At 35.3% G+C, this 53,988-nt stretch overlaps 4 protein-coding genes and 1 long non-coding RNA gene across 7 annotated transcripts; 3 read left to right on the top strand and 2 right to left on the bottom strand.

Moving 5' to 3' along the window:
- Positions 1–31,055: 31,055 nt before the first annotated feature.
- Positions 31,056–32,565, bottom strand: RLP29 (receptor like protein 29). The gene has a single exon (XM_086242291.1). The coding sequence runs from the start codon at positions 32,525–32,527 to the stop codon at positions 31,124–31,126; it is 1,404 nt and encodes a 467-aa protein (XP_086098417.1). The 5' UTR covers positions 32,528–32,565; the 3' UTR covers positions 31,056–31,123.
- Positions 32,566–34,468: 1,903 nt separating this feature from the next.
- Positions 34,469–38,503, bottom strand: LOC147287745 (Aminotransferase-like, plant mobile domain family protein). 3 transcript variants are annotated; one of them, XM_086240058.1, is made up of 6 exons: positions 38,404–38,503; positions 37,067–37,192; positions 36,293–36,937; positions 36,000–36,167; positions 35,511–35,897; positions 34,469–35,407 (listed from the first exon to the last, which is right to left on the bottom strand). In XM_086240058.1, exons 2-6 carry the CDS (start codon positions 37,172–37,174, stop codon positions 34,529–34,531), a joined length of 2,187 nt encoding a protein of 728 aa, XP_086096184.1. In that variant the 5' UTR covers positions 37,175–37,192; positions 38,404–38,503; the 3' UTR covers positions 34,469–34,528. The 3 variants fall into 3 exon arrangements, with proteins under 3 accessions (XP_086096184.1, XP_086096182.1, XP_086096183.1); XM_086240056.1 differs by having other exon boundaries at positions 34,469–35,416; XM_086240057.1 differs by having other exon boundaries at positions 34,469–35,416; positions 37,067–37,182; positions 38,404–38,475.
- Positions 38,504–41,566: 3,063 nt separating this feature from the next.
- On the top strand, positions 41,567–44,504 carry LOC147287746 (uncharacterized). Its single transcript, XM_086240948.1, has 2 exons — positions 41,567–42,828; positions 44,106–44,504. The coding sequence occupies exons 1-2, from the start codon at positions 41,567–41,569 to the stop codon at positions 44,158–44,160; spliced, it is 1,317 nt and encodes a 438-aa protein (XP_086097074.1). The 3' UTR covers positions 44,161–44,504.
- A 3,437-nt stretch (positions 44,505–47,941) lies between these two features.
- LOC147287747 (uncharacterized) lies at positions 47,942–50,406 on the top strand. The gene is made up of 7 exons (XM_086240949.1): positions 47,942–48,017; positions 48,103–48,234; positions 48,380–48,495; positions 49,527–49,651; positions 49,736–49,805; positions 49,928–50,010; positions 50,316–50,406. The coding sequence occupies exons 1-7, from the start codon at positions 47,942–47,944 to the stop codon at positions 50,404–50,406; spliced, it is 693 nt and encodes a 230-aa protein (XP_086097075.1).
- Positions 50,407–51,692: 1,286 nt separating this feature from the next.
- On the top strand, positions 51,693–53,536 carry LOC147287748 (uncharacterized). Its single transcript, XR_015121596.1, has 3 exons — positions 51,693–51,895; positions 51,994–52,041; positions 53,378–53,536. It is a non-coding gene; the product is annotated as an uncharacterized LOC147287748 (long non-coding RNA).
- The last annotated feature ends 452 nt before the right edge of the window (positions 53,537–53,988 follow it).

The following is a 53,988-nucleotide window of genomic DNA, read 5'->3' on the forward strand; positions in this document are numbered from 1 at the left end:
CAAGTGTAAAGCACGCCAGATTTTTCACCTTCAATTTAAACGAGGTTAACGATCTGGACTTGAATATTGTTATCGTATTGGAAATTTGGAAGTACAAGACTTAAATTGCCAAAATTAAAATAATATGACTAAAGTGAAAATTCATGAAAGTGTAGGGACAAAAAGTATATCATTTGGCCTTCATTTTTAAAAAGGTTAAAATGGAAAAAATCATTTAAAAAAAAAACCTAAAAACTAAAAAGTTATTGCCCACCTACTAATTAGAAACCCCTCTCTCTCTCTCTCAACAACATTTTAATTTCATATAATAAATTTCTTATTTATATTTTAATAGAAAAAGACTCTTGGCATGCGACTATGTGAGTTAGCACATGCCGAGAGTCTAGTCAAATTAATTAAGCACCCTTTTGAGAGTGTATTAATTATAGAACAAAGTATGGCTTACTTAAGAGATGATTTAACATTAGAGATAAATGAGGAAAAATTCATTTAATGGTTGAATTTAACACGCGCATATAATTATAATACTAATAATTTATTAAAAGAAATCTAGTGAATGGATTGTTTTTAAAAGTTTCTTAGGCGAGTCCATATCAATTTAAAGAGATAATTATAATGGAATTGAATAATGCGCAGAGAATGAAAACATATTGGAACTTTGAGGCTTACGAATGGATATATGGCATGTCCTACAAATACCCCAAGTATGAAATTTGTTGTTCAAATTAAAGTCTAAACCACTAGGAGTGTGGGAATAATAAACACCTGGCTTGACAAAAGATCAACCCAAGCAAACTAATTAAAACGAAATATGTTCCAAAAAATGTCATTGTCTCTCTTAAATTTGAAACTGCATATATATATATATATATATATATACAAAAATGCTTTAGAGTTAACTAGTTAGTAAGATAATACGGTGCTAACCATCCTTTTGGGTCCACTACACAATGTAATCTCATAATCTAAACCGTTCATATTTTAGGTATCTATTCAAAGATTAACCTTGTAAAAAATCAACCAAATTAAAAATTATTTATCCATTTGATATCATTACAATCATTTCATGTTTCATTGAAAAACTTGTGTTTGCATGTCCATTTACATGAGCACAATTAGCTTACTAATAGTTGAATAAACGATTTTCGATTTTTTGCAAGGATGATATTTGAATGGAAACCTAAAAAATAAACGATTCGGATCATGAGATTACATTGTGTAATGGATTAAAAATGATGATTAGCGTCGTATTATCTTACTAACTGGTTAACTCTAAAGCGCCACTCATATATATATATATATGCCACTTCCCACATGTAAAAGCTTGACCACAAGCTATAACCTTGTGGAATGATGTGTAGTAAATTAGTAATTAATAAACCCATTCATTAATAATTAAAAATATTTGATGCATGTGTTTCAAAACACATTGTATATATAACGACAACAAGGCTAGCTTAAACATAATATTCTTTCGATTTCTTTGGAATTGTTGTAGCAAGTTTACTTCTGCTTTCCTCTTAATCTGGTTTCACAACGTTAATAACTCAAAACTGGACCAATCCTGAAATTTATAGCAATATGGAAACTGAAAGTGAGGCCCTTTAATTAAAAAAAGAAAAGAAAAGAAAAAAGAAAATATGAACACAAATAAACACAAAATGTGACTTTCCTACCAAAAAATTCAAGAATCTTTGTTGAACATATATAAATTCATCATCAATTAATAGTTCAATACCAATTAAGATGACGAAAATAGAAAGAATTTAGTCGTACCCTTTGAGATTATCAACGCCAAAGTGCTACACAACAATGTTAGGTTAATTAGTTAGTTAATTTATTTGAAATAATATTATTCCCACTACTGGAAAAATGGACAGTAGGCACGAACAATGACTCACAGTTGTGAGGCAGATGAGATTACAGCATTTTCATACATGGTTTTGAGTAATCAGTAACTCAAAATTAGTTGTCACGGTGAAAGGGTGAGTAATTTAATAATAGGCACTGGTAAACTGTGAGGGTTATTAAAGATCAACGGCTTCGACTGCGTGGAGCCACTGCAAGGGAGCTGAGAAATGAATAAGTTCACATATGAGCAAACTGTGCCCTGTAGTAATTCACAGATGACCCAACTGTGCCATGTAGTAATTCACAGATTACCAAACCGTGACATGTACTAGTATTGTTCAGATTTTATATAAGTTTGGTGGTTTTCTAAACTCTCACGGTTTTGGATATGTTGTTTATATTTTAACTATCAGTCACTGTTTGTATACTGTGCCTATTCTAAAAGTAATATTTTAACTATCAGTCACAATTTGCATACTGTGCCATGACCAAAAGTAATATTTTAACTATCAGTCACTGTTTGCATACTGTGCCATGACCAAAAGTAATACCCTCCTCCTTCTCTCTCCAATTTACCACGCCAAATAGATAATACAGATTGACTAGGAGTCTAGGACATTTTATAAAAATTCAAAAATATTGGTGTTTGAGAAAACTAGGATTGAGGACCGATCCTCCAGTAACTCACTTTGAAATTTATGGGCTTAAGAACCTAGGATTGAGGACCGGTCCTCCAATAACTCACTTTGTAATTTATGGGCTTAAGAACCGGTTCTCTCATTTGAGGACCGGACCTCCAGTAACACACCTGACATGTTTTATTTTGCCTACTTAAATTTTTCTCTCTCCTGACTCTCACATTTCTCTCTTCTCGATCTAGCTCTGTCCGCGATCTTTCTCTTCCTTCTCCCAGCACCGATCATTTTCTCCGGCGAGAACTTTCTCGTCCGGTGGCCGATGGCGACAGGACCACTCCCAAAAGCTTCCTCTCTCCCTCCTCTCTCTCATCATCACAGCATATATGAGTCAAGTTGAAGACTCTCACTCTCAGCTCTCACTTAGTCACTCGCAAGTCGCGATCTCCCATTTTCAGAAACACCCAGCTAGTACCCAGTCGCGATCTCTCACCATCTCATCTCTCTACTCTTGAACTCCATTTCATCCTCTGCCCCTCTCAAAAGCCTAAACTCTAAACCCAGATCTAAAATCTCATCCTCAAATAGATCTCCCCCCTGCGGTACTGTCTCCGTAGCTCCCTCAGCCCTCTCTCCTAATCTCCTTCCCCTAATAAAAACCCTAAGAACCCCCTGAAAATACAAAGACTCATACCCAAAACCACAACGACCCACAGCCAAACACAAAAAGGAAATAGGTTTATTTTTTTAGGTTTTTCGTTTAATTTCTGGGTGCATGAGTGATTTCTAATGGGTTGATTTGGGTTTCGGAAAAATTTTATTTATTTTTTGGTTGTAGGTGGTTTCGGCTCTCTCTTTCTCTGCTATCTTTCCCTTTCTGAGCTCTCACATGCTTTTGGTATGTCTTTCTCTCTGTCTGTGAATATGAGTTTTCATAATAGTCCATGATGAATTTTGATTTGGCTTAAAGACTCTGTTTGGTCGTGGTTTCGATTGGTTTGATTTGGCATGGGTTTTATTGTGAAATGTTTGGGTAATTTGTATGTTTCAATTTGGAGTTTTATACTTGCTTGCAAGGTAACATCTGTCTCTTTCTGCTAGGATTTATTAATTTGGTTTGAGATTTTTTTTTTTTCTGTTTTGGTTAATTTAATTTAATTTTCTATTTTGAGGAAGTTCTCATGTGGTTTACAGGATTCAGACTTATCGAGGGCATAGGTTGGATGGAAACTTTCAAAAATCCTGTTACATAGTATATATGGCAATTCAGCCTCAGGTAATTAAGTTTGTTCCTTCATGCTATAATGATAGTTTGTGGCATCTATTTTGGCATACAAGAGTACAAATGCCTCTATATTTGTATCTATTTGTATCTATTTGTTACTGCATAATTGGAGATTCAATTGTGCATAATTTGAGATGTGTTTTGTTTTCAATTCACTTTATTTTTGCAATGAAAACTTCTAAACTTTGTGACTGCATAGTTGAGCTTCAAGTTCTTGATTTGGAGCATATCAAGATTTTGATTTGAAGATTGGGGCTTTGCTTAATTTGAAAGTGGCTTTTTCGCAGCTAAGTTGTAGCTAGTGTCTACACATCTCTACTCTTGTTTATTGATGTTAAGTTGTACTTCTGATATTCTATCCATGTGCACTAGGCTTGCATTGAGATTGTGAGAGTATGGCTTGATGATGGAGTTGCAGCTGTCATAACAGCAATGCTGAAGGCGACTAGATCTGTTGAGAAAAAGTGAAAACATCAGATTCAGGTAAACTGGAAGTTTGTATTATTAAATAATAAATTGGTCATATGTAATTCAATTTGTATAGGCCAAAAAGAATTGAGTACTAGTGTGGAAGTTGGACATGGGATTGTGTCTACTGATATATAAGATCAATGGTTTTTTTTTTTTTTTTTGGGCCATTAGAATTGCATAACATGCAGGTTGATGGAGCTTTATTAATAGTCCATTTTTAAAAAGTAATATAACTTGTTCATGGTAATTGTTCCTAACGTAACATGCTTTTTTTTGTTTGTTTTACTGATTTCCATTGAATAAGTATTATATATGCCCTTGTAAGTAAAGAAACATGTCAAGAAGGGCCAAGGCAGAGCTATTTTTTTGCTCGATCTAATGAATTAGATTTGGGTTTCCTTACTTTTATATAAAGGAAAAAAAATTTGGGTTTTATATTCTAGATCAAATGTATGTTTATTGATGTAGTTTCACTAGATTGCAGTTTTTTAATTGGTAATTATTAGTTGTACTTAATTAGCCCTCGCTGATATGCTACATCATGTATTGCTTCATGGTTTTGGCACACATGCAATTGATTTTCTTACATCTTTGATATATATACTTGATATTTTATTTGTTTAATTATAAGTCTTATGAGAAGATTTATAATATAATAGCTTCAGGTCCAATAATAAGAGTACTCTCTGAATTTTGGCAGGAATTCAATTCTCAAGCTAATGTTCAAGCAGGCTAATGTCTCTGCTCCACTAAACAAGATGATGTCGTCTACTCTATCTTAAAATTTCACCATCAGCCAGGCTTTAGTATTGGTTTATTTATTACTTCAACTATGAATTAAATTACTTTAATTATATTATTGTTTAGTAATGAAATTATTTTGTATTCCTATTTATAGTATTTTGGTTACTAATATATAAGTTTAATTTGGCTAGTAATACCTTTTTTGTGGTGTGTATTCCAAGGATGTTATTTTTTGATATTATTGTATATGAAACAATATATGAACAATTGTATATATATTAGTTTTATATATTTAATGGAAGTATGGCACGGATACCCGAAGGTGAAAGGCAAAGGTCATTTAATAAAATAAATACATGAATAATTTGTATATAATATTTATATGTTTTTCATGTCACAGTATGCCATATTTTAATATTATTTAGTGTTTCACGGTTATACAACCATGAGAGCATGAAAAGGAGTGGCTTCTTGATCGTCCATCGGCTTCTTTCCTTTAAGCCACTAGCTTGGCTCAAGTATATCAGCTTGGCTCAAGTATGCTAATGAGAATGATGTGGGACCCGGTCTGCATAGACTCACGGTTAGGTAAATCGTGACATTGTCACAATAGGTACCCCTCCCAATCGCACCACCGCACAAACCGTGACTAGAATAGCAATAGGCACTGCAAACTGTGCCCTTTGAGACTAATTGGCATTGTTTGGTGGGTGTGCCTGATGAAGGATTTTGCAGTAGTGTCCATAGATAAAATTTTCATAAATAAAGGAATGAATATGAGAGAGAGAGAGAGAGAGAGAGAGAGAGAGAGAGAGAGAGAGAGAATTAACCTTCTATAGTGCACATTTCAAAACATTTGCCCAAGCAGTCCTTTAATATTGCTAGAGCAAAGTTATTAAGTTTGAGAAATTTACACTTTTTGTCAGAGCATCTGTGCAGACAACCTGGGTCTACATGAAACCTGCCATGTCTTCTATCCATCTGATCAGGATCAGGAGGAGGAGACAAGAGAGTCGACATCGGAAGCAAATGCAGATCAGAGGGAGCTGAGGCAGCTGAAGGAGAAGTTATAGGATATTGATCTTCATCATGATAATATTCTTGTGCTCCAACTTGCAAAACCATAATTAACATTAAATTAGTAATTATCATCACAAACTTCCTCATCATAAAATTTATATATGGGTTTAATTAGCTCGATCCCTAGCTAGCTCCTCTTGCATATTACTTATAAGAAAGATTTGAAAGTAATACAACCCCATATAAAGTACTTTATTGACAATTTTTATATTCAGATAATTGAGTATGAAAATTTAGTTAAACGATATTTTATTTGAAGGTCTTTTTTACTTTTATTTTTTGTTAAGGTAAACAAAACGGTGACAAAGCTAGAATGCTTACTTTTCAGTTTTCACAAATACAAGTCTATTTGGTTGCGTTGCATTAACTTTGTATTTTCGTTGGAGTTGGTAAGGGCGTATGACGTACTCTAACAATGAACCAAAAAGATGGTAAATTGCATGTAAGTAATATCGATTATTTTATTAATCAGTCCACCCATTCAAGAGTGTGGGAGATTAACATATCAATTAGTCTTTTCTTTTGAAAGGAGAACTTAGTAATTAATTTAGAGACGATTCCATTTTTGTTCACCACTGAAAGGTGGTGGTGAGAATTATCACTATGATGGATATGTGATACGTATCACAAAAAGGTGGTCAGTGACACATGTCACTCATCCACCGTAGTGATAATGCTCCCAGTGAGCAAAAATGAATCCATTTAGAGACATCAATATATATTTTTCTTTTAATCAAAGCCTGCATGTACTACTCGTGGGGCTTATGTAGTAATAGTGGTTAAGAATATATATTTATGTATATATGCACTCGATATCTTGAGTTCGATTTAGTCTCAATCCTATTCCCGAAACTCAATATTAATTCTAGAAGAAGTTGATATAGTTTTTACATAGAGATCATAACTTGTAAAGTTTAATTTTACTCTGCTAAGTATGGGAGTGGACGTACTAGCACAGTTTAATTTCATTTTGTTAAGCAAGGGAGTGGTGATTATCCTCATGTAAAGAGAGGTTTAAATACAGATTGAATTACTGTTAACATGCCACGTATTGTACCATCACGTACAAAAATATATTCGTGGAGAGAAAAAGACACCAAATTTCCATATAAAATGGTGTGATAGGTGATAGGATGATGGAATGAAGTCCATCTTCTACTCCATATATGCACGGAGTCATGGCTCTATATATAATTATATAGTAATGAATTCTTTTGCTTTTGAATAATTAATATTTTATGTTTTATAATTCATACACTAACTAGTCTGTTTTTTATTTATTTTTTTAAGGTAAGGGAGGATTCGAAGTTATGGCATTTTTTTTAATATTGGGAACAACAAGTTATATATATTGAGAAACCGATCCAATCTCACAAACCACTTGAAGCTGTCTATGTACAGTGTGTACGTATGTCTCTTAATTAAGTATGTAGTCCTTATACAGATGCCTCTCAATGAGGGATCTCTGTGTGGGGCCCATATGAGTCATTTTGTGTCGATTTGAACCGTTCATTTTTTACATCTTTATTGATAAATTATTTTTGCAAAAAATCAGTCAAATCGGAAATTATTTACCTATCTAACTTTAATCAAACAAATAAATGAATCAAATATTTTGATGAAACCGTCAATTTGTTTGATCAAAGTTATATAAGCAAATGATTTTCGATTTAGCTAATTTTTTGCAAAAATAATCTATCAATAGAATTGTAAAAAATGAACAATTCAAATCTACACAAAAAGACTCGTGTGAGCCCCACAGAAAGATCCTTAATTTAATACTAAATGAGAAATCTCTCATTGGAAGGCTACCTATATATATATACTCTAGAGCATTTATATATATATATATATATATATATCAATGAAGATATAAATGAAGCAAATTAAACACAATATTGGAAGAGATATGGTAGCCAATTGCCAAAGCTTCCTAGCTAGCTGTGTTGTTTCAGTACTTCAAGTCTTCAAGGAACATCTGTAAACCACCCTGCATGATATTCCCAATAGCATCATATATACAATATATGTGTGTATGTACTTGTCACTTTCGTGCACGCATCAAAATTAGTAAAGGAACAAGTTGAGTTAATTAACTGAGAAATGCATGTCTATTATCGAGATAGTGTAGAAAAAAAATTAGAAAAAAAATAAAAAAAAAATATTCTGTATAACAATAACATCGTCATATATATTATAGTTATATATATTATATGATATACGTATTATGATTGTATATAATAATTTGAAGAAAGAGAGAAAGATGAACCTTGTATACTGCACTGTAGAATACAGCCCTCCAAACATTCAGCTAAAGAAATTGGAATCGGTCCATCAAAGCGATCATTATTATTACGGTGGCCCAAATGAAGACAGTACTCCTTAGCACAATCGCGCAGACAACCCAAGTCTACATGATGTATACCTCTTTTAAGTCCATCCACGTGTACACCAGCAAGCCTAGGAGACAACACAGAAGACGACCCAACTATAGGATCATGATGATATTGTTGTTCTCCAACTAATTGCAAAAGTGCCTTAATTAACGTAACAATTAGTATCACCACAAATCTCCTCAGCATAAAATTCATTTTTAGCTAGGATATATGTATATATTTCTTAAAATATTTGGAATCTGTATATATAAGCTCTAAACGCACTCTAGATTATAAAGATCTTTATAATCTTTGCTTGAGTTTATTAATGACAATTTAATATGCATGAAGTTGTATATATATAATATAATAATTGAGTATAATTTAAACAATATTTTAAATTTTCATACTATTTGTTCTGTATATGGTAAATTACTAAGATCTAATTAATTATATCGATAAATTATTAACCAAACGAAACCATTCAAATTAAATTGTAGAAGAACATATTTAGTTAAAAATTAATTACTCTAGAATGCATGATAGCCATACCATTTACCCGGCCTTATAATACATTTATTAATTTTTAAAATGTAATAATAAGGTTAAATATTTAACAATCAGGTTAGTCACCTAACCCACACACGTTCAACATAGTGTTCAGACTCTTCTAGAACCAGGGGTTTTCAAACTTGTTGCAATCTAGCTTCTTCTCTCTTCTCGATCCCTTCTCCATTTTTCTTTGACAATTTTGCACAACGATCTTCTTCGATTTTTTGCATCGATCTTCTTTGATTTCGCACATCAATCCTCTTCTCTCTTCTCAATTTGTAGCTGATTGCATTGAAGTCGATTTCTATAATTGAATTTTCAGATTTATTTTTGTTGTAGCTACAGTTTCAGTTTGATTTTTTATTTTCAATGCAAATCGATATTTACCTCTATTTCACGCTCAGATTTGTAGCTGATTGCATTGAAATCAATCTCTATAATCGATTTTGTAGATTTATTTTTGTTGTACCTACAATTTCAGTTTCAGTTGTAGAAATTCTCATATTTGATGTACCTGTTTGAATTTGAAGTCTCAGAAATCTTAATTTTTCGTTACTGTAACCATTTCAGAAAGACTTGCTCTTATTTTTTTATATTTGCTGTGATGAGTTATGTCCTTTCGCTGACGCCCCTATCTAGCTTGGGCCTTCTAGAATGTTACTTGTAAGTTAAGTTTTTGGGTTATGGTGGTTTTAGTTAAGTTTTTGAGTTATCAGTACATTGAAATTAATGGACTCTTTAGTTAATGACATCGGGGTTAAAAAAATAAAAAATTAAAAGCACCCATTCAAGAGTGTAAAAGAATTTGACCTATTTATTAACAATAAATATAGCACCGAATTATCGAAAATAAATGCCAAAACAGTGGCTCACTAACCATAAACGAAATCAAGTCCAAGTCACTTAATTACCAACTTAATTAAATGACTTACAAACAAACACAAAAGCTACGGATTGATCTACGTACAGGCCAAATTGGCTTTATTCTCGATCGAAGACGACATTGATAAATAATTATAATTAAGCTTCATCACAAACGATTTGTGGAATGGCCAGTACGTAATTAGAAATAAATTCATTGGATACTAATTAATTAGAACATTTCATGTGTTACGTAACATATATAACACTTCTTGTAAAACGACAACAATTCAAGCTCATCTCCTGTTGCAATTGTTGCTGCAAAGTTCACGTACTGTTGCTTTCCTCGTCTTCATTTGGTTAATTTTGCAACAATATTCATTCAATATAGTCCCGAACGATCGACCGAACTTGAAATTTATGGTATCTTGTGCGAAAACTGATCATCAAAATGGGTTCCTTTTATACACATCCATAAAAACAAACATGAAAATTACTTAAATTATAACTTAATTGAACATAGAATAAGAGATAATTAAAAAAATTAAAGACTATCATTAAAGTATAAAAAAGTGTACGTGTATGTGGAAGATATATATGTATCCTTCTGTTTAGCCCAACTACAATTTACATAATTAGAGTTAAGTTCCAAAAAAAAAAAAATTAGGAAAGTCATCGCATATGTGTACCCTGTTAGGGCCCACACGAGCCGTTTTGTGTCGATCCGAATCGTTCATTTTTTACATCTCCATTGATAGATCATTCTTGCAAAAAATTAGCCTATCGGAAATCATTTGTCTATCTAACTTTGATCAAATAAATGGACGAACCAAATATTTTTGATGAAACCGTCTATTTGTTTTATTAAAGTTAGATAGGCAAATGATTTCCGATTTGACTAATTTTTTGCAAGGATAATCTATCAATGAAGATGATCCTTGCGAACGGTTCGGATCGACACAAAACGACTCGTGTGGGCTCCAACAAAATCATACTTCAACATAAATAAGTTGAGGTATACCTCAATAGAAGGAGCCTGTATATATATATATATATATATATGAAAATATGCTCTTTTCAACATTTTGCAACATATCATTACCATGCATATATGTGTGTGTATATACGGTTCGAATCGACACAAAACGACTCGTGTGAGCTCCAACAAAATCATACCTTAACATAAATAAATTGAGGTATACCTCAATAAAAGGAGCCTCTATATATATATATATATAAATGATTTAGATTTCTGGACATCTCTAAGCGGTATGTTTGAACGCTGAGATTGTATTGAGATTCGTACCCTGTAAATATGCATGTATATATGTTTGCTAATGGAAAGAGAGAGGGGACCTGGTATACAACAGACTAGCAGGCAGTCCAAATGACATTTTTGGAGAAGTAATTCAAAATCACGAAATTTACTATCAGAGTGATGAAGAGGTTTGCCAGAATGACACTTTTTGTGTGTGCAATTGCGCAGGCAAACTAGGTTGGGAGTATACAAACGTTTGCCCTCTTCATCCAGATCAGCCAGAGTAGTAGTACGCGTAGTACTACTACTAATATCATTAATTTTCGCTCCAACATGCAAAACTTTAATTAACATAATAATATTAATAATCGCCACAAATATCTTCATTAAATTCTGCGCGTATATGGCTTTAGTAGTACTCTATTGGGTATTTCTCATATGAAAGTAACAGAGTTAATATTCACAATATATATATAATAAGCAATAAATTAACCCTTTATCTTAATTTCTTGAGTTTATAATTAATTGACAATTTAATATGACAATAATTGGCTATGATTCTATGAATTTTGAGTCGTTAAAAGGTAATTTCCATGGAAATTAACAAAAGGGTGATGGAAAATATTTCATTTCATTTCATTATAATATAGCTAGCAAGCACATGTACGTACGTGACTTAATTTGACAATGAATTAACCAAAAATATAATACTTATTTATCATCTATTATCCACACAACCTTTATAAAAAAACAAAGCACCACATTCGAGAGTGACATATTTTGGATTATGCCGAGAGAGAAAGCAAACATATATATATATTATATTATATTGATCGATTTAATTTCATTTACAATGAATAATTAATCAATGAATCTGAGCTTAAATTGTAGGTAGCTTACTAGCTCATAACAAACGCTAACTAATAACAACCTAAATTAATTAATTAACCAAGTCTGAATCTGTTTGTGACATTGGACATGCTACATTTTCTTATCTATATTAAAATTGCAATAATGATATAGTCATGGAGTTTGTTCAATCAAGCCAATTTATTTGTCAGAATTATATTTTACTTGTTAAAAATAATTAAATTAGATATATAATGAGCCTAGATTTGAATAATGATCGAAATGATCTATCATCATTTAATAATCCAAAAACACTCATAAAAGCAGTTGGTGTAGGGTGTGACGATCGAGTGAGAGGTGAGGCGTGTACGTTTTCATCATGTGCTTCAGCCATATAGCCTCTTATATATATATATATATATATATACTGGTATCTGTTGAACTTCTTCCTTATTCTCTTGTACTCATTTATTATATTTTTGTGTGTTTTCACACCAATATACTTATAAATTTAATTAATATATAACAGAGTCATGTACTGTGCATGTCCACCAAATTATGTATCACCAAATAAATTTAGTGAGTATAGCAAAGCTTTCATAAATCCTTACAACATAGGTTTGTACAAGAAAAAGACTTTCCTTATTGACTTAAGTACGTAATACAATTTCGATCTATATATAATACACTAATATTATAAATGAAAGAATTAAAACTTTTGATTTGCTATATGTAATATTTCTTATTGCGCGCAGTTGTTGTAGATAGCTAGTTTAGTACCACAGCCCTCCTCTTCATGATCTGCATTTAATTTGCAACATTAAGGAAACTGATTAAGTGATCGACAAGTTCGGTAATAAAAAAAAAAAGGAAATTAAGTGATAAATAATATATATATATGTTTGTTCATATATATGCATGCATGTGATTATAATCATAATAGAGAGTAATTCACACAATGGTGTATGATCAGAGTGAGTGGATTAATGGGTTAATTAAGATTAGGGTTCAATTTACTCAAATATAACAAAAAAGTAAAAAATTCAGAGAAAGAGGCCGGGTGAGAGAAAGATCAGAGAACCTGGGCTTGATAATGCATTTTTTCAAGCAATCATCCAAACATTCCTCAAAAAGTATTGTTATGTCAAAATGGTTAGGTAGGCCAAATTGTTTGCAGGTGTCCCTAAAGCAATCGCGTAGACAATCTAGGTCTTCAGTGAACCATCTCCTTCTCATATTTCCATATTCTTCATATATTTTGTACAGAGGAGAAGAGAAGAGACCATGCGAAACTGAATATGGAGAGGGAGAGGGAGAGGGAGAGGGAGACCTAGCTATAGGATCATCAACAACTTGGTGGCCTCCAACTTGGAAAAGCTTCACTAACATAATGATAATGGCCACAGCTGCCCTCATTAAATTTCCGAGCTAATTAATTAGCTCCTTCCTCTTGGATTTTTCTTATTATATCACGTGAAAGCTAGTGATAGTAATAGAAATATTCCACATTTGTATAGGGTATATATAAAGAGTTAATTACACTTATACCTTCTGAGGTTTATCGTCTTTTCACATACACCCCCTGGAGTTTTAATAATTACACATACACCCCCAGAGGTTTTAAAACTGTTACATATAACCCCTTATAGTGAGACGAAAATGATGAGAAATTATACAAAAAAGCATGCTAACAAATTAAATAGCCTAATAAGATTATTTAAGGTGTAAGGTCCAACCTGAATACAAATATTTTTTATTTATTTATTTTTTTTTTCTTTTGTAGGGGATAATATGCAACAGTTTTAAAACCTTAAGGGGTGTATGTGTAATTATTGAAATCTCAGAGGATGTATGTGAAAAGACGATAAATCTCAAGAAATATAAGTGTAATTAACTCATATATAAACTCTTTACATACGTTGCTTGTGTGACATGTGTCGATCTTATTGTCAATTTTCGGATGTTGCACAGTATAATAAAAAGATGACTAAGTTGAATGATAACTTATTTCGTAAAAAAATTCCTTTTCATTTCGAATTGTGTTTTATGTTTCATGTAAGCGAAAAGGTGATACAGATATAATTTTATTATTTTTTTGGGATCGACTACACTTAGCTGGAAAATTTGACAATGAATTATGACCAAATATCCACAATTCCACATAAACTTAAGAAAAAAAAAGACGAAGCACCATATATATAATATATCGAGAGTGTTGTACAACATATATCTTTTGGATTATGCGGAGAGATCGAGAAGGCAAACAGATATATTGATATAATTTCATTCACAATAAATAGTCAACAATCTGAGCTTAACTGTAGGCAGCTCATAGTTAATTAACAAACTCTAACTAACGATCTAAATTAACTAACTCGATCTATTATATCTATTTGTGACATTGGACATATATAGTAGATCTTTTTATCCAGGTTAAAATTGTAATAATGATATAGTCATGAAATTTGTGAAAGCCAATTTATTTATCAGTACGTACGTATCATATCTTGGTGTTTTTGCTGGAATCATATCTTATATGTTGAAAATAAATAAAATTTATGAGTCTAAATTTGAATAATAAAACGCTACATCAATCATCATTTGATAATCCAAGCAACACTCCTAAAACTGAAGGAGTTAATTAATGTTATTGTAGGGTGTGAAGAGTATGTGAGAGGCGACAAGTGTGTACATCCCATTTGTGAAGAAATTTAGGTATTTATCTCAAAATTAATTGGCTATAGGAGTAGCCTAAGACCCTTATAAGCCACTATGAAAGGTCATATTTTTTCAATGTGGGACAATACTCCACATTTTCACATCCCCCACACTTGTGGCATCATTTTATAATTAAGTCAAACACATGGACATGAACTCATACACATATTGGGTGACGTGGAGTTTGTGTGGCCTCACAGCCTAACACGTAGGTGAACCTACTCTGATACTATAAAAAATCTAGGCATTCATCCCAAAACCAATTGGATATAGGAGGAGTAGCCCAAGACCCTTATAAGCTACTATGTAAGGTTATACTTTTCCAATGTAGGACAACACTCCACATTTTCACAATGTGCTTCAGTTATAACCTCTTTTATATACTAGTATCTTTTGAACTCAATCCTTTATTATATATAGGTGTGTTTTCAGCTAATATAAATTCAATATGTCATAGAGTTATGAAATTTGTTGTAGTGTCACCAAACGATGTGTTACCAAATAAATTTAGCGAGTGTAGCAAATTAAGCTGTCATAAAATCCTTACAAAATAGGTTTGTACAAGAGAAAGACTTTCCTTGTTGACTTAGTAATACAATTTCGACCTAAAATACAGTATATTATAAATCCATGAAAGAACTAAAATTTTTGATTTGTTACATGCATTACGTACGCTGACTAATTATTCTAGTTAAAACGGTAACAAGCTAATCTAACAACACTACAAGAAAAAAAAAATTTGGGCGACGAACCTAATTCCTCTCCCAAAGTCGAATTTCGTCGCCCAAACGTTTGGGCGACGAACTCAGTTCGTCGACAGTTTAGCCGCCCAAGCCATGACGCCCAAGAATTTGGGCGACGAACCAGTAAATTTCGTCGCCCAAAGATACCTTGGGCGACAGATTTAGTTCGTCTCCTAAAACATATTATTCCTCGCCTAAAGCATGCTTTGGGCGACGAAACGAAAAATTAGGTTCGTCGTCTAAACAGGCTTTGTGGGAGGAATAATTAATTTCCTCGCCAGAACATGCTTTGGGCGACGAACTTAACTATTCCTCGCCCAAAGCACGTTTAGGCGAGGGAATTGTTCGTCGCCTAAACATATTTATAAAAAAAAAAAATTTTTTTATTTAGATTATATATTTGAATTTAATATTTTAAAAAAAATATTTATTCAAAAATTATATAAAACAAAATTAATAAATTTATATATCCAAATATCCATACAAAGTAGTAATAACCCTAATGGTCAATCTATTCTAAACCAGTAGCATCATCATCATTCATATCTGACGGAGGATGATGAGAAGATGGTGGCGGGACAAACCCAGGTATCGCCTTGGTCAATGCAGTATACAACACCTCCTTCTCCGCTTTCTCAGCTCGTAAGTCCTCCTGCAACTTCTTTACTTGAGCGGACAACCTTGCGACGACTGCAGATGGCTGAGAAGAAGATGAAGACGAAGACGAAGACAAAGACGAGGATCGAACATCACGAATCCGCCCATATCCTTCAAAATGTTATATATACAAGTAACCAATTAGAAAAATAAATATAAAAAATTGTGAAAAAAATTAAAATATAAAAAACTAACATGTTTTGCCTTGGCCGCATCACAACCGGGATAAACATAGATATCCCTGAAAGTGTATATCTTCGAGAATTGCGACCCACGCTGAAAAAGAAAATAATTTTGTCAAAGACCCAAACAATATTAAAGAATATATATGTATTAAATTAAATAATGACGTACCCGACGTCGCGACTCCACTCGATATGAGATGGGCATCAGACCACTATAATGGTTAAACGGCTTCTCTTTCCGGTTTCTGGCGTTGCCGACCGACTTCTTCTGTTAAATATTAAGCAAATTATAAATGTGTTAGTGTATATATACAATAATAGAATAACAAAACAATAATCGATTTTTTAAAGTCTTAAAATGATAAAACGTACCAAAAATGACAGGCTCATGAAATGATCGCACAAAAAACGCCACTGGTCAGACCGCTCTACCAACTCCATAGGGGGGTTCGCCAATGCCTCAAATGCCGATGAAAATCCCTTGAAATGCATGTGTAGTTCGTGCTTCCACTGCCTGTAGGACTTGATGAGTAAATCTGTCATGTACGTGACGGTGAGGGGATCATCCATCTGAATGTCAAAGTTAACCCGAAAAAAATATTAGATTGTTATGAATGATCAAATTTATCGTTTTGAATTAATTATTGAGCTATATACTCACTGAGATGGAGCGGATCACTTTGTGTTGAATCTCTGCTGACAATTTTTTCCAAGTGGTTGCAACCATGGCGCACTCGGCATGGATAATAGCCCCCACATCGTGCGAGAACAAACTGTCAACGTTAGGATCTAACAATCGTTGGCCGTTTTGCACACACATGACTGGAATCCGCTCCCCAGTACTGCGCACGATCCGAAAGGACTTCAACCCACTACATGGTCCCCTCGTCGCAATGGATGACGTCACAATAGATGAAGCGGAAGCGGAAGTGGTGACCTAACTAGAGCGGTGAAATCGACGGGCCCTCCGTAGCATAGAGGGGCTCCCAGTACTCGAGGATGGCTGAACTACATCATTGGGAGCTGACTCCATCGCATTCCACCTTATAACTAAATTATATTTCTCAAACTAATTAATCTACATTTTGTAATTAAACTAAATTGTATATTTAAAAACTAACAAACTAACTAATTTACATACAAACTATCTAATAAATTTTATAATTAAAAAACATATAAAACTAACTAATTTTATATGAAAACTAATTTGTTATCTAGGATAAGAAAATATCAGCAAACTAATTTTCCTAAGAACAATGATCAGAATTAAACTAATTTATTCAACACTAATAAACAAATTTAAGAACAAAAAATTAAAAACACCAGCCAAATAACATTAAAGGAGCGATTGAGTCTTAAATCTGACCTGAAAAATTTCCCCGGGTATTACTATTCCCCTGGCCACCTGCACTTGATCCCTCTGAAAAAAAAACTAAAGCTAATGAGCAGAAAACACAGAAAACAGAAAAAAAAAAACCCAAATAAAAAAAATAAAAAAACCCCACCAAAAACCCACAATCGGGTGGGTTTGCTGCAGCTGGGTTCAGGTGGGGTTGCTGGTCGGGGTGGGGGTTGCTAGTGAGGATAGGAATGGGAATCGAGGGAGGCGGCAGGGAGAGGGGAAGGAGAGAGAAAGAGGAAGCCGGGGAGGGTTTCGGGGAGAGAGAAAGAAGAGGGGGTGAGAGATCGGGAGAGAGAGTTTTGGGCGATCGGCGACGAGGGGAGGCGAAGCGACGGCGGGGCTGGAGCTGGGCGGGGATCGGGGGGGATTGGGGTTTCTGTGGGGATGGGCGGGCCTGGGGCTGGGGCTGGGAGGGGATCGACGGGGATGGGCGGCCTGGGGCTGGGAGAGAAGATCAGAGAGATGAGAGAAAACAAAAGAAAGGAAAGAAAAGAAGAAGAAGAAGAAAAGAAAGCACTTTAAAAAATTTGAGAACCTTAGGCGACGAAGCATTTTTGTCGCCCAAACCGTTCTTGGGTGACGAACTAAGAATCTCCTCGCCTAAGAACAACTTGGGCGACGAACTTAGATTCGTCGCCCAAACATTAAAATATATGGCGGGCTTAATACCGCCCAATTTTTCAACTTTTGGGCGACGACGAAGCAATTCCGTAGCCCAAAAGAGGCTTGGGCGACGACTTTCCCACTTTTTCGCCTAAAAGCTGTCCGAATAATTAATTTTAAATAACTAAATATATTGTTAATTTTACATAATCAATTATGTTGTTAATTTTATATAATCAATTTATTAATTTTAACGATCCGAACCGTTCATTTATTAGTCCCTCACTAAAAGATCATCTCTACAAAAAATCGGTCAAATCGGAATTCATCTAGCCGTTCGATTATCATTATTAAAATCATTCTCGTTCATAAATTCGATCTCCGATACTTAACTTCTAAAACTTTGATTGAGCTAATTTTTTGCATAAATGATCTTTTAGTGGGAAACTAATAAATAAACGGTTTGGATCGTTGAAAACACGATCAATATATGAGATTATATATATAAATGAACGGTTTATATATTTGAAGAATAAAATTTCATTAACTCTTTCATTTAAATCTTGTCATTTTAATAATTGTGAATACCATAACATGATTACAATGATGAGAGCCGTTCATCATCTATGTTCATACTCAAAGATCATCCGTGCAAAAAATCAGTCCAATTGGAGTTCATCTACCCGTTCGATTATTATTATAAGAACCACGATTGTTCATACACCAAAAACGCCAAACCTAACTTCTACATCTCCGATTGAGATAATTTTTTGCATGGATGATCTTTGAGTGGAGCACTAAGAAATGATCGGTTTGGATCATTCAAACCACAATAGAAAAGTGAGCTTCTACATACATATACACTTGAAAAGTATAATTCTATTAGTTTTTTTGTTGAAACTTTGTCAATTCAACAATTGTGAAGACTACAATGTGATTTCAACGATCTGAGCCATTCATTTTATTCGTTTATACTCAAAGATCAACTCTGTTAAAAATTGGTCAAATCAGAATTCATCCACTCGTTCGATTAGTATTAGAAAATTCACAATCGTTCATAAGTTCGACCACCGTTATCTAACTTTTACACATCTCCGATTTAGTTAATTTTTTGCAGGGATGATCTTAAAGTGGGGAACTAAAAAATGAACAGTTCGGATCGTTGGAAATACGATCGCATCTTATACGATTACATACATAAAATTGTACACAAAAAAGGCAATGAGACTTTGGGCGACGAACTGCACATTTCGTCGCTTAAGATTACTTTGGGCGACGCATACTAATACTCCTCGCCTCAAGTAACCTAGAGCGATGAACTATTTCCTCGCCCAAAGTCATTTTAGGTGAGGAATATTAAATTTCGTCACCCATAGTTATCTTAGGCGACGAACATCTTCGTCGCCCAAAGGTTCTTTGAGAGACGAAATTTTACATTCCTCGCTTAAAGTAACTTTGAGCGAGGAAATGGTTCGTCGCCCAAACCTTTATTAGTAGGCAATGATCGTTCATGCGTTCGAACTCCGATACTTAACTTTTACATCTCTAATTAAGCTAATTTTTTGCATAGATGATCTTTGAGTAGGAAACTAATAAATGAACGATTCGGATCATTGAAAACACGATCGATATTTGAGATTCTATATATAAAAGAACGGTTTATACATTTGAAGAATAAAATTCTATTAACTCTTTCATTGAAATCTTGTCGTTTCAATAATTATGAAGAGCACAACGAGATTACAACGATCAGAGCCGTTCATCATCTATGTTGATACTCAAAGATCATTCCTGCAAAAAAATTGATCAAATCAGAGTTCATATACCCGTTCAATTATTATTATAAGAATCACGATCGTTTATACACCCTAAACGCCAAACCTAACTTCTACATCTCCGATTGAAATAATTTTTTGCATGGATGATCTTTGAGTGGGGCACTAAGAAATGATCGGTTCGGATCGTTAAAAACACAATAGAAAAGTGAGCTTCTACATACAAATACACTTGAAGAGTATAATTCTATTAGCTTTTTCATTGAAACTTTGTCGATTCAACAATTGTGAAGACTACAATGTGATTTCAACAATCGGAGCTGTTCATTTTATTCGTTTATACTAAAAGATCATCCCTGCAAAAAATCGGCCAAATCGGAATTGATCTACTCGATCGATTAGTATTAGAAAATTCACGATCGTTCATAAATTCGAGCACCGTTACGTAACTTTTACATCTCCGATTGAGCTAATTTTTTGCAATAATGATCATTGAGTGAGAAATTAAAAATTGAACGGTTTGGATTAATGGAAACACGATCGCCTTATATGAATATAACTTACATAAAATTGTACCAAAAAAAAAAAAAAGGCAATGAGACTTTGGGCGAGAAATATGCATGTTCCTCACTCATACATTGGGCGACGAATACGTAAGTTCCTCGCCCAAAGTGACTTTGGGCGACAAACAGAAACCTTCCTCGCCTAAAATCATCTTGGGCGACGAACGCCCAAAGTCATTTTAGGCGAGGAAGGTTTCTATTCGTCTCCCAAAGTCACTTTGGGCGAGGAACATACGTATTCTTCGCCCAACGTATGGATCAACTATCGTTTTGGCGTGTGTTTTAGGCGACGAAAATACCTTTAGGCGAGGAAAATTATATTCGTCCCCCAAACCTAGATGGGATTAGGCGACAACGTTTCTGGTTCGTCGCCCAAAGTTGCTTTGGGCGACAAATTTTGGTTCGTCTCCCAAAGTTTCGTCGCCCAAATATATTTTTCTTGTAGTGCGATCTATGTAATATTTGTTCTTGCAATTGTTGTAGACAGCTAGTATAGTACCTGAGCCTTCCTCTTCATGATCTGCATTAAATTTGCAACATTAAAAGAAATTAAGTGAGAAATAATGTATGTCTATACGTATATATGCATGTGAATTATAACCATTATATAGAGAGTAATTTCACACAAGGCCCTAATGCAATCTATCTTATTTTTTTTTTTGGTGCCAGGCCTAATGCAATCTATTTGATTATTAGACAAAATATTATAAAAATTTAGAAAAAAGTTTGACCCCGATAGCTGATAAATAATATGAGTTAAGTCATTTGCCATGTCAGCATTGCTGACTTAGCTTGTCAATTAGTTTTGTCTATTAGTATAGGAATTTGGTTTTGTCGCTGTTAGAAGACCAGCTGTACATCTTGCTTTGTTAGTTAGCTAAGGCGGTGAAGCTTAGCTTGTGTATGTATAAGGGCTAAGAAGCCTTAATCTCTCTGTAACAAATCATTCATTCACATTAGCTTAATAAGAAAAGCACCGATAGCTTGGGACGACTACTGCAAAATATTGTAACAAACATATATAATGAAAAGAGAGAAAGGTCGGTCCAAACGAATAATGATGAGATCGAGTGATTAGAAAAATGAGTTAAAATAAATTAGAGTAAGTTGAAGATTTAATTCTCTTTCAAATAAAATAAAAATAGAGAAAGAGACCTTGGCTTTAGTGCTTCTTAATGCACGTTACCAAGCAATCATCCAAACATTCCTTAAAAAATATTGCTGCAGCATCATGGTTAAGTGAGCCAAAGCGTTTGCATTTGCCTTTAGTAGTGCAATCGGCTAGACACACTTTCAATGAACCAATTCATTTTCAGAAATCCATATTCGATCTTTATATAATTTATTCAGAGGAGGAGAGAAGAGATCAGGTGAAACTGAATATGGAAAGGGAGAGGGAGAGGGCCGGTGACCTGCCAAAGAATCATCAACAACTTGGCCTCCAACTTGAAAAAGCTTCACTAACATAATGATCACAATGGCCAGAACTAGCCTCATTAAATTTTTCTGAGCTAATTAATTTGCTTCTTCCTCTTAGAATTTTCTTAATCGTGTGAAAGTAATAGTAATAGAAATATTCCACATTTTATATAGGGTATAAACTCTTCATGTTGCTCGAGTCTATTGTCAATTTTCGGTGTATTATTTATAACAAATTATTTTATTTTGAATTGTTTTATCTAAGCGAAAAGGTACATGATAGATATAAATACATAACTATAAATATAATTTTTTGGAGTATTAATTACGGAGTATCCCTCCTAAGTTTGCCTTCATTTTTCAATTCCCCCATGAGGTTTCAATGTACATGTAGTTTTCAATATAAGTCAATGTGGCCAATGCAACCATTCCATTAAGTTTGACTGGTTGGTCAACTGTTAATATGTGTGGCTCTTTATGGGTCCGTCTCTCAGCTGATGTGGACTCAACACAAAAGATTGAATTTCTCTTATCCCCCTCTACCTCTTCAGATCCACCCCCATCAAATCTCTTTTCTTTTTTACTCTCTCTCTCTCTCTCCCATTCTCCCATTCTTCTTCTCCTAATCCTAATCCACCCCCCTTCTCAACCCTTCCCCATCAAACCCCTTTTCTGTTTACTCTCTCTCTCTCTCTCTCTCTCTCTCTCTCTCTCTCTCTCTCTCTCTCTCTCTCTCTCTCTCTCTCTCTCTCATTCTCCCATTCTTCTCCTAATCCTGATCCACCCCCCTCAACCATTTTTCTTTTCTCTCTATTTCTCTCTCTCTAGCTTTCTCATTATGTTGCAGATCCACCCCCGCTCAAACACTCCTTTTATTTCTATTTCTAGATTATTATTTGTTGTTATTGTCCACATAATGCCAATTGAGTTTCTCCATAAGAAAAAAAGGACATCATCCATGCCGTGTCGCCGCTTAATGGTTGACCAAATGATCAATCTAAATAAAGTTGGGCAATGAATGACATTAACTTAAATTGAAAACTATATGTACTACATTGAAAAAATTAAAACCCTATAGAGGGGAATTGAAAATGACAACAAACCTGGGAGGGTACTTTGTAATTAGCCATATTTTTTTTTTTGGTGACTACTGTTGATCGGTTGGATTTTGTATTTTTGGTACTAAAAACAAGTTACAAAATCCATGTATTTTTGGTACTAAAAAGAAGTTACAAAATCCAACCGAATATAATAGTCTCGTTTATATTTTTAGTTGTGGGTAAGGAGTAAGGACTAAGGACGATGTCTGACTTTTATTTTTATTTTTTGTTAATAGCAGATCTCTTATTTATGGGTGTGGGAGTAAAGAGGTATAGGACCAGATCCAATTTAGTAATTTTTCTCTTCATAATATTAAAGACATCTCAAGTTTAAATAAAAAAAAATATATAAGACCTCACACAACCATGTGAAACATTAACTTTTGTTTTTTTTTTTAATTGGAAGGAGAGATGAATTTTAGTACATTGTGGGTAATTCTACGACCCTTTCAACTAAGCTACCCAACAACTGCACATGAAACATTATCTTTAAAATATGGATGATAAATTCTAAGCCGGACATATAATATATATGAACAATTTTTTGGTCTAATGGGAATAATTGACGACCAATTAAGCTGGTGAGTCCCACCCAAATATAAGATAAAGATCCATATATAGTTAATTAACTTTGGATTGTGAAACTTTGAGGCTTACCCTGCAACCTAATGCGTGAAGTTTGCTCTAAATTATTGGTCTTCACGTTAATTAAACGCCTATAAAGACCAAATTAATATCCATTATTTAATTTTAATAAATGTCTTTTAAAACAGTTTTTAATCAACATTAATCCAAATCATTGGTGATCGAGTCATCAAACTGAGGTACTGATTGATCGAGGTGCTTGCAGTTGAATATATGAGTTGGCCTTGAGGCCTTTAATTTGATAATAAAACAAAAAAATCATTTGTGAGTTATCATTTTCTTGTTTCTTTTGTTTCAAGAAACAAAAATCATAAGGTCTAAAAAGTAAAACCGCAAACACCTGCTTAATTGTAGTATTTGAAGAACATTCTCAGCTCTATCTTTTTCTGATGAAAAACTAGGACCGGCCAAAAGACCCCAAGAACCATGCATCAACCAATCTAATTAATTCCAGACTTTGAATGTTAAGTATGGCTGAGTCAAAAAAATAAAAAAAATGAAAATATAAATCCTTCAGGAGAGGCTTTTAAAACGGCCCTATAGTTATTTTCGAAAAAACAAAAAAGGCCCTATATAGTTAATTGGACCTCAATTATGGGCACGGTTCAACCTTTTCTCTTTTGGCTATATTATATGACTACATTCACTAATAGACTCTGTACGTAGTAATAAATCCATTTATATAACTAATAAACATTTGATTTGTCACATTACATTTTTATTCTTAAACGGGAACAAGCTAATCTAACTATAATATATCTTCTTTGCAATTGTTGTAGCTATTTTCCCTCTGTTTTCTTCTTCCTGTATTTTGTAACATTAAAGGAAAGTGAGAAATTAACATGTACATATCAAATTCAAGGCATCATTTTTTTTTTTATCATACTGCAACCCATCAATCAGATATATCAAATTCATAGTGGCCAAAAAAAAAAAAAAAAGATATATCAAATTCATAGCTTCAACATTCTCCAAAGTTACTGTTATTAATGATCATGAAAGTAGGTCTAATAAGCCTATAATTAATGATCATGAAAGTAGGTCTAATATTAATGCATGTTTTAATCACTTACGGTGTGTTTGAACAAGAAAATTAAATTCAAAGTTTCATTAAAAATAAAAATTTGAGAAATGACAAGTTCCAATTTCCTTATTTGGTATCATTAATAAAAAATTATTAAAATTCTACCTGGGAAAACAAAAAAAGTGAAGTTTGAAAGCCATACATTACAATTTTAAATTTCACTTAAAATGGATGTTATTTCTAAAATTCTATAATAAAGCACACTTACCACTACCATCACCACCACCACCCTCATTTCCAACACCACTACCACTACCTTCACACCCCTGCCGCCACCACCCTCACTGCTACCATTACTACTACTATATATCACCACCACCACACCCCCGCCTCTTCTAAAGTATTAAACTAAGTAGTTGGAAATTAAATGAGAAAAAATAGAAAAAATGAGAGAGAGAGAGGACCTGGGCCTGGGCCGGGGCACGCACTTTAGAAAGCATCTCTCCAGGCATGCTTCCAAAAGTTTAGTGACATGAAAATGCATATGATTGAGTTGGCCAACTTGGGGGCACTTATCTCTTATGCAATTGCGCACACAAGAGTCCATTAATTATAAGGTACTAACAAAGCAAAATATTAACCAAAACCACTCAATCTATTTTTATTAACTTGCACACACTATCTACCAGGCCCCCAAAATATAACATGCGGACACCTTCCAAAAGAAACGCATCACAACCAAACCAACTACACAAACAGCCCAAAATTGATCTTTTTTTTTTTTTTGCCAAATCGATCTCTTTCTTCAACTTTACCAAATCAACAATTGTTCATCTTCACTCACAAGTATCGTTCTGCAACTGCAAGCCTGCAACTTTAAAAAAAAAACTGCAGTTTCAGTTCACTTTGCAGTTTCAGAAACTGCAGTTTCACTTGCAGTTAGTAACTGCAACTGCAAGCCTGCAGCTTCAATAAACTGCAATTTCACTTACACTGTAACTGCAAGCTTACAACTCAAATAAACTGCAGTTTCAGTTCATTTGCAGTTTCTGAAACTGCAGTTGCAACTCAAATAAATTGCAGTTTCAGTTCATTTGCAGTTTCAGAAACTGCAGTTAGTAACTGCAACTCCAATAAAGTGCAGTTTCAGTTCACTTGCAATGTTCCATAAATTACAGTTTCTGCAGTTTCAGTTCACTTACAGTTCCAGAAACTGCAGAAAGTTCACTTGCAGTTCCGTTTCTGCAGTTTCAGTTCACTTGCAGTTTCTGAAACTGCAGAAAACTGCAGTTTCAGAAACTGAACTAAACAAAAAAAATCAAAAACCTAAACATACTCATGCACAGACCTTGATAAGAAGAGAGAAAAGTCGGGATCTGAATTATTTGATTAATTGATAAATTGGATCGAAATCAGTGGCGGGTAGCGGCAAAATGGCAAAGCTGGATGACGAACAGATCGCGGAGCTGCTCGTGGTGGTGGTGTTCGTCCTGGAGGTGCTTGCTCTGCGAAGAAGAAGAACAAGAAGATGATGAAGAAGAAAGAGAAAAGAGACATAGTGGGAGGGATAAAGAGAGAAGATGAGCGTGAAGAGAGAAGAGAGAAGAAAGAGAATGACAAAAAGAAAATAAAATGGCAATTGACCAGATTTCAAGATAGCAACTTACCTTGTTATTAAAAAAAATAATTGGTGTACTAGAGAGTAAAAACAATAAATAAAAGGTAGCTTAGGGTAATTAATTCTTTTCTTAATTATATGAAAGGTAAGAGATCGAAATCCACAAATCCACAATATATAGGAACTACTATAAACTCTTTATGTTGCTTAATTTGAATCTACTGACAATTCGGTACGAAGATATATAATTGAGCTCTCCATTAAATGATATTTATTTCCTTAAACATAAAAAATGATATATTATTCCTTTTTTTTTTTTGCCAGGAAAAGTGGTATATTATTTCAACCATGTCTTATATATGGAACCGAAAATGTGATAGATATAGAATGCTTTTGACAAAAAGTCTACAATTGGGCTGGATTTTGTATTTTCAGTTGTTCGTAAGGACATGTGACTTCTTTTTGGGTACCAAGCAGGTCAAAATGAAAAAGAAATTTAATTCACAGTCCACTTGACCCAAAATTTATCTCCCAAGACAAAATTATGCAACTCAAAAATTAGCTCAAAATGTCCTACAAATTGTATGTGCAACTCTAAAATTAGCTCAAAATGTAGATAGAGGCTGCATGTGCAAAGTGCTCAGCAGCCTTTTTTATGCTAATGGATGCACGTACGCACATATAATATCCTTTAGCTTAATATTTTTTAGATGAATTTCTAATTAAGAAATTTACATTTTTTGTGATTGTGGTTAATTTATAATTTTTTTTCAAAAATAAAGAGAGGACAAAGAGCATAACTCTTTTTTATTTTGATGCAAAATTAAAGGAAAATTATACATATGGATACGATACGTCATACACAAATAATTTTTCTCTTAAATATTGATGTGAGTCCTCTTCTAATTTCTTTTATCTTAAGCAACGAGCTAATTTAATGATGTTCTAAAAATAAAACCGCAAACACATGCATGTAGTCTTTAAAGAACGTTGTGATAAGCTTGTGTGTGACCGTAGCACCACGTGACATAATAACATGATATTACCAACCTATCTAAATTGTAACAAGTGTACAATTATTAATTTCTAAAACCTTAAACCCTACAAAAATACCCTTAAAATTGTACATGTGTTATATTTTAAGTGAATTGATAACACCACGTATCATGTCACGTAGGATTACGATCACATACAATAATTTTTCCTTTTTTGTGATTGATGAACACTAGGGCAAAAAAGCCATACGACTTCCAACCCAAACCCTAAGATCCATCAACCAATTAATCTAATTCTCTTTAAATGATAGGTAGATGGCTGAGCAGCTGAGCGGGCTGAGCCAATTATAATGAAAAAATTAAATGAATAAAATAAATCTTTCAAGTTAGGATTCTATTGGTCTACAACGGCCCTATGGTAGTGCTCTAAGCCTCTAAACAAAAGGCCCTATGGTTATTAGACCTTAATTTGGTGATGGCTCAACTTTTTTTATTTTTGGGTATGTTATGCACAATCATTCAGGAGAAAAAAATTTATGAGATGGTTCTATATGTTTTATATGATTCGAGAGAGATAAACACATTGGATATATAGGACTGCCCCAGAAAAGTTTTTCTCATAATCTAACCATCTCATTTTCAGTTTATATATAGTTTCTAGACTGGCCAATCAAGCAAAATTCATATTCAAATGTTAAAATATGAAAAAAAAAACAAAAAAACAAAAAATTGTTTCATAACATGTTATGTTATGAGTGTAAATGTAAATAATTATCAAATAAGTGTGATGATTTAAATTAACAATCTAATAACACAATATAGTATAGTCTGGCAAGAAGATGTGTATAATATTCTCAGCTCTTACCATGTTAATATGTAGCATAAGTAAAATAATGCCACCCAATTAATGTCCCCTCCAGGACATATATAGCTGTTATATTCCAATACAGAGATTAAAATGGGCCTTGAGATGATGTGTACAGAAAAGTGCACATACATGCCTTGCGGTTCAAAAGTTCAAAGACATGAATTACATAATAAATCAGATATGATTGAACATGACTTGTTGAAGTTTAGTTGAAACTTGAAAGCATCTCAATTTATTCAAAGTAGGAGAAAAAGAAAAAGGGGAGGCTAGAGAAACCATTCTAGTAACATTTGTACTTGCACAAGTACTGTCTTCCCACGTGAGGCTCTGTGACTTTTTTTTTATGAACTTTGGCCAACAAAGAAAGTGACAGATATATAGTATCTGTCTCAGTCCCCTCTCCTCCTGCAGTAAAGTTTTTTTTTTTTCTTCTATATTTATCCCTCTCTCTCTCTCTCTCTCTCTCTCTCTCTCTCTCTCTCTCTCTCTCTCTCTCTCTCTCTCTCTCTCTCTCATACCCCACACCACACATGTATTGATGCAAATATATATATCCTATATGAAAGCTTTTTTTTTTTTTGGGTCTGAATCATATGTGAAAGCTTATGTACAAGAAAACCCATTTGCTGGCCTTGATGGCTTGCCTTTCACAGGTGCATTTCTTCTCCATATTTGCCAAAACTTTGTTTGGTGACAAGTTGTGGGAGGTACAGTGAAGAGCCTTTCAATGATACATTCAGAGATGCAAACATGAAAAATGAAAGTGGGGTGTGACAAGTGACTGTGCCTCTATACAAACATTTACTTCTCCTTTATTGCATTTGGGAAGGGTTGGGCGTGTGAGATTTTGGATTCTACCTGCTTGAACTGTTTCCTAAAATTGGAAGTTGGCTTTGATTCTTCTACCTTATGATGCCCCATGAATTAATGCCTGCATGTGTGGTTTAATATACTTCACTATCATCAAGATTGTGAATGATGAATGGTGTTTTATTGGATATCAATTTGTATGATATGTTATATACTTATATTATATCATACTGTGAATTAAAAGTAATCAATAATTCAACATTTTTCGGATAAAGCCGGTGAAACTTGATTCAAAGTTGAACAGGGAGTACAGTAAATTCATCATTATATGAGCCACTGGATGAAGAAATATCTATAAAAAGAAGTGAGGATTTATACCAATCCTTTAAGTTTTAACTTTGAAGTGGTTGCTAGACATAACAATATGCACGAGCAAGTTGATAGGGGTTACCTAATGCACAGATTGAATGGGGTGGTGGGTAAATATGTCATTTTGAAAGAGACAACAATAGGACAACAATAGGACAACAGTAAATGTGTAATGAAGGTCCAAAACACTGTTTACAAATAGTGAAGGTTTTTCAATGTCTAAAACGGAGCGTGGAATCCAGCTCTTACAATGTTCATGTGTCCTTCCTATTCCTAATCAGTCCTCTCTGGTGGTCTTGTTTCGTCAAGCTCCACAGGTCAGTTATTGTCCTAGCATACCCCACCTCTGTGGTTTCACTTTCATTATTTGTTTCAATTTTACAAATTAGGTCAAGTATATTAGATCAAAGTTTGTTCTTAACTTTTTACGGTAAAAGTTAAATATCCAGTCAAAAATTAACTAACAAATGATAGAGAAGTCTACAATCTTATATATTGTAGTGTAAGGCCTAATAGTTTCAATGTGAAATATACTCTCAAAATGCTTCCCTGTGTCACGTCATTTGAATAATATATACTTTGGCAACTTATGTTGAGTGATATAAAACACGTGTGACTCAATACGTGCGTGAACTGTCGGTTCTAATTCAAAATTGATTGACACATAATAAAGAGATACATAAACCATTTATATTATATAGGGCAAGACTTAAAATTACCGAAATGAAATATATTCGATGTCAACATTTACCATGAGCATTAACAAACATTGAATTGTGCATTTGAGTTGGGTAGGATTACTGTTTCATATTTATGTCTACTTTCTAAAACAAAAACTCTCTGGCCCCAGCAACCATATGGCTTATCTTTACTAGTGCATAAACCTTTAATCGAACCAACAAGAATCTTGTGATATGGACAATGCAATTCCGAGACAGCAATCCATAGTCCCCAAAATAGTGTCAGATGATGCTTTCTCTTGCATATTGATGGAAATCTCTCCAAAAATAGTGTCAAAATCATCATCATCAAATTTCCATGGAAGTGTTTGCAAAACCATAATAGGGCCACCATATATCCCAACCAAATAATATATGTAATGTGTAGGACTTGTAGAGAATAAGAAATTTGGATTTGAATTAATGCAAATTGTCAAATGAGACTTTGAAAGTGTTAAATCTTTTTTATATTGATTAAATCTGAACTACATTACAGCTCTTACAGCAATGGAGAATCTGGAAATCGCTTTAATATCAACTAGATAATTTATCTGATTGCTCAACTCCAAAAGTAAGTCCTAAGCCTCTTAGGCTCTTAGCTATATTTTACATATATCCAACAATGATTGTGATGCCTCATAAACCAACCCAAACAAAAAGCCAGTAATTTACACCAGACCACATGAAATACAAGAAACAGGGGTCTGCTAAAAATAGAAACTTGTATGGCAGAAGACAACCTTACATTTCTTCTAAACTTGGCAGGTCCTCATGCATCTAAACTAAGAACCCAAATGCACATCAAAGCCTGCAAAGTCCCATAAAATTCTTATATCTATTTAGACAATCTACATTTAAAGTTTTCTACAGAGACCCAGCAACATAATCACTAAGAAATTAGACTAATTAATACACTAATACACAAATATCATCTTGTGAGATTAAAATATCATACTAGAAACAATATTTGATGCAATCCCCAAACACATAAAGCTGTAAACAGAAACAATGGTTTGGAGAGCCCAGATGGAGCTTGACAGTTCTTCAATGGCAGGAGAGGAGAAACATTGCTATTGCTTCCACAAACATTGACTCCAATCTTCAAACTGTGTGCTTCAGAGGGACTCAAACAAAGACCAGGGTTTCCACTGAGATCCAAATTCCTTCCCAACCTCTTCAAGAAACTTGAATTGAAAGGCACAACACCACCCAACATGTTCCTACTAAGATTCAAGTGGTATATGTGTGAGAGGCTGCCAAAGCTCACCGGAATTTCACCGGTTAACCGGTTGTTCTCCAGTGATAAAGTGCTTAGATTCTTAAGCTGTGAAAAGCTTTCTGGTATAGTGCCTGAGTACCCAGAATCAGCAAGCCTGAGTTCTTGTAGTTTCACTAACTTACCAAACTCTAATGGCAGAGGTATATGCATTGGATTACCATCCAAAATGAAATACTGCAAGCTTTGCAATTTCTCCAACCCTTTGGGAAACTGTCCACGCAATTTGTTGTTGCTCAAAGCCATAAAAACCAGTAAACTGAGATTCTCAATACCATCAGGAATGGTGCCAGTAAGTGAGTTTGAGCTCAAGTCAACCTTTTGAAGCACACCCAGTTGGCCAATTGTGTTTGGGATGGACCCTGTGAGCATATTGTAACTCAAATCAAGGCCTTGAAGGTTTTTGAGACTGCCCAGTTGGTATGGGATAGTGCCTGTGAGCATGTTATAGCTCAAATCAAGGTGTACTAAACTGCTCAAGCTGAAAATCTCTAGGGGAATTGTCCCTGTGAGGCGGTTTTGGGACAATGTAAGGATCCGAAGGGACTTGAGTGATGAAATTTGAGGTGGGATTGGACCAATAAGTGCTGGGTTAGATCGGAGACTGAGCTGCTGGATTGAAGCATTGGAGACTCTGTTTTGTGAAATAGAGAGAGTGGTTTTGGTGTGAGTGAAACAATTGAAGAAGAACACAGATTGAAGGTATGGAAGAGCAAAGATTTCTGAAGGGAATGAAGCTGTTTTCTTGCAAGTTGGGTTTGGTGGGGTGCCAAAGTCAAGCCTGGAGACATGAAGGTGGTTATCTTGTCCTACTTTGCACTCTATTCCAGGCCAGGATGAGTCTAGTTGACAAGGGTTTGGATGGGAGATTCTCCAGGTTTGATCAGAGGACATGGAGTCCATGATCTTGAAGAGAGTTTCTGCTTCAGATGGAACCATGTTGTTGGACTGGATGGTGTTGATGGGTTGCTGTTGCTTTGCATGGTCTGCATTGGTGGTAGTGACAGAACGAATAGAAGAAGGGAGTGAGAGCAGAAGCAGAATTAGAGGTAGAGAGAGTGAGTAGGAATGGCACATTGTGTCAAGGTATGGAGGCCTGGTCAGTTGCAGCAGATTGCTGTGTTTTGTGTGGTTTTAGATGTGGGATTTCAATTTCCCATTTCATGTGAGTGTTGAGTGTTGAGTGTTGAGTGTGTGTAAGTGAGAGAGAGAGAGAGAGAGAGAGAGAGAGAGAGAGAGAGAGCTGTAAAGAAGTGACTGAAGTGATAGGAGGAGTGGTAATATCAGAGGGTCCATGACATTTGAGTGAGAACTTGATTATTTGAAGCCAAGGTAGGGTCAACAGATTGATAACTTATTAGGCTGAAAGTTGAGTGTTGTGGACATTTCACTGCACTTTTCCAGGCATTTGGTTTTTTTTTTTTTTGGAGGGTTTTTATTCACAGGCACTTCACACATATCAGGTAAATTCGAGTGTTGTTTTTACGCACGTAAGAATTCAAACTTAAAACGCAAGAGTTTACACCTTCATACTCACCATGGGGGTTTGATACCAAGCATTAGAGTCACTAGAATATGGGCATTTATGTCAATCACAATAGTCACATTGGAATTGTATCCCCACAAAAGGTAATGAGATTCTTTGTCTGCAACCAACCTCAAAATCAGGTGTAAATTGTCGAGTTTAATAAACAACAGCCTTAAACCTTACCGATGACGCTCACTGAAAATCATGACAGAAATAAAAACCAGGTAGTATTGCATAACAGCTCAAACAAAATTTCATGAATTGCTGAAATCATTCACTAAACTAACATAAACTAAACTAGTCATTGTTGGAAGTGTTTGGTTTTTCATAGAAACCCATGTTTTAGATTTCTTCTTAGTATAGTAAATTTTTCTTAAGACAAATGCAGAAGTCTGACAGTACTGAAGAATGGCTACAAAATACAAAAGGGTTAATCCAACTACCCAATTACATCTTGTTCTGAACGAATATGCTTCCTAAGTAATTTGTACACTTCCGAATTGAATGCAATAGAAAAGTTTGTCCTCCTCTTATAATAGTCAAAGGAATAGTTATGTGTCAAATAATGAATTACCCTAGACAAAATGCAGAAGTCAGGTTTCATTTTAATCTGGAAATAATTGCAAAACCCTTGAATGGTCCTCTTCAATTCAGATTTACGGGTCCATTGTCCCTTGCAATTCAGATTTAAAATGCAAATTTTACATAAATTGTGTAGACGGGATTAACAAATTCAATCTATGTGAACTTACACTTTATCTCTGGAAAACAACCGGTTAATTGGTTATTTAGTTGATTAGATTAAAGGAAGAAAAATTTTGCATGACTAAGTTTATGTAAATTAAATAAGAATCACATCTTCGAATGTTTGTGGACACACAATTCCCTTGCTTAGGGCTTATCTTTTGTGATAAAAAATATTTGTGATTTTGATATTAATTTGAATTCAACACAATAACATGTTCATGCCTAAGGTACATTGAACCCTAAGAGTGAACCCAGAAATTTCTGTAATAAGGACCAAACAAAAATAGAAAAAAAAAAAAAAAACAATAAGTACTTGACGAAAGACATCAAAAACAATTTATCTTAAGAAATGCATCAAAAACAAAGAAATATAAAAGAAAACAAAAGAGTGGGATTATTTGGACCAAATTATTTCATAACTTGATTGTTGACCCAACTTCTTTTATTTAATTTAATTTTTTCACCTATTACCCATAAAAGATTTAGTATCCAAATGTTGTTGTGAAGTATGGGTTATATATTTGATTTAATTTAATGAAAATTCCAATTTAGAGAATCTCGATAATGTTCAAGAATATAGAAGAATAGAAGAGAACATAACATGCTTTTACAATGACAGATATGCTCAAAACATTTGAATTTTTTTTTTTTTCAAAAGCTTGCAGGGGCCATAGCCCCTCTTAGTCCCTTGTACGCCCCTGAATTATAGATTCATCTGATATAGATAAGGCAATGCAAGGGCAAAAATAATAGTAATAAGATTGAACATAGAATTATCAGAATATAGTGATTGCACCTTTACTTTATACTACAACACTACATTTACTCTGCTGGGCAATGCCCTGAGTTTCAAGAGAAGACTCTGGAACAACCTCTGCTTCCACTTTGGCTGTTTGTGGATCACTTTCATTGGTAACATGAGGAAGCTCTTCGTCATCAACCTTGTTAGCTGGTGCAAGAAGCTGAGAGTCACTAACCTCCTCAGCTGCTTGAGAAAGATGTGAGTCGACAATCTCCTTATTTGCATCACAGATCTGTGGGTCAATGACCTTTGTTACATCAAAGATCCGCGACTCAGCTACCTTAGTTGAATCAGAAAGATGTGAATCGACTTCGTTCATTACATCACAAAACTGTGAGTCGTTTAACTTTTCGGCTTCTTCAAAAATATGTGTTTCATCAACCTTAACAACTGCATGATCCTCACCAGCCGCATGGCTTAGCTCTGAATGATCGAACCCAATGTCAGCATTGCAAAGCTGCACATTCTCACCCTCATCATCTCCATTGATCATATGTAAAGCAGTGACCTCACTATCAACAGGATATAGTTGAGAATGATCCTCCTCTCTATGTGCATGATGTAATTGTAACCGGTCAACCCCGACAGTGGCACCACAAAACTGAGATTGATCATCCTCACTAGCAGCATTATATTGTGCTTGATCATCCTTCCGCAAACGTTTTCCTGTACCTTTTCTTCTTACCCTCTCCTTTCCTCTTACCCTTTTTCCAAGTTCAATTTGTGGGGTGGTTGACACTAAGGCTGGACCGCCGACCTGGTCCCTCAAACATTCATGCGCAATAGACCTGATCCTAGCAATTAAGTCAACTTGTTCGGGATCCAAACCTTTTGTTGAGAATGTATCTGCTATGTGTGCAATATTTCTCAAACCAGAATTCTGCAAAAGCTAATAATGTTATCATATAAGAATAATACATAATTGCTTTACCCTCGCACTTGACAATAACCGATAAATTTATAACTGATTCAGACAGTCTTACCGTTCTTTGAAACTCCGATGAGAGAGATATAGGCCTCCCTACAAATCTACGTGTAATTTTCAGGTACCACTGCATATAATCACTTTCTTCTGCACCATCATCACCTTCCACAATGTGAAATCGACGCTCAAACCATTCAGTAAGCTCTGACTCCATTTTCCCCGACAAGTCAACCCCACCATCAACTCCACGACTTTTTCTCTCCCATCGCTGTACATCCTCAGGGATTGACTGAAGCATGCCATATTGCCTTAGGCAACGATTTGGGAGATGCCTTTCTGCCTTGTCAAAGCAAATTAACATTGTTTTTGACCTCCCTAATATCAGATTGCACTTAATATCTTCTGGAATCACTGTACTGTCCACATTTCTATAAAGCCACTCCACCTATAAGTCAACACCTTACCAAATGTATTATGCATCTACATTACATATTAGAATATATATTGAATCACTTACAACGAAGAAAAGTGAAAGGAAAAAACTTACATCGCATGGTTTCAGGTTATCCAGAGCTTTACGGTAAAAAACCACATCACGGTTTGTTGTTGGCCCACTTTGTTTTCCCTTCCAGCTAAGCACAAAAGGGAAACGATCATGCAATGGTTCATGATTGAGCTTTGGTCGCCCAATATTCAGGTGAAAGTAACTCCAGCACTGAAAAAATATTTATATACAATCAAAATAGCATATCGACAAGAAGCAATTACCAATACAAGCTAAAAGAACAGCTGAAAACTAGAAAAAAAGAAGGAAATAAAGTAAAAGGGCCTCTAAATAACCTGTAGCAGGGTTAAACAGCCACTAATTGTACTTTGAGATCTCAGAGAGGCATTGCCAAGTGCCCTGTACAAGAATGCCAAGGCTGCTGCCCCCCAGGCATAATTCCCACATACGTCAAAATTCTCGAACAATGGAAGGTACATGACAGGGACTTTATTCCCAGTGGTAGTGGAAAATATTGTACTCCCAACAAGGTACAAGAGGTATGCGCGTGTGTGGCACTCAATCACTTCAAGTGGTGCATCTTCAGGACAATGGGAAAAGAACTCTTTCAACCAGCTTAGCTTCACCATTCCACCACTAGTATAACCAGGCTCCGGTATTTTTCCAAGATACCTCTCACAAACTGAGTTACAGGTGGTATATGTTATACCAATTACAGGTTCTCCATCAATTGCTAGTCCAAGCAAAAGTGCAACATCCTTAAGGGTTACTGTCATTTCCCCAACATTCAGGTGAAAAGTGTTTGTTTCTCTCCTCCACCTTTCAACTAGTGCAGAAATGAGTGGGTTATCTAGACTAATTGCAGGAATCAATCTTAAATAACCAAAGCCGGCCTTCTCTACCAACTCAATCTGTTTTTCCGTGAGCGTCCACTGATCAAGTTTCGATGTGTGTTCATGACATCTAAGTGCACCACGCTCCTGTAGGTGTTAATTAAAGTATTATTATATACAAGTTAAACAGCCATCCAGAGTAGGGAAAATATTTCATTAAATAAACAGAAGGAAAAAAATAAATAATAAAAAGCCTTATTTGATGGTGCACTGCACCTGTCCATCCCATACTGCTGAAGAGACGTGCTTCTCCTGATCATAAAGCACCGAACCATCAATTGGTCCAGGATTTGACCCATAAGGGTCTACCATAGCTAATTCCATGCCTGACACTGATAGAAACTATCCACCAGTTTATAGGGAATATTAGCTCCATAAAATGTATATATGAAGAGAGCAACTAGGTGCATAATCATATTAGTAAATCTGTTAAATACAGCAATGAGAAATTACAAATGAATTAACTATGCTCTATATTTGGCTCTAACTTCTATCAAGTCCACAATGTATGGTGAGTTTCATCTCCAGTCAACTTGACTTTCATATGGGACTCAGGTAATTCGAGCATAAAATATTACATGAACGTTGCTACCAGAAAAACCAATAAGAAAAACTTCAGTGACATTAGAATTTCGACCTTTTCTAATGCTCTACCCAAATCAAATTAAGAGACCTGTATTGAAAATCTTAATCCTTGCACTTTGCAATATATCCAATACTAGAATTTAGAGATCATTTGAGAAAGCTCCTACTTCAGTTTGTTTTCACTCAAGAAATTCTAAGAAAAATTCTTCAAATCATGTTACAGATCCATTTGTCTCAGCTTACACACTAAGAATTGAAGTTCCACTGATCATCTACATTTACCTTCACAAAAATATTATATGAAAGAAACTTCTATTATTACTAGTAATATTATAAATATTATCTTCAAAATAAAGTTCTAGGTCTCCAAACTGTTGCTATCTGTGAAAACTTCTCCATCAAAACAAATGAGAGCTTAGGAGAATCATATCTCTGTCAAAGTCTCACTTTGAAAAATTAAAAAACGGAGGCATTATGCACAATTTTTTCAAATTACAAACTTTGAATTAGAATACAGCACCCAAAACCCTAATTAAATATCTAAAGCAATTCAGGTTTAATTACTATAGAAACTCATTCCATCGAAAACTTATATCCATAACCCTGTAATCTGCAATGCTACGCCGAACAAAGAACTAATTCTCAATCATAATCAGCACCAAAATCAAAGTTCCCCGTTTGGTTTCCGAGAAAACAGACGAAAATAAAAGAAAACGAGATTCCGAGTCAGTAATGTTTTCCAGTTCGATTTTTTTATTCAGAGAAATTCACGTGAGCCCAAAACTATGGTGGAATAACGCTCTGTTTGAGAAGCAAAGCTTATATGAAGTTTTTTGTTTTAGTGGTAAAATTTTCTCGGCAACCAAACAGAGAGCTCAGACCTCAGAGGAGAGAAAGAAAAGAGAATTTTATGAGGCGAAAAGGTGTACAGACACAGAAGGACATGAGGGTTGGGGGAATAAACAAACCTGAAATGCAAATCAAGCCAAAACGACGACGGAGAGCTGCGTCGACGAACGCAAGCAATTGAAGCCTCGAAACGACGATGGAAGCTAAGGCAAAACAAAAACTGATTTCCCATCTTACTAGGGCTCGAATTTTGGGCGGGTTTAACTGCCCTAACCCGAGCCACAATACTCACTTTGGGCCGAGTTAAAAAATGACTTTGGGCTGGCCTTGTATTGAGAAAGAAATATCGGCACAATTTGAAGCTCCTATAGTTGATATTTCTGTTGCAGTTGATTCTCTTCTATAACAAACAATTGGTGGAGGCTATTTCGACGACTTCTATTGCTAAGTTGACTATCTAATATATTTTGGACAAATTTTTTTTATTTTACTCTTTCTTGCCAAAAAAATTATGAAATTATTCAGACTCATTCAACAGTATGCCACCGAAATATACTAAACAGTTCGGCAATTTACGGCCGAATATAATGACAATGTTCGATAAAATATTGTTGAATGCCTTTTTCATTTACATTCGGTGGTTACTTATCGAAAACTCTGTCAATGTTAAACAGTTAGGCGTCAAATAACCACAAACATTTTGGCAGATAAGTGTCGAATGATCCGATGAATAAAATTTAAATTTTTTATTTTAAGAGTAAAATTGGAATTTAAAAATAGGATGATCAACTCAGCAATGAAGGGTAGTCGGAATAGCTTAGGCCGTAACAATTTCTACTGTCAAATTTAGCCAAACAACCTTTGGCCATCCAAAAACCAATTGTATGAGAAAAACTTGGGTGAAATAGTCATACATGGTCATCATGTTAATGTGGTCTAAGCATTCATGTATAATCATGTGTTAAAAATTTTCAATCCAAATACACATCATACCATGTCTGTAGAATGACATGGTATAATCGTCTTACCCAAATTTTTCTCCATTGTACTACCAAGATATAAATAACATCACACAATAGTGTTATACCTTCTCTATTTTTATACTACAATTTTATACTATTTTATGTGATAACTTACATAGCATTCATACATTGGCCATTAAAAAATAAAAATAAAAACCTTAAAAGAAAAAGAAAAACTTTATCTAATAAAATAATAACACGTAAGGTGGTATAAAAATATAGTATAAGAATGTGGTAAGTATAATATTATTAATAAACCTACCACCCCTACTTGGTATTTCTATTCTACCTATTTGATGAAATTAATTACAGTTAATTTTGATCAAACTCCTGGTTTTATTTACTTTACAAGCGTGCCAAACATCTTATTTGGAAGGAATGAGAAATGAATTCAGTAATTCACATTCTGCTCTTGATTACGGCCAAACAAACTGCTGGAAATTTCTTATGATATTAATATGGGGGGGCTATTCAGACCACCCAAAACCACTAAGTTGACCACCCAAACAATTTTTTGCTCATTTTGCCCCTAAACTCATTTCTCCAATTTTGGCCGGCCACCCCTCCCTGCTACCAGCGCAGCGCAACCCCACCCCTCCCCATCACTAGCGCGACCCACCTACCCAGATCTCCCCTTTCTCTGCCTCCCTCCCTCACCGGACAACCATGGGTGGCCAGCGCAACCTCACCCCTCTTAGCCGCCGGCGCGACCTCACCCCTCCCATCGCCAGCGCGACCCACCCACCCCCGATCTCCTTTCTCTCTCTGCCTCCTTCCCTCACCGGACCACCATGGGTGGCCGACGCGACCCCATAGACCTCCAGATCGGGGGTCGCGCCTGCCACCCATGGTGGTCCGGTGAGGGAGGGAAGCAGAGAGAGGGAAGAAGGCAGAGAGAAGAGAGATCGGGGTAGGTGGGTCGCGCTGGCGATAGGAAGGGGTAGGGTCGACCGACGAAAGGGATGGGTGGGGTCACTCCGGCAATGGGGATAGGATGGGGTTGCGCTGGCGGCGGGGAGGGGTGGCCTGCCAAAATTGGAGAAATGAGTTTAGGGGTAAAATGGGCAAAAAATTGTGGAGGTGATCAACTTAGTGGTTTTGGGTGGTCTGAATAGCCCCCCTATTAATATAAAGCTTGGATAAGTTGGGCTTGAGCCCGCCACAATACTGAAATAAAATATAAAAAAAGAAGAAAAAAGAAAACAAGGCTTTGACCCCAAAATCAAGTAACATGATTGGAATGAAGGGTGCAGGTGCATCTTTTAAAAGTGGACTGAGGTTTTAATTGTAGCGAGTGGGTTGATTCGTCTATTATTTGCTTGGGCTCAAAATAGGGCCTATTTTGTCGATGGTCCAAATAAAGCTATTTTGTCAGTCAGTGGCCCAAAACATTGTTATATATATAGAGAAGTGCTCTAAAGCTAACTAGTTAGTAAGTTAATACGAAGCTAACCAGTTAGCAAGTTAATACGAAGCTAACCATGCTTTTGGGCCCACCACATCACTAATCTCATAATCCGAACCATCAATTATTTAGGTCATATTTCAAAGATCATCATTGCAAAAAATCAACTAAATCGAAAATCATGTAGTCATCTAATTAAGATGAAATAAATAGACGATCAGTATTTTCGATAAAAGCATAGAAATAGTTGTTATTATAATCAAATCGCTAAATGACTTTTGATTTTAGAGATTTTTTACAGGAATGATCTTTGAAGTAGGGCTTAAAAAATAAACGGTTCGGATTTTGAGATTACAGTGGACCCAACAGGGTTGTTAATTTTGTATTAACTTACTAACTAGTTAATTTTAGAGCATTTTTGTATATATATATATATATATATATATAGGAGTGCTCTAAAACTAACTAGTTAGCAAGTTAATATGAAGCTAATCATGTTTTTGGGACCACCACATAACTAATCTCATAATCTAAACCACCAATTATTTAAGTCATACTTCAAAGATCATAATTACAAAAAATCAACCAAATCAGAAATCATTTAGTCATCTAATTGAGATCAAATAAATAGACGATCAGTGTTTTCGATAAAAGCATATAAATAGTTGTTGTTATAATCAAATGACTAAATGATTTTCGATTTTGAAGATTTTTTATAGGGATGATCTTTGAAGTATGGTCTAAAAAATAGACGATTCAGATTTTGAGATTATATTGTGCGGTGAGCCCAATAAGATTGTTAGCTTTGTATTAACTTGCTAACTAGTTAGTTTTAGAGCACTCCTATACTCCTATATGGTGGTTGAGGCGAATAAATTTCCCAGTGTAGCGGAAACAGTCGCCAAGTTTGGAGGAAAATATAGGTCCGATGCGAAGTTGAAGAAAGCCATACTGGATGCTGGGATTCAAGGAAGCGTGAAGCCTGCGCAGGGTAAGTCCCTATTCTTATGTTTCGTTCAGATTATGAGCGATGATTCCGTTTCTTTCGTTGTTAAATCCATCAAATTGAGCGATGTTGATGGCCGCCTCCGTAGTTCCACCACCTCCACCTCCACCAATTCCATTAATTCCATTCCTTCTAAATTACTTCGGCCAGTGGGTTATACTCCCACCGTCCCGTATATTGATCCTCGCTTTGTGAGTTGCGGCCTCTTCGGCTCTCGTATTGTTTTCACGGGCATGCCGGACTATTGCGTGCCTACTCTAATTTGGGCGTTAGATGTTGATGAAACTGTGAAACCCAACTCGCTCTTCAAACCCTATCCATTGCTGAGTTTCAATCATGTAAAATATGCCCCCAAGCTGGTGGAGCTGCAAGGCAAACTCTATGCTTTCAACTGTTACTCCAAAGATCCTGAAGATTGCTTTATTGACGTGTTCGACCCGACTCAGGGTATATGGACTTGTCTGCCGTATCCTTACTTTAATTGCCGGATAGAACACCAACATTTCTCTACTGTAATTGCCGGCCACAAAATCTTACTCTCCCATCGGCATGTGAAAGGAGTGTTCTGCTTGGAGCCTGAAATAAAAGATTGGAAAAAACTATCTTCTTTGGGAGCTGGCCTTCCCTTTGAAGGCAATGCAGTTAGAGCTTTTGATGCATGTGGTGGTTTCCTAATGTTTAACTATGAATATGGTAAACCTGATACTATATCAGTCTTCTTCATGTCGGAGCAATTTGACTCTGTCAAACCTTTGAAACCTGTGAAGCTGCCTTGTTTGCCCCATGAATTTAACATTTCCCACGATTTTAGTTTTGAGTCTTTTGACCATCTAGGAGGTGGTGCTGGAACTTTCTGCCTTGTTCTTAACACATTCTTTACCAAAGTGGAGTATGAATTCGATGGTGTTGTTTACAATGATTTTCCGCTGCACAAAAACAAGGGGTTTGTTCTTTTCATAACATTTGAATATGAAATCACCAAATCAGACTCGGGCTCCGAATTGGAATGCACGTACAAAATCCTCAATATGAACCAAATTGAATACACACCCCATACTGAAGTGGAATCAGCTGTGACCCTTGAATATCTTCTGTATGATACCTTTGTGCTGTAAGTTCTTCTGACCCATACATATATTTCCTTTCTTTAACTTCCTCATCCGTCTATTTACATTTATGTATTTAATCAGTGATATATTTTCTCTTGATTGCAAGTGTCTGAATGATAAACTAAACCTGCAAATCAATTGCTTATTTGCATGGCCTCACTTCTTGCTTGTAAAGTATACAACAATAAAGTTGTTAACCAATGCCACTTGTGTTATGCAATGTTCTAGTGATTGTTGTCGTCGTTTGTGGATATGTAATTTGGTGAAAGCAACCAATCAGTTGGAGAAAACATGCATGACCACACTGGCTTAATAGCATAATAATATAAATGAGAATATTCATGTGGAATTTATTGCATTTTATGTGTAATATGTTGAGAACCCCAACACAATCAACAAACTAATTTAGTCTTGAGATTAGAATATCTAGGATTGAATAATCTACCATTCTACCTGGCTGTGAGTGCAATGCACAATATGTTAGAGAAAGTCTGAATTTTAACTTATTTTAATTTCAGTTAATCAACTGAAAAAGTCACCATAAATGTCATTCGTATAGAGGGGTAATAGGCTAAGGTTGTTAAACTAGAATTATGAAGCTTGTTGATGGAATGACAGCTATTTGCTTTCTTTCTTTTATTTTTTATTCCTTGAGAAGTAAAAACTACCATTTTTTGTTAACTTTTTTTTTTTTTTGAAGTTTGTAATTGAATTTTAGCTATCGGATTTGTTAATTTACTTTATGGGAAAATACATATACCTGCATGTGAATCTTTATATATGTTTGTTCATTTGCTTTTAAGAAAAATGCTAAATTATTTTTTTGTTTCCATAGTTAATTTTGTTAATCATGTCTATGTAGCTAGTTAATAGCTCCAAAATTGCAATTACGGTCAAATCAAGATTTCTGTTGAGGCGTTATTCCAGTTTTTGTGTGTGGGTTTAGAACCTTATAATAGTAACTCAAAAAGATTGAAATAGCCTTCATGTGGGCATATTCTGTGAATTAGTTTGGGAAATCTTGATTTGGCCTTAATTGTAATTGTTAATTGACTAGGTGGATATGATTGACAAAATTAAAATCAGAGGAATCAAAATTATGTTGATGCAATATATGGCTTCTAAACTGGTGCATCCATACATGCTGCTTTTGTGTGTTCAGAAATTTGAAGGGATTCATAGTTATACAAATCCTGGAGTATTTAATTAATTAGCTGCAGTGGACATGTATTTATTTGATATGGAATCGGTTTGTGATATATCCTATTCAACATAACAGGAGCAGTAGAGAGGACGAGACACAACAGGAGCAGTATAGAGGACTAGGACACTGATGCTTAGGATGAATGAAGGTCGTGCTTTTGAATTTCCAAGGTTGTTCCCGGCCACTAGTGGTAGTGGGGCTTTATTTATCTCTTAGGCAAAACTCGTTCTATTACCAATGTTTTAGTTAAATGAGTTTGTGTTTTGGATTCTAGAATTGAGGAATGCAGGAGGGTTCAACCAAGTCAATGCATACTCTAATAGATCTATCTATCTTATCTTGCAAATTTAATTATTATTTTCTTTACCCAACTACAGGTTAGGTCTCAACTTACAGTTAATCTAGTGGTACTATGACCCAATGCCTGGATGAGTTATTTGATCAAAAGTATATATATTAGCTTGCAAAAGTTTCACACAACCATCTATTTTATTATTTTTTTCTCCCAATGTTTTCTTTCTTTCTTTGGTTTTTTCCCAGTGTGGATGTATTTTTATGCGTGCAAATCAGAAAATCCTAGGTAAAGTAGGCAAACATATCATCACCCATTCAGAAAGGGCAAACTGCAAAACTTGCATTCGAAAAGGTGGTTGCTCAAAATGTTTTTTTTTTGTCGAAATAAAAGTTGCATTAAAAGAGCCCAAAAGGCATTGAGAATACAAAGTAGGAGCCTATAAACCAAAAACATAAAAAATAGATAATAAGTGACCTAAACAGTAAAGCCCATCTAAACAGAAAACCAAACCCTAGGCTAAGGAGGTGGGTCATGAGAGCCACTCCACCAGTGGTTGGAAGCCGAGAAACACCGTGAGGTGAAAGTGAGCAGAACCCACAGAATCCCCAATATCTCATCGTGTCAGCACTAAGCAAGAACCACATCCACCAAAGGAGTCAGAGAGACTCCAGAAAATAAAGAGTAACCGTAACCGAGGAAGATAGAGGTGTGAACACCTGAGCCGAAGCGCACATCTTTCAGTGATATTACGACAACCACGTTCCAACCATCATTGCCAAAAGACGAAGATGACAGGCCGGGAGGTGGGAACATGCGGAGGCAGCGAATGTCCGATGCTTGGCGACGAGAAATTGAGAATGAAAACAAGGGGAGTAGAGATCTCCAGGTCTGAGCATATAGCTCAAGCAAAAGTCACCACAAAAAAGGGGAAGCAAAAGTCACCACCAAAGGGTTAAACAAACTCCACAAACGGGATAGATCTCAAAAAGAGAGATGAAAACTTCAAATCAAACCACCACAAGAGAAGGGTGGAACAAAACACAATAAAATTGGAGTTATGAGGTTCCAATCAAACCACCACTAAGAGGGTGGAACAAAACACAAGAAAATTTGAAAAAGAAATCACCACAAAAGTGGGAGAAGCAGCACTCAAAGGGAGAGATAGGTATGGCTGGGTGAGGAGGGGTGTGGGTCGAGATGGGTGAGGAGGAGAGTGGGAGGGTCGGGTCGGGATGGGTGAGAAGGAAGGGGTGGGTCGGGATGGTTGTGGAGGGGGTGGGTAGGGTTGGTTATGGGGTTTGTTTCGGGGGGAGGGCAGGGGGATAACAGAGGGAAGGTGGTTCAGCGAGGGGAAGGGAAGGGGGAGGGGAGGGAGAAGAGGTGGCGAGGGGAGAGGGAGGGGGAGGGGAGGGAAGGGTGGCGGCTGACTCTCAAACCAGCAGCTTAGGGTTTCTAGAGCAGAGGCTCCAGAAAGAAATCAAAATGTTTAGACAACTCTTAACTTGGTTTGTTGGTGTGTGCAATCAAGACCTCCAAATATGCATAACCAAAAAAAAAAAAAAATCCAAATATGCAAATATCAGGGCGCTAATTGCAAATACATCGAGTCCCTAATATTAAAATTGAATTAAGACATAAATAAATATACCTAACAATAGCCAATCATAGAGCCAGTAGGGCAACTGAATTTGGTTTACAAACAAGGAACAGTCCTAGGTATGTAGCAAAACAAAGATCGAATCCAGTCTGTAATGGGTGGCCATTGCCCAATTGTAGTTTGTTCATTTTGTTTCCCTTTAAGAATTTAAACACTTGCTAAAGATATGATCTATTACTCTAAGATTTTGTCCTACTAAATATAAGTTGATCTAAATTTGAATGTATAATCGTCATTCATAATTTAATAGCATAACATTTAAGATATTAATAAATGTTAGGGATCCTAAATTTATATCCCAAATTTGGATCTCAAATACACGTGTCAGTGTTTCACTTGTTATAAAATTAATAATCATTGGGTGGGTTATGTATGAATCAATAAAGTACTGACACATATTTGGGGATACTTATTTGAGATCCCTAGCACTATTTTTTTTTTTTTGGTTGCGGATTCTCACCATAAACCGGTTGGTCCCAAATTTTTATAACAATCGATCGCTGCATCAAGCAATCGGCACCGCTTCCTCCCTTGATTTGTGAGGGTATTTTTCCGATGGTTCACCCCTTACCCTCTTAGGTGGTAGAATGGTCTTGTGGAGGCTGCATGTTCTTCAAAATTCTGGAGTTAAAACCTAACATAAAGCCGACAAACCAGCGTCAATTGGTTGATGCAGCAATCGGTTGTTATAAAAATTTGGGACCTACCGATCAGTGGCAAGAATTCGCAAAAAAAAAAAATCTGCAAACGTTCGTCTTAGAGTCCAACTGTATATATATATAATAATGCTCTAAAACTAACTGGTTAGCAAGTTAATACAAAATTAATCACCCTGTTGGGCCCACCGCACAATGTAATCTCAAAATTCGAATAGTCCATTTTTTGGGGCTTACTTCAAAGATCATTTGTGTAAAAAATCTCCAAAATCGAAATCCACTGATCATTCCGGTGTCGTCCGATCATCCATTTAAGCAACGACGTCGGAGGAACGACAACAAACCTGATTTGAGCTTCATCGGAGATTTTGACTTTTCGACAACGGCTTGACTTTCCGTTGATACCACAGCTTCCTCTCCTCACGTAGGTCATGTTGGTGACCTCCTTTTGCCTTAACAACCACTGTGTGTGGCAAATCGGACGAGGAGAAACTCTACCTGGGCTAATTGAATTTTAAGGTTTTTGTTTTACACACAAACCACTTAACCATACCAGTTATGAATGGTTTGGTTTATAAATTATTTTTGATGTCCAAACTGGACCTAACGGACCGCGTCCACCCCTAAAATATTATTGTTTTGATACTGAACAAAACTAATTGATGGGCAGCCATACCTGGGGGGAATGTTAAAAACACAAAATATAAGGGTACGAAATATATTTTAACTTTCATTATATAATTTAGAGATAATTAGACTTAGATCCTTTAGAAAAACAGTTTTTAGATGAAGACCGGAGGTGTTTTAAAATTTATAAGAAAATCATTTTAATTCATAATAAAGTCATTTTAATTTATAAAAAATCTTTTAATTTATAAAAAAATCTTTTTAATTCATAAGAAAATCTTTTTAATTCATAAGTCTTTCCCCGATTTGAAGGGTATTTCTCTTTATTTAAAGGGTATTTCTCCTCCTAGGTGTAGAGTTGGCGTTGTAAATCTCGGAGTTAAAACCTAATATGCAGCCGAAAAAAAAAAAAAAAAAAAAAAAAAAAAACCTTAATTAAAATCATAAATTACTACCGGTCTTAGTTTAAGAAAGACTCATAAAATAGACTGCACTCTAAGTCTCCCTATAATTTATATATATAATAAACAAAGCAAAATTAAATAAGAAAATATCACATAGAATAAAATAAATAGAAAATTACGAATAAATGAATAAAAATTTTGAAATTGCATCATAGTCAATAAGGTTTTTGTTTCATATATTGGTCAATCCAGTTTTATATTATCATCCCATAATGGTCAACGGGCCAAACACATTTCTGTACTTTTCATTTAATATTCGGATGAAAAATGACATTCTTACCCGAAATGGTAAATTTTCTATCCCTCCTGGTAGTTTTCATACCGTCATCGATTCAAATTCGGTGATTGTATTCAATGATTGTCCCCCCTGCAGGAATTGTTGCGGATTCAAGTGCTTATGATCAAAGTAAACGGTTGCGAACTGGTGGTGACTACACACAGACTGGTTATAGCAGCCCATCTCCTTTTCATCCACCTCCCCCACCTGTTTGGGGACCACATGGTTAATTAAACTTTCTCATCTCGTTTCCTGCCCGAAATATTGTTATGTTTTTAAGGAACAGATATTAGAATGGAATATGTAATCTGGGAAAAAAATAGTTGTTTCTGCTACTCAATGGAGTGTATAGTTTCCAGACTTTCTCATGTTAATGTTGCTTATGTGGCCCAGGTATATGGCTCCCCCACCTCAGGTTATCCTGTTCCTCCAGTACCAATGCCCTCTTCTGCTCCTGTACCAGCACCTAGCAGTTGTGTACCTGTTCTGGTAATATGCCATATGTGTCTTCAGCACCTTGTTTTTATAAAATTGCTGTCTTAAAGCATGTTTAACTACTGATTTTTGTTCGACAAAAAAAAAAAAAAAAAACTGGTTGTTGTGTTTATGCTCTTATGTGTAGTCTGTCTCCTTCATTACGTTAATCACGTTACTCACATATCACCATGCTGACATGGACTCGTTAACTATTCAACAAGAGGTATGCTTGGAAATGTGTTCGTCAGGCTATAACTTAATTCAAGAAGGCCAACATCCTGACTACTTTGATGTGCCTTACGTTTTCTTTTTAGTGAACATACATCATTGCTTGGAGGTCTGCATATCATGGATCTAATATATGTTAGTTCAATTGTGTTACAAGTTGCTTGAGTCACTTTATTTCCTAGGCAATTTCAATTTTCAAGGGACACTGGTGAGGCTCAAACCTGGGATGGGCCCTTGGCAAACAGCTATATTTACTACCAGGTTATCCCATAGGTCTCCTTCAGTCACAATATTAGCGAGGATTGATTGCCATTATTTGGAGTTTTATAGCACGAGCCTCTTTGATAGGTTTCCTTATTTAAGTCACGCAATGTCTTAGGGTGGTTAAGATTTCCTCAGGCTCATCTCTGTTTCATGCAGTGATTTTCTGATGCCTCATGCTAAGATGGTTGTTTAGTAGGTCTTGCCTTAAAAATTGATACATAACTAGTTAGGTTGTGTGCATTAGTTGTAAGACTTTGAATATCCACCTTCAAACATAGATAGTTAGATACAGGACTAGGGGTGGGCATGAGTTGTATTGGAGCGTGTTTGGAGGATAGTTCTATCTGAAACTATTATGTCATAGGTCCTACCAAATAGTTAGTGTTAGATAGCAATTCATTTGGTTTGGGTTTCTCATTCTTACTTGTTTGCTTTAATATTGTTGTTTCATATCTGGAAAGTATCTTCTGAGTGTTGGCCGCTCATGGTGAGTGATGTGGTAGGAAGCCTATAATATTTTATTTTTTGTGATGCTTTCTGGTTTCCTGCAGAACACAAATGATAATCCACCATGCAATACCTTATTTATTGGCAATCTGGGAGAGAGCATTAATGAGGAAGAACTGAGGGGCCTATTCAGCTCATATGAATGTCTCATCCCTTTTCATCTTGCAATGTGTTTCGTCTCTTTGTATCACAGTACAGATGCCCACTAAGTAGCAGAACCTTTTGTCTTATTTCATAATTTTTGGTCATGCAGACAACCTGGGTTTAAGCAAATGAAGGTCTTGAGACAGGAAAGGCATACTGTTTGCTACATTGAGTTTGCAGTAAGTAATATTTATTCAGCAGTTATGCATTGATCATTAACGTTTTTATATTGAGAGACATATTCATAGTACCTACCCTTGTTCTGTATTTGCTAAAAGGATTTTCTGCATAACCCATGCAGGATGTAAACAGTGCCACCAATGTACACCATAATTTGCAGGGTGCTGTTATCCCCAGTTCTGGTTCTGTAGGCATGAGAATACAATATCCTTCTAGACTTTTTTTTATGGCTAATCTATTGTTTGTTTATGCAACTTTTATATATTAATTGAACTGCAAGCATTCGGAAGCGTAGGTTTAAATGCCTTCTAGCATGTACCTGGGTTATTATATGTAATGTTAGCCAGTCAACTGCATTGGGTGATTGCTTTTCATTATCTAGTATTTGTTGGAACACAGGGTTCTGATCCACTTCACCGAATGAGATATATATATGCTGCTTGTGACTTGTCTATGTTCTTCCTTTTATGATTGGTAATTTATGTGTTTTTCCTTGACTTTATATATACGTATTTGAAGAACCCATTTGGGAAATGGAAAGATGGAAACCACCCTGGTGCTGTCCCTGCTACCAATGGAGCTCCACCAACCATGACATAGCAGTAGCTTGAAGGGGATGTACTCTTTTTTCTTATGCTACCGACAAACACAAGCACATGATAGGATGCATCTTGCAGCTGTTTCATGCATCCATTTCATAGTCAAGTCATCATCAGCATTAGCATCTCTCCTCATGTGAATGAATGCACATAGTGGCATCATGAACATACCATTTGGGCATGTTATACTAACTTATTTGAGACATGCATTTGTCAGCAGTATGTGTTAATGCCTGGATATTAGGGGCTCAAATATTGTTATCATCTATAGGATGAGTGGTGCATGGGTATGCAGATTTGTTGGGTTTGGGTGTTTTTTTTTTTTGCTTCATATTAAATGGTTGTACATCAGAATTAGGAATGCCGATCTATATAGACATCTTGCTACCTTAGATGTTTTTTTTCCATAGGTTTGATTAATTCACTTATTTCAACCAATCATCTGAAGATGGTCCTCAGTTCTATTGCATGGTATTAATTTTATTAGCTAGGATGTGGAAACTTAGGAAATCACACCATTATCATGTTTTCCTTTCCATCACCATTGTCAATTCCATCACGACATACTATAATTTAGATTGGTCGTAAGTCATCATTTAAGAAAGGAGCTAGTAATGTTATTTTAACATTCAAGATGTTCGAAGCATAACTTTTCAGAAAGATGTTGGGAATTATATGCTATATGATTTATATACAGGATTTTCCAATTCAAAATGACAAAGCTTCTATTCATTTGAGGAGGTCAGGTGTCTGAAGCTGCTCTTTTGTTTCAGGTAATATTACATCACTAGGCAAGGTTACTGGTTGACACCCCCTGTGGAGGTTTTAATTCACATCCATTGAGGGTGAAATGTTTTTGTATCTTGGGTGAAGCCCCCCTTAAGGCTAATAGGAGGCGTGACATTTATCGTTGAAAGAAAACTCATTATGAGCGCTCCTAATTCCTATTGTCAGTATTTTAGTATTACAAGTTTCAATAAAATATGATTGAACTATTTGTTGGTCCTTGGGTGCCATTTAATTTATTCTTGTAAGTGAAATGACTTGAAGGGTATGAAGACAATGTTGGTTCTGGTATGAAAACAAGAGAGAAGTGTGTTTACAGATGATGCCTACTTATTGAAATAGTTTCAATTGTTGGTTCACTTTAACTTTTTCCCTGCTTTAGGATTGATATATATTGGGTCATTTGAAGTTTCTGGGACATGGCTCTGGTTTAATCCCCGACTTAGAGTTTTATATCTAAGCCTGACTTGGATATAAAAAGACTTCATTTGAGTGCTCTCTCTCTCTCTCATGTTCTGTCTTGCAGTCCTGGCTGGCAATATAGGAAATTTCACAAACTTATTATAATCAATATTTAGGAAATTCCGTTAGATTATTGTTGCACTTAGTTCCAGGACCTTAACGTTTATTGTGATTATTCCAGTTCAAGAAAGATGGGAGTGAAGATGATTCAGGGAGTGCTTCTAGAGGAAACTGGTGGCAAGGTATGATACTGCAGTTTTTGTACAGGTGCATGAACTGCCTTTCTGGAATCTGTATGTACTATTCTAACATTTTTTCTTCTATATTTTTCCATCTGTAGGGTCTCTCTAGTATTAGGAGCTCATCGTCCCAGACATATACTCATCAGGTATATTCTTCTTTATAAAAAGGAAAGGTATATTATTTCTGAAACATTTACTATGAATAGTAGATGGAGAGTTATTGGATGACATAATACTTCTTTTTTCTTTTGGCAAACCTTGGTCATGTTCTCTTTGAACTTTCCTGAAGTACAAATTTGGTGAATCTTTACATCCACCTTTAGAATCTTACTCTCCGGTTTGACATTCTATATTAGTGGTCATTTATCTTAACAAAAGTTTAGTAGTTCATTTAATTTAGAGTGCGTTAACATGCAGGTACTGATACCACAAATTATTAACCAAAACCACCTAAAGCCCCTTTCTTTCTTTGCGGGCCAACTACCACAATGCTAATATTCTTTTGCGGACACCACGCCTAATATTCTTTTTTTTTGCCAAATCGATCTCTTTCTTCAACTTTACCAAATCGACAATTGTTCATCTTCACTCACAAACATCGTTCTGCAATTGCAAGCCTGCAACTCCAAAAAAACTGCAGTTTCAGTTTACTTTGCAGTTTCAGAAACTGCAGTTTCACTTGCAGTTTCAGAAACTGCAGTTTCACTTACACTACAACTGCAAGCTTACAACTCAAATAAACTGCAGTTTCAGTTCATTTGCAGTTTCTGAAACTGCAGTTGCAACTCAAATAAACTGCAGTTTCACTTACATTACAACTGCAAGCTTACAACTCAAAAAAACTGCAGTTTCAGTTCATTTGCAGTTTCTGAAACTGCAGTTGTAACTCAAATAAACTGCAGTTTCAGTTCATTTGTAGTTTCAGAAACTGCAGTTAGTAACTACAACTCCAATAAACTGCAGTTTCAGTTTACTTCCAATGTTCCAGAAATTGCAGTTTCAGAATCAAGAACCTTCTACTGATAAAAAATCAAAGTAGGAGTCTACGTACCACAAGTGGTCAAAGCAGATCTAGAAGGCTTCGATCAAGCTCGGAGCAGATCCATTAGAAGGCTTCGAGCAGGCTTCGATCAAGCACACAGAGAGAGAGAGAGAGAGAGAGAGAGAGAGAGAGAGAGAGAGAAAGAAAGAAAGAAAGAAAGAAAGAGAGAGAGAGAAAGAAATACACGCAGCTGCTAAGCAGCCCGCTCAGCTGCAGTCAACTAAAGCCCATGCAGTCAAACTAACCTAATTGTTAATAAAACTAACCTAATTATTATATATTAATAATAGTGGTACTACAAGTTAAAAAACATAGGAAATGTGTAGTTATGGGTAATTATTTCTTTAATTTATATAATTTGATTTCATGGCGTCATATATTTTCCTAGTTTGAAGTTGATTTAACTAAAACGGGTTTCTGTTTGTGTATGTGCTTTGCAGATATATATAGGAAATAGGATAGCAGTAGATCGTCGTGGATGGCTAGTTCGTTTTCCTCCAGCCCAAAAACAATGAGTCAGTCATATGGAACAGTAGTAGTTATATATAAGCATCTTTAGTTTTACTGTAAAAAAAGATGAAGTACTCTCTTGACTGTAAAGGATGTTCAGTTTAGTGACCTCAATTTTTCAACTACTCTTAAGTAGTTGAAAATTTAGATATGAAGTACTTTCAGTTATATATATATATATATATATATAATCGTATGGTTGAACTCCCAATTGCATGGTTTTCTTTAGCTCCATTGTATTCTTCTTGTTTTTTACATCTGTGGTTCATGACATTTGTTACCTGAGATTCCTGAGAATGAAAATCTGACTGATGGCATGCATCAAAACTTGGAAGCTAGTCATGATATGGTCACATTTGAGGGCCTATGTTGTACACTGCACATGAGTTGTCATGTGGTTTTCTAAATCACACAATGTATTCTTGAAATGATAGGGTTATCTTCACCTCCTCTCTTGCCACACAAGTCTAAAAATTAGGGTTTTTTGATTGCGTTGCTGCAAATCTGAAAATTTTTCAGATTTGATTGATTGGGTTTTTTG

Source organism: Dryas octopetala, chromosome 4 (assembly GCF_963921425.1).
Source record: "Dryas octopetala chromosome 4, drDryOcto1.1, whole genome shotgun sequence".
NCBI classification, from domain to species: Eukaryota; Viridiplantae; Streptophyta; class Magnoliopsida; order Rosales; family Rosaceae; genus Dryas; species Dryas octopetala.

Coding starts and splice junctions, on each gene's coding strand:
- RLP29 (XM_086242291.1), bottom strand. CDS start 32,527: ATGTGCCATTCCTACTCACTCTCTCTACCTCTAATTCTGCTTCTGCTC.
- LOC147287745 (XM_086240056.1), bottom strand. CDS start 37,174: ATGGAATTAGCTATGGTAGACCCTTATGGGTCAAATCCTGGACCAATT. Junction 36,168..36,292: donor GCTGTTTAACCCTGCTACAG/GTTATTTAGAGG, acceptor ATATTTTTTCAG/TGCTGGAGTTACTTTCACCT. Junction 35,417..35,510: donor CATCGGAGTTTCAAAGAACG/GTAAGACTGTCT, acceptor TAACATTATTAG/CTTTTGCAGAATTCTGGTTT.
- LOC147287746 (XM_086240948.1), top strand. CDS start 41,567: ATGGTGGTTGAGGCGAATAAATTTCCCAGTGTAGCGGAAACAGTCGCC. Junction 42,829..44,105: donor CTGTATGATACCTTTGTGCT/GTAAGTTCTTCT, acceptor TCAACATAACAG/GAGCAGTAGAGAGGACGAGA.
- LOC147287747 (XM_086240949.1), top strand. CDS start 47,942: ATGGTCAACGGGCCAAACACATTTCTGTACTTTTCATTTAATATTCGG. Junction 48,018..48,102: donor TGACATTCTTACCCGAAATG/GTAAATTTTCTA, acceptor TCCCCCCTGCAG/GAATTGTTGCGGATTCAAGT. Junction 50,011..50,315: donor TCTGTAGGCATGAGAATACA/ATATCCTTCTAG, acceptor CTTTATATATAC/GTATTTGAAGAACCCATTTG.